This window comes from Lolium rigidum, chromosome 2, assembly GCF_022539505.1.
Source record: "Lolium rigidum isolate FL_2022 chromosome 2, APGP_CSIRO_Lrig_0.1, whole genome shotgun sequence".
Lineage (NCBI taxonomy): Eukaryota > Viridiplantae > Streptophyta > Magnoliopsida > Poales > Poaceae > Lolium > Lolium rigidum.
In genome coordinates, this window is record NC_061509.1 from 15,041,768 (window position 1) to 15,113,856 (window position 72,089).

General features: G+C 42.9%; 3 protein-coding genes, 1 long non-coding RNA gene and 1 other non-coding gene across 13 annotated transcripts; 4 read left to right on the forward strand and 1 right to left on the reverse strand.

Moving 5' to 3' along the window:
* Positions 1–15,157: 15,157 nt before the first annotated feature.
* LOC124689241 (probable xyloglucan galactosyltransferase GT19) lies at positions 15,158–16,492 on the forward strand. The gene has a single exon (XM_047222797.1). The coding sequence runs from the start codon at positions 15,158–15,160 to the stop codon at positions 16,490–16,492; it is 1,335 nt and encodes a 444-aa protein (XP_047078753.1).
* Positions 16,493–16,963: 471 nt separating this feature from the next.
* On the forward strand, positions 16,964–17,034 carry TRNAG-GCC. Its single transcript has one exon. It is a non-coding gene; the product is annotated as a tRNA-Gly (tRNA).
* Positions 17,035–19,306: 2,272 nt separating this feature from the next.
* LOC124689242 (protein arginine N-methyltransferase 5-like) lies at positions 19,307–24,626 on the forward strand. The gene is made up of 22 exons (XM_047222798.1): positions 19,307–19,450; positions 19,527–19,733; positions 19,955–20,044; positions 20,143–20,214; positions 20,347–20,435; positions 20,558–20,633; positions 20,728–20,814; positions 20,999–21,080; positions 21,315–21,409; positions 21,505–21,540; positions 21,686–21,754; positions 22,230–22,298; positions 22,716–22,769; positions 22,978–23,052; positions 23,236–23,328; positions 23,413–23,516; positions 23,609–23,657; positions 23,729–23,815; positions 23,941–24,046; positions 24,134–24,221; positions 24,322–24,415; positions 24,494–24,626. Exons 1-22 carry the CDS (start codon positions 19,307–19,309, stop codon positions 24,575–24,577), a joined length of 1,950 nt encoding a protein of 649 aa, XP_047078754.1. The 3' UTR covers positions 24,578–24,626.
* A 5,366-nt stretch (positions 24,627–29,992) lies between these two features.
* LOC124691327 lies at positions 29,993–34,350 on the forward strand. The gene is made up of 6 exons (XM_047224607.1): positions 29,993–30,352; positions 33,234–33,287; positions 33,379–33,459; positions 33,590–33,659; positions 33,764–33,852; positions 33,949–34,350. Exons 1-6 carry the CDS (start codon positions 30,146–30,148, stop codon positions 34,075–34,077), a joined length of 630 nt encoding a protein of 209 aa, XP_047080563.1. The 5' UTR covers positions 29,993–30,145; the 3' UTR covers positions 34,078–34,350.
* A 622-nt stretch (positions 34,351–34,972) lies between these two features.
* On the reverse strand, positions 34,973–51,751 carry LOC124691328. 9 transcript variants are annotated; one of them, XR_006998907.1, is made up of 8 exons: positions 51,532–51,751; positions 51,432–51,449; positions 50,859–51,262; positions 50,653–50,761; positions 50,062–50,127; positions 49,795–49,964; positions 49,585–49,725; positions 34,973–35,573 (listed from the first exon to the last, which is right to left on the reverse strand). It is a non-coding gene; the product is annotated as an uncharacterized LOC124691328 (long non-coding RNA). The 9 variants fall into 9 exon arrangements; XR_006998911.1 differs by having other exon boundaries at positions 49,795–49,937; positions 50,859–51,449; XR_006998910.1 differs by having other exon boundaries at positions 49,795–49,945; positions 50,859–51,449.
* Positions 51,752–72,089: the final 20,338 nt, after the last annotated feature.

Below are 72,089 nucleotides of genomic sequence, written 5' to 3' on the forward strand. Positions count from 1 at the left end.
AGTCAAAATTTTCTCTTTCTTGCAATCTATAATAGCTCCACAAGTATTTAGAAAAGGTCTACCAAAAATGATAGGACAACAATCATTAGCAGCAGAACCAAGTACCAAAAAGTCAGCAGGATATTTAATCTTACCACATAGAACTTCCACATCTCGAACAATACCAATTGGTGAAATAGTTTCTCTATTAGCCAGCTGAATAACCACATCAATATCTTCAAGTTCACAAGAGTCAATTTCGTGCATAATCTCCGTGTAAAGCTCATAAGGTATAGCACTAACACTTGCACCAATATCACATAAACCATAATAGCAATGATCACCAATTTTAACGAGATAGCATAGGAACACTAGCTTGTTTGGGTTTATTAGGATGTGAAACAATATTAGAAGCATCTTCACGAGAAAATAATATGACCATCCTCAACATTTTCGAGTCACAAGATCTTTAACTATTGCAACAGACAGGTTCGACTTTTATTTGTTCTTCGAGGTTCTCTAGGTTTCTTTTCACTTTTATGAACCGCACTATTTATAACAGAGTACTCTTTCATTTTAGCAGGAAAAGGAGTTTTTTCAATATAAGCTTCAGGAATAACACGATCAGCAGTTTCAATTACGACACACTTATTAATAGATGAATCAATTTTATCTTTGTGTGGTTCATGATACTTATCAAAATTCTTCTTAGGCAATTCATAATGAGAGGCAAAAGCTTTATACAGGTTTGCAGCAACTTGAGAATCAAGGCCATATGTAGCACTCATATTACGAAATGTATCAGTATCCATAAAAGCTTCAATGCATTTATAATCATAAATTATACCTATTCTCTATCTTTGTCGTTCTCCCAACCTTCGGTATTTTCTTGGATCCGATCAAGAAGGTCCCTTTTAAACTCTTCTTTGTTGCGTGTAAATGATCCAGAACAAGAAGTATCCAAGCAAGGTCTTGTCTTGAAAAGAAAGTCTTGCATAGAAATTATCAATAATAATATTACCGGGAAGCTCATGAATGGGGCATTTGAGCATTAAAGACTTCAATCTCCCCAAGCTTGGGCAATACTCTCTCCATCATGAGGCCAGAAATTATATATGCGGTTCCGATCTTTGTGAATTTCACTTGGAGGATAAAATTTGGAATAAAATAAAGGCACAATGTCCTCCCAATCAAGAGAATCACCATTCTTCAGCAATTTATACCAATGCGCCGCTTTACCAGACAACGATATAGAGAATAGTTTCTTCCTAACTTCATTCATAGCAATACCTGCACATTTGAATAACCCGCATAATTCATGCAAAAACAATAAATGATCACCGGGATGGACGAGTTCCATCCCCTTCATAGCGGTTATCCATAACATGTTCAATAATTTTCGTAGGTATTTTATATGGTATTACTTCCTCACCTGGCGCCTCATCCACTACCGTTGCAGTAGTAGTAGATTTCCCAAATAGAAATTGAAGAGAAGATCTCTCCATAATGACTTATAGCAGCGAGCGTAAATAAAATCAGCACAAACGAGTAAAGGTTTTCCTTACCAATTCCGCTTACCAATAGCGCTTCACTCCCCGGCAACGGCGCCAGAAAATAGTCTTGATGACCCACAAGTATAGGGGGTGTATCGTAGTATCTTCGATAAGTAAGAATGTCGATCCCAACGAGGAGCAGAAGGTGTTGACAAGCAGTTTCGATGAAGGTTTCACTCGTAAATGCTCACGAGACAAGTATTCGGGGGTTTTGATGTAACGGATGAATAAAGTACAAGTAAGTAAAATGCGAAAGAAATAATTGCAGCGAGCGGCCCAATCCTTTTAGCACAAAGGACAAGCCGGTTTGTTTACTTATAATGACCAAACGTTCTCGAGGACACACGGGATTTTAGTCTAGTGCTTTCGCTACATACGACTGATTAATCTTCATTGTTTTGATAAGTGTTGTGTGGGTGAACCTGTGCTAATGTACCGCCCTTCCTAGGACTAATACATACTTGTGATTATACCCCTTGCAAGCATCCGCAACTACAAGAAAGTAATTAAGATAAATCTAACCACAGCCTTAAACTCGAGATCCTGCGATCCCTCCCGCATCGATATACCAACGGGGTTCAGGTTTCCGTCACTCCGGCAACCCCGCAATTGGCAAACGAGTACAAGATGCATTCCCCTAGGCCCATAAATGGTGAAGTGTCGTGTAGTCGACGTTCACACGACACCACTAGAAGAATAACACCACAACTTAAATATCATAACATTGAATATTACTCAACCATAGTTCACTACTAACATTTAGACTTCACCCATGTCCTCAAGAACTAAACGAACTACTCACGAGACATCATATGGAACATGATCAGAGGTGATATGATGATGAATAACAATCTGAACATAGACCTTGGTTCAATGGTTCCACTCAATAGCATAAACAACAAGTAGAAATCAGTACGGGAGAGTTTCCCCTATCAAACAATCAAGATCAAACCCAAATTGCTACAGCGGTGACGAGGTGCTGCGGAGGAGATGGCGGTGATGATGGTGGAGATGATGATGATGGTGATGGAGATGATGTCCAGCTCGATGGCGGTGACGATGGCGTCGATTTCCCCCTCCGGGAGGGAATTTCCCGGCGGATTCCTGCCCGCCGGAGAGCTCTTTTCTCTCCGGTGTTCTCCGCCCCGCAGAGGCGGCTGTAACCCTTCGTGAGGATTCCTCTGTGGCTTAGGTCTTCGGGACGAAGGGTTTCGCGAAGAAAAGGAGGCGAAAGAGGCCGAGGGGGCCCCACACCACATGGTGGCGCGGCCAGACCATGGGCCGCGCCACCCTATGGTGTGGGCCCACCCCGGGTCCAGCTGGCTCCCCCTTCCGGCTTCCTCCGTCATCCGGAAAAATAGGATTTTCTGTAAAACTTCCTTCCACGGTTGATCTTCCGAAATATTGCATCTCGACGGTGCTTTTTCCAGCAGAATCCCGGCTCCGTGCTCGATCTCCAAATAATCATGAAACATGCAAAATAGATGAAATAACATAAGTATTGTGTCCCAATATGAAATATATCAATGAATAACAGCAAATTATGATATAAAATAGTGATGCAAATTGGACGTATCAGCCGTCCTTTCGGCGCTGCCAGTATTCTTCATGACGGCACACCCCCTGCCTGCTTGGGCGGTGGAGCAGATTGATAGGATGCGGCGGGCCTGGCTCTGGGCCGCGAAGGACGTCTGCAACCCTGGCCAGTGCAGGGTAGCCTGGAAGCTGGTCTACCGTCCGCGGGAATTCGGCGGCCTAGGGGTTTTGGACCTGCATCGTTTCAATAACGCCCTTCGCATGAGATGGATCTGGCAAGCGAAAACAGGGGCGAACAAGCCATGGAAAGGATTGTTGGAGCCGCCTTCTCCCTCTGACCAGGCCTTGTTCGCCTCGATGACGGAGGTTGCCATTGGGAATGGACTAGCGACGAGCTTCTGGTCTGACAGCTGGGCTGGGGAGCCGCTAAGGAAGCGATGGCCCATGCTCTTTGAGGTGTCTAGGCGCAAAAACAGAACGGTGGCGGACGCTCTTGAGGATGACCATTGGCTCATGGATCTGCGAGGAAGGATCACTCTAGCCCTGCTGCCAGACTTTGTTGCACTTCGTCAGGTCGTGCGAAGCTGCAACATTGACCCAGATTCCGACGACACGTTCCGGTGGAAGTCTTCCTCTGGTGGATACTCCGCGTCCTCCGCGTATGCGCTACAGTTTGTCGGGATCCAGCAGTCCCCCCTTCGGCACATCTGGCCGGTCTGGGCACCGCCAAAATGCAAATTCTTCATGTGGCTCCTTATGCAGCGACGGATCTTCACAGCAGATAGGCTGCTACGTTTTCGGATGCCCAACCAGTACTTCTGCCCCTTGTGCCAGCGAAACCTTGAGACTCCGGCGCACCTCTTCGCGGAGTGTCCCTGGGCTAGGCAAGTGTGGGAGCGTTCAGCCTCGTTGTTTCGCTGCCCAGCCATTAGGGAACCGGACGGCGACAATCTCGCCCTCTCTTGGGTGGTGTCCAAGCTCGCAGGTGCGGACAAGCGTGCTGCCTCAATCACCACCTTGGTAGCGTGGGAAAATTGGCGTGAGAGAAACAGACGTGTTTTCTGTAATAAGGAGTTGAGTGTGTCCGGCCTTGTCCACCTCATCTGGGACGAGGCTAATAGTTGGGTGCTTGCCGGTGCGCGGCACCTTGTGAGGCGAGAGTAGGCTTTGTATCTTGGTGGTTTTAACCACCGGACTTGTTTGTACGGTTTTTTTTCCTCCTTCTATAAATGAAACCATCAGCTCTCCTGCTGAGATTCAAAAAAAAAAAAAAAATTCAACGCAAACTGAATCAACTTTAATTATGTAACATCCAATTTGCCCTGCCAGGATCAGGCCATCCCGGAGTGCCCTCGCCTCCGTTGATGTTGCATCTGAGATGAAAGGTATCCCGCAGCAAGAAGCTGCAAGAAAGAACCCCTTGTCACCCCTTAACATGCATGGCTCTAGTACACTACTAGATATCCCTTTTAGCCGAGGGTCAAATTACCGGTCGAACAATTGGCTGTACCGTCGGTTATTATCGTCATACCCGTGAGGTTGCCAATAACTGTCGAGCAGAAGTATTTTTTTTAATGGGGGAAATATCGCCCCAGCTTCTGCATCCGAAGAATGCACACGATTTTTTTATTAGATTATTCATAAAATCTTACAAGAACAATTCAAAAGATCAACCTCGAAGCCACCTCACTAAACCTACAGTGGGATGAAGAGGGTGACAATACACAACTCACATCATCCAAAAAACTAAATGCATTCCCAAACTACCCAATAGCAGGTGAGAAGCACATCTAGTCAAGCAGACTCTCAGCGCACGCCAACGCACACACGCTACAGAAGTTGCTACCGCCGTCTTCATCGACTCCATCTTCAAGAGAGATCATCGCATTAACCTTGCAAGACCTGTCGTCGATGCCACCATGACGCCAGACGGCTCCACCATCCTGCACGCATACATCATCCCGCATCCGTCGTCGATACCCTGCAGCACCATGCCACCGAGACTCAGCGCCAACAATGTGGTAGATGAATACCACTCCACCAACATCGGCCAACATCCAGCAGCTGCTCCAAAAACGATGCCCCAAGAGGTAGAACGATGCAGGGCGCGCCGCCATCGTCCGATCCGGGAGACCCAGATCTAGGGTTTTCTCCCGGAGCAGCACGAGTGTGTAGATGCAGGCTGCGACGACGATGCCTTCAAGAAGGTTACGACGTGTGGCGCCGCCATCGCCCGCCAAGACCGGAGTCAGAGCACGGTTTTCACCGGTAGTCGCGCATCCCCACATCGCCAAGTGTAGTGCCGAGGCAAGCAAGATGTCGCCTCCTTGAGCCACCACAACCGTCCCTCAGTTGCCGTATCTTGCCGCCACCTGCCCGTGCCGCCCGGAGACGCGCTGCCTCCACCGTTGCCCGTCGCGTCGCCGCAGCAGGCCATGCCCGAGTACCGGCACGCCGTGGCACCCGATGGAAGTGCCACACTCTGTCCCGGAGGAGACTTCCCACGCCCCTCCACCCGAGCCAGAGGACGAGAGGACCTCGCCGCCACCGAACGCCGACCGGCTTTGCCCGGCCGCACCCTCATGCAACGGCGAGGGAGGAGAGGGGAGGGAGGAGGGGGACCCGGCAGCGGCGGGATCTAGGGTTCCCCCTAGTCGCCGCGCGGGATCGTCACACAAGTGTTACCATCGGTTATTAACATATTAGCCGACGGGCCGTCGGGTATTAGAATTCACCGTCGGGGATTTCTAGTGGTGAGTGCTTCGTGTGCCCAGAGTCTAGATCGAACCCTGCCTCAACATTTAATTCAACAAAGTCTTCCCTTCAGTTTCATCTAATTGTGCCTCACAATGACTAGTTTGTAGCCAATACTGCTATAGATTGTGCATAGCGGATCGGGGATTGGATCATCTCACCTCTCGTTGTTTGCCTTCTCTCCCACCAAATGTACTAAATAGTCGTAGGAAGCAGATCATTTCGATCAATCTCTTCAAGCAACGGTGCTTTTGCATTCCTGTCACGAAGCATGGAGACTCTAGGACTGATGAGCCTTGTGTGTCGATGGAGCACACATGCGATATAAAGCCCTCCAATCCCACGTGTGATCTGATTTATTTCACCCTTGGACATACAAAAAAACATGTCGAACACTTTGACAATCTAACTTACATAGTTGACATTGTGAGCTGACTTGCATATGGCGGTTTGTAAGGACACCATTGCAAGGTATTGCACCAAGTAAAACCCTCCAGAAGTGTATTTTATTTTTAGCCAGCACCTCCAAAGACCACACCGTCGTCCAAACTAGTAGCGTTAAGGATGTATCGTTAATTTTTATAGGTCTATGGTTTGATACGTATCTTTGGTTGCCTTCAGAAAAGTACTACAAAAGAAGGAGGAAACGTTTTGTCCCTAGGCTCCCGCGAGTCCCAGGGCGAAACCCTAAATCGCCGCCGCCGCCAGAGCTCCTCCCCCCTCCCCCGCTTCGCCGCCGCCAGGAGGGCGCCGGCGGCGGCGGGGCACCTCTCCCCTCCTCGTGGTGTAACCGGCGCGGGCAGTCTCGTCGTGAAGGGGCGCGACGCTGGCAGGGAGCGTGGCGGCGCTTGCGCGGCGTGGTGGCTCTGTGTGCTGGGCGCACTCAGGGCGGCGGCGGCTCCAGCGGAGGCGTCTGCGGTGCTGGGCGGTGCGAGCTCGGCCGGCGGCAGGATCAGGGCGTCGAGCACGGCGACGCGAGCTTCGGCGGCCACGGCCGGGCGGGCCGGCGGTGGCGAGGCCTGCAAGGATGGAGCAGGGCGAGGCGTGGGCTGGGTGGCCTCCCTGGACGCCCTGCGTGCGGGTTGGGGCAGGGGCCCCGGGTCCTGCCAGGCCCTCTTCGCCCCCATATCTGGTACCCGGCGGCCATGGTGCCCGGCGGCTGCCTCTCTGGCCTTCTTTGGGGTCTGTATGTCGACCCTCGCGGTGGTGGTTCTTGTTTCCCTCGGTGCTGCAGTGGGCAGGGTTGGGATGCCGGGGCAGCGGCCCTGGAAGGGGGGAGCTTTCTGGTTGGCGGGCGAGCCACTAGCTCTGGTGCTGGTCGGTGCCATGGTCGTGAGGGTAACGTGGTACTCGGCGAGTTGAGTGTTGTGGGGTGTAGATGGCGGTGAGGTTGCCAAGGGGAAACCTTTGCCCCTCGGGCCACGGCGGCGGCGTCCGCGGACGGCGTTCCCTTGTTGAAGGCGCCGTGAGGCCAATCTCCATCCATCTACTTCGTCCGAGTGAAAACCCAAGATCCTCGGATCGGGCGGTGGCGGCACTCCGGTGTCGTGCTCTTCTTGAAGAGACCGTCTTGGAGCCCACAACGCGAGACTCACCGAAGGTTGTGACGGAGGTGATTCTTCGGCGATCTTCGGCACGGCTTGCTCCGTGCCCTTCCCTTGTCGAGCTTCCTTGGCGTTGCTCTTCGGTTTGTGAACAACGTGGGTCGGTCCCCGGTGGTGGTCGGCTTCCGGTGGCGTCTCTGCGACGGAAGAGTTCTGTTGAGGCGCGCGTGAAAATGGCTCGCTCTCGAGTGAGCTCCGGCCCGACACTGTAGACTCCAGTTCTTCTCCGAGTCCCCGTAGGCGCTTTGGCTGAGCATGTTGGTCGCGCTTCCCGTTGTAGCTTCGGTAGTTCGTGTGGGTGTGTGTGGTGTCGTTCTGTAAGCTGAGTTCAGCACTTTGTATCGTTCTCGTCGTTGCTGGCTTTGTTAATTCAAAGTTGGGCACTTGAGTGCCTTTTATCTAAAAAAAAGTACTACAAAATTATGTCATGAAAGAAAAATAAAGTTTAAAGACCTCAAAGATTTGCCCTTTTCTTTTAGACTATTATTTATTAATAGTTGATGGAGACAACTCGAGTATCTCTACCATGTTTTATTTATTATTTATTACAATAAATATATATATGGTATTGATTGCTAAAAGAAAAATGTAAACCCTGACAACTTTGATTTTTTCCCGGAAAATAAGGTGGTACTCGCTGCTTTGGATCTGCATGTGTGATCCTAGCGTTGGGTCCTCCCTGTCCATTTTCTTTTGTTGCACTTGGTTTGTCATTTTACGTTTCCTGGTGTGCTATCTTGAATATGGCGCACACGTATGAAATATGTACTTGGCTAAAAGGTTGAGTAACAATTTTTTTACTATATTCCTATCAAAGAGAATCAAATTGTTAAACTTGGTATATTTTTGAATAAACTCTAAAGTACTTACTAAATAGGGAAGAAGAGGGTTAAACTACAAACTTTCGTGTTCAGACCATTGCATTGTCTAAGGGAGTAGGGTGAGTAAATTGTGCCTACCAAGGTAAGCTTTCGTCGAAAAAGCGGCACTCCTTCCTTTTTGGCACTCGTCCTTTATTTAGATGTTGGGGGCAACGCAAGCCCCACACAGCCTCTATTCTTGATTCACTACCTAATCTTGCCCCCCCCCCCCCGTCTTACCGTGGCTGCTGGCACGGAGTTAGCTGGGGCTTCTTTCTCGACTCATGTCACGATCGCACACTCGACGAAAGAGATTTACAAGCGGCATTGCCTTTCTTCATTCATGCGATATTATGTTGTATTTCCTATGCTCATGTTGATAATGGAAAATTAGAGCCTAGAGCTGTTAAGTGCATCTTTCTTGGTTACAAATCAGGTGTTGAAGTGATTCCCCTCTCTATCCGCGAGGCACTACCTTTGGGTGATGTACGACCTGACCCGGGCAAGAAGCTCCTATTTAAGTTGTGACACATTCTTAAGTGGATTGTACATAGGAATAGTTCACTCTTTTGCATGGCCAAGAGAAAGAGCCAATTCATATTACCTTTGAAGAATGGTTATGCTGTCTGCCTCTTGATAACAGACTTATCCAAGGATGAAACCCATGGGAGCTAACAGATTCCCCAACATAAATAGACACGCCTTTCGGCCTGATCTTAGGCCCTGAATCACCCTCTGTGGCCGAACCTTGCGGAGGAAACCTTAGGTTTTTAGGGCATTGGCTTCTCACCAATGTTTTTGTTACTCAAGGCCAATAAAAGGTCGATGATCTCGCACAAAGCGCACACAACCTTTTACTTAATTTTAGGACGCACCTTGAACTCCCTTTGGCTTTTTTCTGCCGGATGAAGGTCTTACATTAGCTAAGAAAACAGAAAATGACATCTATTTTGCGGTTCTGTAGATCGGACTTTCTCTCGCAAGAGGGTGCTTCTTATTAGTTGAATCCGGGAAAATATAGGAAGCAGAAAGGGTTTGATTCTCAAAAAAAAGAAACTCGAAACTATTAATTCCTACTTGCCAGGATAAGAAAGTATTCGATTTAACCAAGAGAAGACACCGGCTAATCGGGAAGATGCCGTTGTACAGCTTTGTTAGGGACTTTCATTTCTATTATGTTAACCAGCCCGATACTCAAGAAATGTGACCCTCGCTTGCCATCGTATTATTAGGTTGGACGCGTTGCACCTGCCATAAATCTACTTTCTTCCGCTTCCTGTTGCAAAACATTACATCCACCCTCTCTTTGATGAGAATAGGTCGGTAGAGCTAGAACAATACCTTCCTTCGTCTTAACCCTTGGGCTTTATATAAACTTTCCTATATAAATAAGTTCATAGTCGACTCTGTTCTAGGGTGCCGGTGCCAAAGTACTCTTCAGCTGAAGAACTCTCTTTGGGACAAGGGCATCATCAAAGCAAAGAAATCAGAAGAAGAAGCAGTCAGTAATGCAATGCGAGACAAGTGTCATGTAGCAAGGTGCCCGGAATCTATCGTATATAGGGATTTTGGATTGCGATTTCCTTGTTTGTTGCAGCCTAAGATTGGGATTGGCCTACTCTTCTTCTATAACCGGGATCTTACGACTCTCGTGCTTAATAAGTTGGCACCTCGCATCCTGCCAAAACCTAATCCTCTTATTATCTAGCTAGAGTTGGGCTCCTTAAGAAGATATGATACTTCTACTTTTGACACCCTTTTTTTGCCTATTTTGAAACGAAAATTGATAAAGCCACCTGGCGAGTAGGAATTTCGAGCTTCTGGTATGTCTTCTTTTGAGAATCAAACCTCTAATGGGTTTTTGCTACTAGGGGAAGGGAATGGCCATGCTTATGGGGTCTATCTGAATAGAGATGAACCTACTCGATCACTCGATTGTGATGACAATCACACCCATATTATTTATTATTTTTAAATATAGATAACTGCCATCTCCCGGCATAAGAAGGAGTGACCCTAACGACAGCCCCTATAATAGTAGACGACACGTTTTAAATCAGACTGGACTGAACGAAGAAAGATCTTTCCACACAAGAGTGGAAGGGATCCTTTATAAATAGTTCTTAGCTCCAATCAAGCTTTCTCTGCTGTCTAGGATCGTTAGTGTTATTGTTTGAGGCGGAACAAGAACCGTCTCAGGGTGACATGCTGGTAGAGACCAAGGCTTTGAGCCCAATAGCAAAACCGCCTTAGGACTATGGACCAAAACCGGCTCTATGTAGAAGTTCGGTACTAGTGACTTGATCTTCGGTATCATGTATACCTTGTTCGATCTTGTTACCGACAAACATATTCAACTCGTTCCTATGATATCATATCCTCATGACCTAGTCACAAGCTTGCAAGCGATGTTGATATAATATCACCGAGTGGGCCCATGGTATTTCTCTGTCACGCCGATGTACAAGTCTCGCTGTTGACACATACGCCTCAACTCACCGTGTTATGGAGTAGCAATTGATGATGTCTAAGCAGCCGCCGGTGATAGTGATTAAATATAATCGAATGGTCTAAAGATTAGGTCACAACATTTCATCTTAGTATTGCAATTCCGAACTTTGTGACATGATCACATTGCAATACCTTATATGGGCGTGAGTTCATCACGTAATTCATCCAACAAAATGACTCCATTATTAATCGTTGTTGTCCATGATCAGGAAACCTTGATCATGTTATTAATCAATGGGCTATTTTACTAGGGACAAAGCTTTATTTACATACCACACGTTGATGCATGTAAAATGCATACATGAACTTTACACTTTATTGCAACATATTACAACATATTTGCATCTTATATAATGTTATCCTCATGTTTTATGATGTTTTAGGGGATTTTCTAAACAATCCCCCTCCTCCGGTTCTATTTCTGTTTGGCAGGAAACGCTCTTTTTAGAGTTTTTGACTTTTCAAGAGCTATGGGACTCCAAAGAATGCAAGGTCAGGGGCCACGCTTCGGAATTTTTGAGACGAACAAAATGAGATAAAGTGGGCCACTAGGAAGTCAACAGGCTGGGAAAGAGAGATGGCGGCGGAGGTCGTGCCACCAGGCCTCTTTCGGCCCTCGAGCGTTCGTTTCGCCTCATCTTTTCGCGAACCGACTTGTTTTGCCTTAAAAACTACTATATATATGACCCCGGGGGGTTTTGTCGAGGCTACGGCAGCGTAGATCAAAAACACAGAAACAGAGTCAGCACGCCGCTGCCGGCGGAGATCGGAGGGGGGAAACTCTGCCGGAATCACCTCCGGCGGACTCCACCCCCCTCCGGTGAGGACGTTAGCACCATCTTCATCATCTTCATCAACATATACAGCAACTCTTCACCATCCCCTTTGCAATCTCTTGGCAAACATGATGTATGATTCAATATATTATTTTCTCATGATCGCATTATATATATATATATATCTATGTTGATGTTTGAGTAGTGAATTGTTCATGACAATTGTTATATAGTTTGTTGTTGGTTGCTTACAAGTATTTGTTATCTTCTATGATGGTCTAATATGTATTGATGTATGAGTGCACACATATGTCAATGGGATGCATAAGATCATCACCGTTGCATGTTGACAGGGTGAGGGATAGCGGAAGCGACAAAAACCTTGTCCCGATTCTTAGATGCATATTAACGGGGGTCCAATTATGGGGACCTTTAAACTTACAACGGTGGTTGGACATTCTTAGATTCATGTTTTAATAAATCCTTTGTTTGCACATTCCAATGGCCTTAGGATCAATCACTAGGGATGTACTTGGACATGTGTATGGCTACACCTATCTATGGCTCCTCTCTAGAAGAAACACAAAAAGACTAAAATGAGTTTTATTAATCGTGATAGCCACACAAATAAAATAGCAATTTTCCTAAACACTTGCTCTCTTGAGTTACTCCACTTCACTTCACTTCATTGCATTTAACTTTATTGCACTTTACTTGTTTTGTATTTTACTTTTTGCATTTTAATTTCAGCATGTATAGTTTCTAGTAAAAACCTCTACGCACACACACCATATCTCCTAGATTTGCATAGAAGGCCATATAAGTGGGTTATATGGCTTTAGAAAATAGATAGTTTACCTTCAGCTCCTCCTGGGTTTATCGAATTGTACTTCGGTGATCCCTGCACTTGGGTGTAATCACTCGTGCATTAATGTTTCCGCTTAATACATTTATAGCATGGCATAAAACTTATTATTCATATTCGTAATATTTTTGTGTGCCTAGAGATTCCAAAATTTTATTGTCCACTCGTAAAATCGCTCTTTATAATGATGCTTTTGTTGAATTTCATCCATTCTCTTTCTTGATAAAAGTTTTGAGGCCGCAAAGCAAATCATTTTTAAAAGTCAATGCCACGGTGGCTTGTATCCTCTCATGCATATCTCCACCGAGTCCTCCAAGCACGCCTTCGTCACACTCAAGACTTTTTCATCCACGTGGCATCATTTACTAGGCCACCCTTGTTCGTTTATTGTTCGATAAATCCTTCATCATCATAATCTACCTAATTCTCATGAAATAAATCAATATGTTTGTGATCCATGTCAACAAGCTAAAAGCCACAAATTGCCATATCCCACTTCTACTACTCTTTCCGATGTTCCTTCGAACAAATTTTTCTCGATGTACGGGGACCGGCTCCCACTTCGCTTGGCAAAACATTCGTACTATGTAATCTTTATTGATGGTTTTAGCAAGTTCACATGTATTTATCTCGCTTAAGAAAGGTTCCGATGTTTACAAATTCTTCCTTAATTTCCAACAATATGTTGAGCGCAAATTTAGTCGCAAAATTTTCACTACGCAAACTTTATTGAGGTGTCGAATATGAGAAACTTAACTCTTTCTTTCAAAAAAACAAGCATCACTCACCACGTTTCATGCTCTCATGCCCACCAACAAAATGGCTCTGCATAGCGTAAACATGGTCATATGGTTAAGTTGGTCTCTCCTTGCTTGCCAATGCATCTATGCAGCTTAAATTTTGGAATGAAGCTTTCCTCACCGCGACATTTCTCATCAACCTTCTCCCTAAAAAAAGTTCTCAACCTTGCCAAACCATCCGAAAACTCGTTAATATTACACCCAATTACACCTCTCTTCGTATTTTCGGTTGTGCATGCTGGCCAAGTCTCCGGCTCTCCGCTCCTACAACAAATGCAAACTTACTTTCCATTCCAAACGGCGTGTTTTTCTCGGCTATAGTCCGCTTCACACAAGTGTAAAATGCCTCGACGTCTCCACCGGGCATGTATATTTGTTGCGATGTAATTTTTGATGAAAACATATTTCCTTTTGCTTCTATTCATCCCAACGCAGGTCAAAGACTTCGTGCCGAAATTTTGCTTCTTCCACCAGAAACATCATCTCCACCTTCATTTAGTGCGGGTATGCCTAACCATGATCATACGTATTTGTTGCCTCTCATTGACCCTGCGTACGACATACCAAGTGGTGGCTCCAATATGACAACAAATTTCCGAGCTACTACTAAAGAAATCACTAAAAACAGTGTTAAAACAGAGAGGACGCAGAAAGTTGATGTCTCCTACTTGAAGCGGAATTGCCTCTACTACCTTAATCCCAAATGTTAAGGCTTATATTATTTTTAGAAAGTCAAACTATGCTAAGTTTGACTAAGATTTTACCAAAAATCATTAACATGCAAAATACAAAATTAATATAATTAAATAAATAATGAAATATATTTTCGTGTGGTATCTACAAAGGATAGAGATTTTTGGCTCCTGGGAACCAGTGCTCCTGCCGTTTAAAAATAAATCACACTTACGTGTTTCAAAACAATTAGAAAAAAATTGTGGTGTAGCCAATGAATTATCCCATAAATATGCAAAATTTAAATTTCAAATACAAAATATTCTGTTCAACACAAAAATTACAACGTGTGCATCTAGGTATGCATATTTTAAATCTCCAAATCTCAAAAGATTTTGTCTTTTTTGCGAAGAATTTCATATTAAAATTTTACAGGCTTGGAGGTTGCATCATTTACTATGTTCAGATTTATTTTTAGATTTTTTGAAAAAAATATGCATGATTTTCTATTTTTTTAAGCAGGAGCACTCGTGCCCAAGAGCCAAAGACACTTTTCGATCTACAAAATGTTATATTTGTTGATAGATTGTTCGAAAATTTTGGTTAAATTTTACTTAGTTTAACTTTTTTTTTTAAAAGCCTTAAGCTTTTGGGATGGAGGTAATATAGCATAGCGACTTCCTCCGGGTCAGTTTAATTAGCGTGCACATAGTTTAAGAAAACTACTTTAACCATCATTTTGATCAATAAAATATAAACTATATACATCATTGGGAAACCTTTTTAAATACGAATCTAATGATATAGTTATTTTAGACATACAATTTATATTTTGTAGGTAAATTAATGGAGTATCTTAAACTACGTGCACACATGAGTATCTTCGATCTGCCACATGAAAGAGTCAAAGAATGTTACCGTGGGCGCCATATTTCGGGCCCAGATCTGCTTTCCTTTGTCATATGCTGCATGCATCCAACAACTGTTTGACTGGTACGGTTATGATGTACGGAGTAGTAGGAATAGCGAGGGCACCGACCAACTGAATTTTCACAAAATTTCGAAAATGTTTTCCGAAAAGGCAAAACTATCATGTACGAACGAATTTCACAATTTCAGAAGTCAAACTGCGCAGTGAAAAAAAAGAACTGTTATTCTATACAACGGTTTGTTTGGCAGTTATTTTAGCACGTTCGATCTGCTCTTCCTAGAGAGAGGAGATAGAGAAGAACGGGATCGATCCAACAATGTCGCGCCGTCTCCTCTTCTTCCTCCTGATCATCATCGCCTCCGCCACAGCGGCCACGCCGGACCCGGACGCGTGCGCCGGCCGCCGCGTCCACATCCGCCAGCTCCCAGCCCGCTTCAACACGGACCTCCTCCGGCACTGCGACACCGCCTTCCCGCTGGCCGACCACCCCTCCGCCACCCCCTCCTGCTCCTCGCTCGCCAACCACGGCCTCGGCCCGCGCACCCACAACCGCACCCGGTCATGGTACCGCACCGACGCGCGCCTCCTCGAGCCCTTCTTCCACCGCCGCCTTCTTGATCACCGCTGCCTCGTCGACGACCCTGACCGCGCCGATGCCGTCTTCCTCCCCTACTACGCCGCGCTGGACGCGCTCCCCTTCGTCCTCGAGCCAGCCATGCTCAACTTCTCCGGCGTCCACGGCGTGCCCCTGGCGCAGTTCCTGGCCGGCGACCGCCCGCGCGTCCTCGCGCGCCGCCACGGGCACGACCACTTCCTCGTCCTCGCCGGCCCCGCCTGGGACTACTCGCAGCCGCCGGACACCGACCCGAGGCTCTGGGGCAGCACCTCCTTGCTCCGCCGCCCGGAGTTCGACAACTTCACCTTCCTCACCATCGAGTCCCGCGCGTGGCCGTGGCAGGAGCACGCCGTGCCGCACCCGACGTCCTTCCACCCGTCCTCCCTCCCGCGTCTCCGCGCCTGGATCGCCCGCGCGCGCCGCTCCCGCCGCCCGACGCTCATGCTCTACGCCGGCACCGTGTCCAAGCCGTCCCGGCCCAACATCCGCGGCTCCATCCTCGCCGAGTGCGCCAACCGCACCCTCGACGTCTGCAACCTTGTCGACTGCTCCGGCGCGTGCGCGCTCGACCCGATCCGCTACATGCGGCCCATGCTCAAGGCCAGGTTCTGCCTCCAGCCGCCGGGGGACACGCCGACGCGGCGGTCGACGTTCGACGCGATCGTGGCCGGGTGCGTGCCGGTGTTCTTCGAGAACGCGTCGGCCAGGACGCAGTACGGGTGGCACCTGCCCCCCGGGACGTACGACGAGTTCTCGGTCACCATACCCAAGGACGCGGTGGTGCTGGGCGGAGTGCAGATCGTGGAGACCCTGGCGGCCGTGCCGGAGGAGGAGGTGGCGAGGATGCGGGAACGGTTGCTGGACCTGGCACCCAGGGTGGTTTACCGCCGGCACGGCAGCGAGGAGATGGGCATGGACGCGGTGGACATCGCTGTGGAGGGCGCCTTGCGAAGGATACGGAGGCGCGTGCGCGCGCTGGAGGACGGCCGGCCGGAGGCCTTGTACTCGCTGGACGACGACGACCAAGTGATCTAGCTACCTCACCTAGTCATTCATCTCTGCAAAAACAAATTCCAAAACACAGGTGTATATGGAGCAGGTCGTTATTTCCTTGCGCAGCTGAATCTTTGTACCCTTGTCGATGCAGTGCAACAAAATCGAACAATCTTACGCCTTGCATAGACGTGACTACATATTTGCAACAGAAACCCAGCTTTTCTCACACGAATTTCTCATGGTTGCACACAAGCTATTTCACCGTTGAAGTTCAGCTTACTTGGTCTGTTCTCTGAATTTCTCTTGCTGATTCGGCAGTTCATCATCTGTAATGAAACTCAGCTTCCCAGATTTCAACTTTAGATATGGACTATAATGATGCATGTCTATCGAAGTAGCATGTGTGTATAAAGATTGGTTGACGAGTTATATAACTGCACTGACATTTTTTCCCTACGAAAGATTCACATCAAAGTACCTATACCATTTTAGAAATTATTTGCCATCCAAGCACCAGTGGTCTAGTGGTAGAATAGTACCCTGCCACGGTACAGACCCGGGTTCGATTCCCGGCTGGTGCATTTTTTAAAATTCTTCTTCGACAAATTTGTGTCATTTTCCATTCTTCTTTGAGAAATAATAACATGTGTGTTCTAAAAGGGTTCACTCCTTAATTAACCACAAGAAATGTTTTGTTTCAAATAATTTGCGTTGTGGCTGAACTACTAGTAGTACTAGCGTTGGTACCGACTAATGACTTTCGTATCAACAACTCATTTTTGACACATGTGTATATAAGAGCATGTACAATGGCGATATCTTAGCAGTGCTATGTAGGATAAACGTTTAGTTGGAAAAAAGAGAAAGTTGAAAAAAGAGATAAACGTTGAGTTGGAAGAAAAAGAGAGTTGAAAAAAGGTGTGTCATCTCTTAATTAAGAGTTGATCTCCTAGCATAATTTATGTCACCACAAATTTAGTACATTATGTTTTACTGACATATATCTAAATTAAGTGGCATGTTAACATAAGACGGGTCTTATCAACCATTGCACATGCCCTAACCTCGCCAGGGTCATGACTTTGAGAAAATTCTAAATTTGAGATATGTTCCGTTTTTAAAGAATTCTCACTCTCTCATTTTTGTGAAAATATTTGAGAGGAAACGAAGTTGAGCTTAGTTGAGCATCAATCAATAACACCTTTCTAGATAGCTTTTCTTAACCGGATCTTCCCGCATCTAGAGATTGGAAGAAAAGATAAAAAGTAAAACATGTTATAGAGGAAGACCAAGTCAAGTCAATCTCAAAGGTGTCGACGATCACACTTTTGTAAATGACATTGCATAATGATATTGTCGTCCTTCCATAAAAGGATGCCACAAGTTTATCTAAATTTCGATATATCTAGACACTATTTAGTGTATAGATTTGTTCGAATTCACACAAATCTTCGACATCATTTTATAGATGGAGGGAGTAAGATTTTTTTTTTGCTTTCTCGAAAGCAAATTTCGAGCCATCTTTTTATTCTTTGCTAGTTTATCCAATTAATTACAGATTGGTTTGTTTTATAATTCAAGTAAAGTTGTATTAAAGGAGCTGCTTTTGGTAAGATGGTTGTCGACCAGTCAGGACAATCCGTAAGAATATTTTGTCTCTGTAGCTTTTTACCGCTTTTCTTTGTTGCATCTTATTGCTAGATCTAATTCCTCATCTTGTTGCATCACCTTTACTTGTCTTCGTACAACTCATACTTTTCTCGAGAGAAAGAGTTCGTATTTTGGAGCGATTTCATGTACTCCCTCCTTTCATATTAGTTGATTCAGCTTTATTTAGATTCACATGTATTCTAGTTAAGTTTGTAGAGTACATACATGCCTATCTAGATAAAGTGGACTTAATAAATTTGGATAAGAGGAAATAGGTGACTATATGTTCCATGGTTTTTGAGTCGCCGACTAATCGGCGACTAATCGCCGACTAATCGCCGAGTCGTCGTGGCGTGGCTGGGTCGCGCAGGCGACTTGACTCACGGAGCAAGTCGCGCCACGTCACTGGCTCAACGGCGACTTCCTGCGACTATACAGCGGCTCAGGAGGAGAGGCTCGAGCCGCCACCGGATTTCGCAGAGAAAGGGGGAGAAAGTGCAGAGCTCGGAGGTTGCAAGGCCGGCGGCGGTAGGAGGAAGGAGAGGGTCGCGCGGCCGAGGCCGCGAGGCCGGCCGCCTCCGTCCGCCGCCGGCCGCCGCCGGCGGCGCGAGAGGAAGGAGAGGGTACGAGGGGAGAGGCTCGAGCGAGGCCGCGTGGTGGCCGCCGGCCGGCGGCGCTAGGAGGATTCATGACTTCACGTGGTGGCCGCTAGGTTTAGCAAGCGAGAGTGAGGGTCCGAGTGGTTAGTTGGGCCGTGCTGGGCCTGGCTGGCCTGGCTGGGATAGATAACAGGCCAAGTTTACTCATATGCTATCAGTGGGCAATGCAAATGAGAGAAATTGTAGTGCCATTTCTACTGCCATGGCGACTTAGGGCGACTATACAAGCCCTAGTCGCTGAGTCAAGTCACCAAGTCACGAGTCTCAGCCTCGGCGACTTGACTTGACTCGGCGACTCAAAAATCATGATATGTTCGCATTTCATGCGAAATTTTTTTCCATACGAAAAATTAATTATGTTATGTATCCCCACATGTCAGCCTAAGACACCCCAAAGCAGAGTGAAGCCAGAGATAGCCGCCAAAGCGAGGCGCGTTCCTCTTCGCCGACCAAAACCCTAAACCCTAGCCGCCGAAACCCTCCCTCTAACCTCCCCTCCTCCGGCGGCGGCGGCGTCAGCCACCGGCAGCTCGTATCATCGAACATGCCGCTGGGGCAGCGCGCCGGGGACAAGAGCGACTCCCGCTACTGCGGGGTGGAGGTGCTCGACTTCCCCGCCGGCGACGGCCTCCCCGCCGTCCTCTCGCACTCCCTCTCCTCCGCCTTCGACTTCCTCCTCGCCCCGCTCGTAAGCGCTCCACCTCTACCACCTCGTCTTCTGCCCCCCCTCCGAAACGGAGGCTTACTCGCCCCGCTCTGTTCAGGTCGATCCCGAGTACCGGCCCACGCCCGGCGCCGTCCTGCCGGTGGCGGCCTCGGACCTCGTTCTCAGCCCGTCCCAGTGGAGCAGCCACATCGTCGGGAAGATCAGCGAGTGGATTGATTTGGACTCGGAGGACGCGCAGCTCCGGTTGGACTCGGAGCTCACCCTCAAGCAGGAGATTGCGTGGGCGTCCCATCTCTCCTTGCAGGTATATTTGCCATCGCATTGCTAATAATTCATGGAGTCTAATTCTAATCACATTGCTCCTAATGCATATATCATACTAATTTTAATCAATTGGTTGCATACGTAATTAGCTAGGAGATGCAGCATATAAGCACTGTAAATTGGTATGGAGGGAGGGAGTAGTTGCAATAACATAATTTATTCATCATACAAAGAGGTGAATCTTGACGCATTTCCTTGCAGGCATGCGTTCTTCCTCCTCCCAGGAGATCATCCTGTGCCAACTATGCTAGAGTTGTAAATAATATTTTGCAAGGCCTGACCAATATGCAGGTACCTTCCTCTGTCTCAAATTTCATCTTCCCGGTGTTGTATGCACTCTATAATTTTTTTTAACATCTAACTTTTATCTGCACCTTTTCTTTATTAAGCTGTGGCTTAGGATACCTCTGGAGAAGTCTGAACCCACGGATGAAGCCCAAGTAAATAATAATAATCCCACGGTACACTTTTGGTCCACCCAGATTGGTCTGGAATTTTATAGTGTTCTTAAAGGTCGTGCCTATTAAAGAATTAATAGTATATATTTACACGCGCCACATAACTCTCTTTCTACGCGTTCTCCTAAATTGCAGAGTGACATAGTAGATTCGTGGGAATGGTGGAATTCGTTCAGACTATTGTGTGAGCATAGCAGTCAACTGTATGTAGCACTGGATATCTTGTAAGTGGTGATCTTGCATTTTTACACCAAACATTTTCTTCCAAGCAAAGATATCACTGAAATTTCATCTATAATGTCGTAGTTTTGGTATTCCTTACAAATGTTGGCTATTCACTTGTCAGGAGCTCACTGCCATCAATGAATTCCCTAGGGCGGTGGTTTGGGGAGCCTGTAAGGGCTGCAATTCTTCAAACGGATGTAACCATACAGCTTTATTATTTCATGTCCTTTTCTTCAGGTATTACTATATGCCCTGCGTGTTTGCATCACTAATTGAATATTTTATTTGCAGGCTTTTCTAACAAATGCAAGAGGCTACCCTTGCTTGTCAAAGCGCCATCAGACTCTGCTTACTGGATTTTTTAACCATTCAGTTCAGGTGAGTTCTTTACTATGCTTCCTTATATCAACCTTTTTTTCCCCAAAGCAGCAGAGCCTTCTGAATTAATGACACAGCACACAACTTGCCCTCCTTTTGCAAATATGGTTTTAAGCTTCAGAGGTAATTTTTGTATACTGTGTAGTGTTCTTCCTGAGGCCCTGAATTTTTATTTGTTGTTTAGGCTATTATTTCTGGGAGATCAAACCATAATGTTTCCCAAGCATCTGAAGGAGTGCTCGGAGTTGATGAAAACCACACTGAAGGTAACTCCCGCAAACTTTTAGAATTGTTACTTCAGCTGGTCTTTAACTACACATGGTTATCTAAAGAATGTTTCTGACACGTACATTTACATTAACTGTCGTAATTTACAAAGTTAACTTCACAAATAATTTTGAGAGATCAAATTCAATATTCTCCTTTTTAATATGGGAAATTTGCCACTTCTTGTTTTTTCTTTACAATATCACTTCTTCATACCTAAATTTTTGCTCCAGATACCCCCACTCGGCATGCATTGAGCCCGTACCTAGACTACATCGCCTACCTCTATCAGAGGATGGATCCACTTCCTGAACAGGAACGCTTCGAGGTATCCACTCTAGCGAAATGTTTCTCTTCCATGACACGTGATTTATCTTGTTTACTGACATCTTTGTTGATATTATGTTGAATGCCTTATTCCAGATCAACTACAGGGATTTCCTGCAATCTCCTCTCCAGGTAATGACTGCCTCACTTCTTGTTGAACTGCTCTGATCACCTGCAATTATGCTTCCTTGCAAAGTTATGGGACATATGGCTCTTGTTTTCCTCAATTACAATGTACCATTCACTTTCTCATAACTTTTCTCTTTTTGTTTGGCAGCCTCTTATGGATAATTTGGAAGCTCAAACTTATGAGACTTTCGAGAAAGACACTGTGAAATATACACAGGTTTCTGTCTATCTTTTAATGCTATACATTTTGAAGAAGCAATGTTGTTTTCACTCGTGTGAACAGTTTTTGTTAACATATTGTGAGAACAAAGTTAGCTTTTGAATTGAACTTTCCGATTTTGTTTTATTTTTTCTTCCAAACTATTGATTGCATCATGGTTCTTCTACCAGTTACTGTTAGTAGTCCCAGAAAGTACTGGCACTAGCCAACTATTCTGTTCGCTAGTTACTAAAACTGGCACAATACCAACCTTTTTGAGGTTTATGTATGCAAGCTTCACTTATCACACATTGTTTAACAATTAAGCTTAATGGCTATTGAACCTGCTTTTGTTAAGAAATGGAAGATGAAAAGCCATACCTCTTTATATTAACTAGGAGTTTGGAATTCTATTTTTTGCCTGTCCAGTCTAATATTACTCTTCACACTAGTACTCTTATTGATAATTTCTTGTTTTACATCATATTAACAGTATCAAAGAGCCATCGCCAAGGCTTTGGTTGATAAGGTTTCAGACGATGAAATCCCCACAACTAAGACGGTAAGATTGGGCCTAGAACCTGTTTCTCTTCTCTATATACAAAATGGCTGTAGCCACTGCTCCCAGGAAGATGCATGATGGTGCAGTTATTTTAAGAGAACTGATACAGAATCACTTCACATGTAAATGGTTATTCTCATAGTCAATTGTTTTTGTTGAGAGTCGGTATATACATGATTCTGTTTCTGCATTGCATATTCTACAGTAACTGTAGCCAATCCATTGTTATGCCAGAACATTTATAGACTAGGGACCATTAGAAATCATTTTAACAGCTCTTCTGTGCCTTCTCATTGTCTACAAAATGTAACTCTAGTACTGAATCTATTTCCTGCACCACTCCCTTAAATGTACAGTTTTAATTTTTGATGTTCTTTTAGAACTTACCAATCTAATTTCATTCACCATTCCACAAAGGTTTTGATGGTTGTTGGAGCAGGCCGAGGGCCTTTAGTAAGAGCATCATTGCAGGTGAGGTCCTTTTCTCCTGATACTTATTAACTTACGACAATCCTTGATAATTTTTCTGGTGTTTAAATAATGTACTCAATCCAGTTCAAAATAATTGCCTAAAAATAATTATTTTGAACCGGAGGGAGTATCTGTAATCTATGTAGAAGTTTTTATTTTCCTGTTTATATTATCTCGGAGTCTGAGTATGCTTTCATATTAAATGCAGGCTGCAGAAGAGACTGGTCGCAAGTTAAAAGTATATGCCGTGGAGAAAAATCCTAACGCTGTTATCACCCTGCATGTAAGTTGTTCAAAGGATATTTTCGATTCTCAGTTCTCGAACTGTTCCATTAGACAGTGTGGAAGCTTGTTAGTTCAGTGATCATTGATGCAATCATTTTAAAACTACTTTTCTGTTGGTTGTCTGTTATTGCCTTCCTGCCTAGATAGTGATGATCTGATTAATTTTCTGGAACTGATACAGAGTTTGATCAAATTGGAAGGGTGGGAAAGCATGGTTACTATAATCTCTAGTGACATGCGGTGCTGGGATGCTCCTGAAAAAGCTGATATTTTGGTATGCTGATACTTTGTTGGAAAGTGACATTTCAAATCTTTTAGCAAGTTGTCACAGTGTGTCTTACATGCAATTATGAAACAGGTCAGTGAGTTGCTTGGATCCTTTGGTGATAACGAATTATCTCCTGAGTGTCTAGATGGTGCCCAGAGGTTCTTGAAGCCCGATGGGATTTCTATTCCTTCCTCGTACTGGCCTTTTTCCTTTCTGTATTCTTATATGGTCCAACTTCCCTGCATTTTTTCAATCCTCAGCATCGTGTTTTTTTCATGTGTTCCAGATACACAAGTTTTATCCAACCAGTAACAGCATCCAAACTACACAATGATGTAAGAATTTATGCTATTTTCATAATATATGTAAAATTTCAATAGAGCTTGAAGTGGCTTGGTTTGTGCAGATCAAACAGCACAAAGATATAGCACATTTTGAAACTGCATATGTTGTCAAGCTACACCGAGTGGCAAGACTTGCGCCTCCACAAGAGGTGAGAGACCACACTTGTGCTCAGTGTCCTTCATTGATTATGTGATCCTACCACATTATGTGATATATTGCCTTTCCCTGAGAGCTTTTTCATCACGACATTTAATGCTCACCTCACATGTGTAGGTTTTTTCTTTCACACACCCAAATTTCTCACCTAAAACTACCAACCAAAGGTATACCAAGTTGCAGTTTGAACTACCACAAGATACGGGGTCATGCCTTGTACATGGTATGCAGCTATACTTGCCATTGGGTTTTTTATTCGTAGATGCTATTTGTGTCAGCTCTAAGTTTACACGTCCCATAATTTTGGCAGGATTTGCTGGATATTTTGATGCTGTACTGTATAAAGATGTCCATCTCGGGATTGAGCCAAACACATGTACACCAAACATGTTTAGCTGGTAAGTGGCAGCTGGCAACCTGATTTTAGAAGCTGTCAACAATCCTTTCCAAGCCCTGTCATCATCGTTCTTAATTTTGACATATGATGAGCATTTCCAGGTTCCCGATCTTCTTCCCACTGAGGAAGCCCATCTACGTACCATCGGAGTCACCCATAGAAGTGCACTTCTGGCGATGCTGTGGTGCCACTAAGGTAGTGTGGACTCCACTGTTGTCTATTCTCAGATGTATAAATCCTGTAATTGGAGTCTCATCTTCTCTGCTTTTGCAGGTGTGGTACGAGTGGGCTCTGATGGCGCCGTCTCCATCCCCAATTCATAACAGCAGCGGCCGGTCATATTGGGTTGGTCTATGAGCTGAAAAATCAGACCATTCTATTTTTTGTTTAGGTTTTTGAGAGCGAAGAAAAGGAGGTATTCTAGTTTTTTCGGCGCATCCAACTACCTGGATGAATCAAGAGGCTCATCTTGGAACTTGGATGTGGGACTTTACATGCTGTAACTCATAAGCGGTTGGTTTGTAACTTCATTTGCTTGCTATTGTTGTTGCGCTAGTCCGTGAGTGTGTATGTTAGGAGTTCAGTTTCATCATCAATTTTGACATTGTCTTGAGGACCATGCGCTTGAGGAGATGCTGTAAGCAAATTCAGAGACTCAAATCTAGTCGTGTGTGCAATTTTGGTAGTTGCAACAAGTTGGTAAGAATGATCTTTCCCTGCTCCCGTTCCAACGGGTGAATCAGCATGCCTAAAGTTTGCTTCTCACTCCGTATGATATAGTTTCTCGGTACTTGGGACTGAATTTATTGTTAGATCCTGCTAAATGGTTCAGTAAAATACGAGCTCCTGTAATGAGAGAAATGCAGTTAAGGGCATCTTTGGTTCATGGAGTGTGAGGAACATAGTAAAAAAATTACAGAATTATGTGTGATGAGACGTTGAATTCTTCTGGGATCGGAAAAAACAAGGATCAGTAGAAGTTGAAGTTCTATGCAGAGACTCGGTGCATGTCATAATAGTCATACCTGATGAAATTTGATCCATTACATTGAAAGAAATCAAAATATTTCTAGCACAATCATGTTTTTTTGTACATTTATACATGTTTGTGTAACTTTTTCTGAAAAACACTAAAATATAATTATTCCTATATTCCAAAAGTTGACCTTTTAAGCACTATAAATCTCGTACTTTCCTTGTGATAACTTATGAAAAACATATTTTTGATGAAAATAATATTCCCTTCGATTCATATTACTTACACTAATATAGATGTATCTAAACATATTTTAATTATAGATACATCTATTCTAGATAAATAATATGGATCGGAGGGAGTATTAACAATGTAAATATCATTTTCTATCACCTAACATGGTGCTCTCCGTGTAATTTTTTCTTACTCATATGTCAAGTTATACTTTGGAAGAGACATTTGAAAGTTGCTGATGAGGATTGTTGTCCCGATCTTTCACGATGCACCTTGTTGATCCATAGGACCGATAGATCTTGAACCTCCTCGACAGATTCAAGGATACTCAAGCGCATATGATTACTCTTGACAGCTCAAGAACTCACACATCTTTATTGAATAACTAGACGAACGTCCGAGACGCCGTCATAGGGCCAACCCCGCAGGGATGGTGATAACTGGAACCCAAGGTTCTACATGATCTGAATCAAAACTAGACTACCCAAACCCTAACCGTGCCATCTCCTTATATGAGAGGGAGAGGTGGCCGGCCGGCCCCCTATTGGGCCTAACCTAGTTTGACTTGGACGAGGCCCAAGTCAAAACGTACTCTATTAAAACCCTAGATGGCCCACAAGCATGACCTGGCTACATTATTATCTCCTAATAACAAGATTATAATAAACTACCGGTACAACCTTAGACCCAAATATCATATCAATGGCTGTCCTAGTGTACCAGGCCCGGATATCCATATCATCTCTCCCCTTCTTCAAGAAGCGTTGTCCCCAACGCGTGAGGGTCTGCTAGAAAAAGGGTAGCGTCAGATAAGAACATCACCGGACTTCATCCTCAAGCCTCGCCAGTCTTCCACACCACATCCTCCCTCTCGACTAGCTTGACTTGTCCTTGGCGCCATTTGGTCTTCGACGCCATCAACCTGATTGAAGACACAAGTATCCTGCCAAATGCATCTGAAGCGCACCATACATATCACCCAAAACACACAGAACAAACTCCTGCACGCCATGGATCCAAATAAGCTGAAAGACCTCCTAGTGCACCAAGCATATCACCCAAAACACACAGAACAAACTCCTGCACGCCATGGATCCAAATAAGCTGAACACACCCGAGTATGCAACCTTCTGAAAACCAGTGTCTCCTTTTATTTTCGCATTTTTTTTGCCCCGTGCACCACCACGAGCATTGTGTGCGTCATCTTCAAGCTCAGGATCTTCATCATCGTCTTGTTGTTGTTGTGTAGTCAAATTCTCAATAGTAAGGCGCATATCGGTAAGAGTGCGCTGTATATCGGTCATTTGATCAGCCAATCCAAGTGACGGTGATATTAGTAGCATCCAACGTCCGTTTGATCTCGTCAACCGTATCCTTAAGCTCATCATCCTTAGTGCGGAATTCACGTCGCATCTCGTTACGAAGAGCTTCATACTCCCTCCATGTGACGATATCCGCCGAATTCTTGTTTTCCTGGTTAACAATCTTATTATCACTAGCGAGACATGATTAGTAGGTTAGTGCACTAAATCAAAAATATATGGTGGTACTCTCACAACTCACTCAAAACTGATAAGAAAAGGAAATCTTACCGTTCCAAAGTAAATTAGTGTTGCTTACCACTTGTAGGAACAACTAGTGCACGGATGTAGCGAAGCGAATATCAAGGGTATAAGAACAATCACACGACAAAGCGGGATATATGTGGGGCTGTAGGTAGGCTACCTATTTGCACCAATAACAAGCTCTAGCGCTGACCGTAGACAACCAAAGATACTCACACAAGGCGATATAATGAGGCAATGCAACTATATGTGGGAAAGGTTGCAATGCACTAGAGAGACGCTAGCAAAGCTCAATGAGACAGGCACAAGATTGCTCAACTACAGGTGCAGTAAAGTAACTTAGGCCTTCACTTGATTCAACTAGCACAACACTTTTCTTTTTTATTTTTCTTTTTGTATAACACACGCAGCTATGTAGCTCTTTTTGCTTTTTTTTTTTTTTTTGACTCAACTCCTTGATAACACGGCCAACAGAAATTGCAAAGCACCAAAACCCTAACGAGCAGCCCGTCGAGCGGTAAAACTAGTCTCTTCTGGGGAATTTCCTAGTCACTTATATCGATAGGCCGTGTCTATGGTTGGAAACAAGCACACTGTACGCTATGTGGACTCGGAATAACAAAACTGACACACTATAAGAAACTAGACACAAGATGATAGGGAAAACGCAAACCCTAACAATTCTACTAGAAGAAAGATAAAGATACGCAAAAACAACTACGAAAAGCAACTAAAACTCGAAATTAGTGCAATCTAAGGCTATGGCAAACCCTAACCCTAATTTTTTTTTATGGCTTTTTCTGGATAGGAAAACACTCACAACTCAACTATGGGGTGGATTGTGGATGGCTTACCGAGGAAAACTGGAAATCTGATACCAAGATGAGGATTGTTGTCCCGATCTTTCACGATGCACCTTGTTGATCCATAGGACCGATAGATCTTGAACCTCCTCGACAGATTCAAGGATACTCAAGCGCATATGATTACTCTTGACAGCTCAAGAACTCACACATCTTTATTGAATAACTAGACGAACGTCCGAGACGCCGTCATAGGGCCAACCCCGCAGGGATGGTGATAACTGGAACCCAAGGTTCTACATGATCTGAATCAAAACTAGACTACCCAAACCCTAACCGTGCCATCTCCTTATATGAGAGGGAGAGGTGGCCGGCCGGCCCCCCTATTGGGCCTAACCTAGTTTGACTTGGACAGGCCCAAGTCAAACAGACTCTATTAAAACCCTAGATGGCCCACAGCATGACCTGGCTACATTATTATCTCCTAATAACAAGATTATAATAAACTACTGGTACAACCTTAGACCCAAATATCATATCAATGGCTGTCCTAGTGTACCAGGCCCGGATATCCATATCAGTTGCGATATCTCGAAGTACTTTTATTGGAAAATTCCACCAATTTATTACTCCCAGCTCCGACCAAAGGAGCACCACAATTAGAACAAAGAATCCTAAATCGCCCTAGATCTGGCCGCCAAGATGCAGAGCTCCTCTCGCTCTCCAATATATAGGTATAAAGCCCACAACAGGTAAACCGCCGTAAGTCCTATATGTACAAGCCGTCTCAACCACCCCAGTCCATGCTAGACGGCAGCGCCGCCGGGGGAGCAGGGGCCGCCGGGGGGGGGGGGGGGTGGAGACACTCTCGACTCTCAACTCTCAACGGGGAAGGGAAGGAGGGAAGGATAGAGAGAAGGTGGAAAGGGAAGTGAGCCGTTCTTCAACGCACTCTAAACCTAGTGATCACTACCCCTATATGATATATGCGGCGATTGCTTGTGGTTGTATATATGTTTTTTTTGCGGAACATAGCACATACACAGACACTCAAAAATATGTAGATACACTCGCTCGTTTAAACACGCATGTGCACATAACTTTATAAGCACATTCAAGAGAGTAAAATAAGAAACTGGTTCGGCGGGTCTTAAAATTAACGAAATCAATCGATGGAAGAAGCCGCCTTTCACTAAAAGATTATTATGTCTTTCATAAAGCGCCAAGATGCCACTCCCTCGTCATCTGACCATATAACCATAGGTTGATCGTTTTTTATCGCGCATTTGGAACCATGCAATTTAGACACATGTCGATCTTTTTTGGGTGTGCGCACTATATGTCCTGCTGAACCTAATTCGGTTTTTTCTTTAGGAGAACACCTAATTCATTTTCCTGTTTGGGAACCCCTTTGATACCAAACCATAGACCTGAAAATACCAATGAAGGTTTTTCCATTGTTCTAATTTGAGCCGCAATGCTAAGGCTACGTGCACGCGCGCAACCATGGAAGTAGTCAATCAACATCGGCAAGAGTGCCACCACCGGTATATCAGGGAAAAATAACCGAACAACCTGATCAACGTAGCTGGAGAACCGATAGTACGAATCACCATTATCGAGGATGCAACAGCCGGGACAAATATTGCAAGGGTAATCCTCCTCACGGCAACCAGGAGAAAATACCCAAAATCGATATGGGGAACGAAGGATTGAAGAACACTTACCGTAGACAATGCCATCTCCAATGTATAGAAGACCAATAAGAAGACGGCTTCCAAACCCTAATCTAATTTGTTGAAAACTCTACTTATTAAAAATTCCACGCATACATCGGATTCTCTACCCCTTCTGACACCGGCGAGAGCGACCAGAGGAGGAGAAACCGATCTATAGTGGAGACGAAGGCGTAGACGGAGTGGGTTTCTTCGAAGCGGCGGCTGCTAGGAGAGAGACGTTTCGGGGAGGGTCACGCTCCTTGCGTGACTAGAGAGAGGAAAGACGACCCTGATGGACCTAATTCGTTTTTCTTTTATGAGAACACCTAATGCATTTCCCTGTTTGGGTACCCCATTGATCTCTCTATCTCTGACACCAGGGCCCACACTAGTAGACAGTTAGCGTACAAACGAGAGACCTGAATGAATCCAGAACCTTCCCGAGGGTTACGGAAGGAGCACGTGCGCACACTCCTCGGGGGAGAATAAAAGAGTCAAAATTGGTGCGCCCCCATACGCGAGCGATTTGCACAAATTCCGGCGATCCTCTCTCCTCCCGGGGAAGAAGCCTCTCGATCCTCCGGGAACCGTCGCCGAGAGATCTGTAGCGAGCGAGGGTCGATCCAGTGATGGAGGAGACGGCGGCGGCGGCGACGGAGACGGCACCCGTGGCGGCGGCGGAGCAGAAGTCGTCGTACAGGTACTGGGTGAGGGAGGCCACTGGCGACGCCGCGCCGCTCCCGATCCCTCGCAAGCTCGACGCCGCCGCCGCGGCCGCCGCCAACGGCACGGGCAATGGGAACGCGCCGCAGGCCCTCGGCTCCGTCTGGAATCAGGTCAGCTTACACCCAGACTCTTGTCCCTGTGTTGAATCTTGCAGGAGAGACTGTACGCGTTATTAGGGGAATGAGTTTATGGTGGTTTTGTTATTGGGGAATGAATTTAAGGTGAGTTGTGATCTGATCTATAGTATGTAAATGTTACGTTGGGTAATGTTCACTCACAAGTCCCATTCGATGGCTATGAATCAACTTCGTCGGTTTAGTGTTGGAAATCTGTAAGGCTAGCGCGTGTTGGCTCTCTTTGTTACCAGTGGATTGCCGGGTTCATTCATCCAATATGCAGGGAATTAGTTTGCTTCTGCAGATTGCAACACATACATAGTACTGCTTCACACTGTTTTATCTGGGTGGAATGAGCGTAACAGTTTTTCTGTGAAGACTTGATCTACATTTCTTTGGTGTAGTTTCAAGGTTTGCAACAAGGACTAAATTTGTAGCACAGAATTTGGCAGTACTCTACTCTAGGCATAACTGCCACTCGACTGAAACTTGGAGATCGTACTGAAATTTTAAGGTGCATAATGAATAAAAGAATAATATTAAATATGTGAAGGGATTTTCTTTTTAACAGGGAGGTAATTTTTTCTGGTTACCCGGTTTTGAACTACTACGACTATACTGTTACTAGTTCTCCTGTGTACTTAGAGGAGCCATAGCCTGTGCGTTGCTAGTAATAATCTATGATTTCCTGATTCATATAAGATGTGGAGTACACATAAGAGCATCGCTAGTTCTTCCACTATAACTTGGTAACTCCCTATACCACCTCCTTAAACTTAAGTCCCAATATTTTGAGGAGTCTGGGAGGCTTGCACCTTGTACTTTTTGTGAACTTAACTCCGAATGAATACCTTTTTTTTTGGTATACCTCCCATCCTGAATACATAAAGTACACCTTTGTAACATATTAATCCAAACCTTGATATTTCTGATGTACACATTTTAGCAACATATCAGATTCATTATTTTAAATTTTAAAATTCAAATTCAAACACAATAGAAGGTCCAAATGAAGTAAATAAATAATCCAAAGAAAATATGCTAAAATCATAATGAACTATTGCTCACGGGGTGATCATAACTGCTCCACAAGATCATCTTGGATTTGGTCATGTTTTTGCCGGCTCTTGATCCGTCGATACATACTGTCTGCTTGATGTTGTGGCGGGACATGCGCTCCATTGTAGTCAAAGTACAAGTTCTCTGTTGACCTCTTTCACCCTCTATAATCATGTTGTGTGAGATGACACATGTTATCCATGCCATTTGGTCCCTAAACCCAACAGGTCCAAGGACAATAGCAAAGCAAGCTTACAACGCCCCGAAAGCCCCCTCAAAATCATTTCTCGTGGCTTCTGGACACACCGCAAAATGAGATCTCTTATTACCTTCCGGGCATGCAGTCTTACACAAATGCAGCAATCCTTTCGAATAGAGTTCTCTGCAGGACATTGAGGTCATTGCTGGACCTAGACACCCTAAATTACGAATGCTAAAACCATAGATCCTCATCCTCTTATCCGACTCTTTGAGTATGATGGTTGGATCAGGGCAATGCCTAGTGAACTGCCCATGCCATGCCGCAGGGCAATCCTTCCATGTACAATGCACAAAGTCAATACATGCAAGCATCCTAAGGAACCCTCTTGCTTCGCCCTATTGCAAAAAATGCGACAATGGCCTGGCTGGTCAGAAGCTCTGACAAATTTTTAAGATTCACAACGAGGACCAACTTTGGCTTGCAGTGAACTGTGTTCAGCTCATCAAGAAGTTTTCTCATTTTACCAAACTGCCTGGCCTGTCCAAGGGTGCCTATCATTGTCGTATAGGTATTTTTTTCTAAACGAGGCAGGAGATCTGCCTTTTCATTGATTAAGAAGGGGTATTGTCGTATAGGTATGACCATCATGCTTGAACCCTGGTTGCTGCTTCAACCAATCGCAGAAACCAAGCGCAATATTCTGGTGATGGAGCAGCTTGAGTACTTGATTAGCCTGGAATGCATATATCTTGCAATGCAGATCATCCAGAACATTTTCCGTCATGGGACCCAATTTCATTTGCTGCACGGTATGCTAATACTGTTCAACTGCCCGCAATGACTTCAATGATCTTAAGTTAGACCCCTGTCCTCCACCATGGGATTTTATTGTTCCCATAGGGCCTTGACCTACAAAGCCCTGAGGTTTGTCAGAGGGACCATTATAAATAGTTGGAGCTGAGAAGTTTCAGAGTTTGAACTCCAGCCCACCTGCCATCTGAATTAGGATTATTATAGAATAGAATGGTGATTTGCTTGGCCCTGTACAGGGTGTCTTCGATTCCTTGTGACGGTGAATTAGACAGTACGGCAGATGGCCCTTAGAAATTCTGCTTTGATTTTGCATATCCAGATCTCGAGATCCCCTTCCCAAAATCATTTTGCATGGAAGGGGCACAAGGCATATAAGCCTCGGCATAGCTATGCTTTGCTATTAGACTGCTGGCCACCAGATAAGGGCTTGCTAGAATAGGTTGCACCAGCCTCTGGAGCTTAATGCTTCCATTATTTGAGGACGATTTTACCAATTCAGAATATACACCAGCTCCTGCAATTCCAGACTGGGAAATGATCTTGTCAGTCTGCTTAGATGGCTATATTATAGCCATACCTGTCACTTGACCTGAAGCTGGGAGATCATTAGGGAAGACTATATTATAGCCATAACTGTCACTTGACCTGAAGCTGGGAGATCATTAGAGTTCTCTAGCTTGGCTTTCTTTGTAGCAATCATAAGTTCACTGTTTTTCTAGTTGTAGTTTTCGATACAAATCTGTGATGGTTACACTGCTGAATTCCAATTTGCAATCTTCTGATGTGTTTGCACTTTCGCAGGCTGGAACATGGGAGGAAAAGAACCTTAATTCATGGGCCAGTAGTAGGATAAAGGTGCGGTAGTTTTTTAGGCAACTGAAACATTACATTGATGTTTCCACTCTCTTGAATTTCTCTGACAGTTGCTGGCTCATATGTGCCACAGGATTTGCTGGGTTCTTTAAGTTCATTGGACTTCTCCACAGGAAAAGCATCCATTGATGAAGTGTCCAAATGCTCAGGCGATGTAAGTATAGTGTTCAACAAAATTGTTCAATTTGATAAATTCATAACTATTCGTTGGAAATAACCTTTTTTGGTAAGTAACCCTGTTATGTGTTGTTTATTAACCAAACATATCCTTTGTGTTTTAACAGGCATATCTAGTAACAGTCCGTAATAAGAAGAGAGTAGGGTACAATTATGAATTGAGCTTGAGATTTAAAGGTAAAGAAAATATCATGTCACCCTTGGCACCATTCATTTAGTTCCACATCTGTTAGCCCTTGTATTACTTGCGTGTCTAACTCAGTCATGGTAATGCTAATTAGGTGAATGGCTAATCAAGGAGGAGCAGAAGAAGGTCACGGGCCATATAGACATCCCTGAGTTTTCATTTGGTGAGCTTGATGACCTAGAGGTATAGCTATTATTCTGTACCGTGCAGTATAGTATCATCATCATCATAATTTAATTAGGTAATGGTGCCACATGAATGATTTCCTCGTGGGTGCAGGCAGAAGTAAGGTTTACTGATAGCCTCGAATGGGATGACAAGTCGCGGATCTCCAAGGATGTGAAATCATTCCTTTCGCCTATCAGGGAGAAACTGCGTACATTTGAACTAGAGCTGAAAGATAGGTGAGATTGTTTGCAAGAGTCGGCACTGCAACCCAAGTAACGATCGCTTTTTGCCCACTGTGCTGTCATTCTTCTAGCTGAGACCATGTGTACTTGATTAAGCATTTGTTGTCAAAGACTCGAGGGCATATTGTTGTTTATCCAGTCCACTGTAAGGTATATGGTCACCAACTGGTCCTTTGGTTGATTGAGACTGTGTGCACTGATATGTTGTGTACTCTAGTAAAACCAGATGATTACGAAATCCCAAGAGAAATATCCTCTTCTTTATTTTCTTGGAGTTGGCAGTGCTCATTTAGAGAAGTGAGAATACTTCCACGTGGAAAACTGGAACATTTTTTTTTTTGATAATGGACACTTTATTACTTGATAAGCAATAAACTAGGCCTCTGCAAAAGTAGGATGCACACATCCGTATACGGAAAACTAGAACATCAATATGCACTGCAAACAAATGGTTGGTTGTGCACAATCTGCAGATGTGACCATCACAGAAAAACACATCAGAATGTATCAGAATGTAGTCTAAGGGCATGTACATTAGTTTAGACGGATGGTGTCAGTACTACTAGTACATGTCATCTATAGATAATGACTAGCACAAATGCCCGTGCGGTGCTACGGAAGAGAAATAATCGTACCTAGTGAACAAAAGACTTACAAAATTTACAAATGATGAGAATATAACAAAAAGACTTACAAAATTTACAAATGATGAGAATATAACAAAAAGACTTACAAAATTTACAAATGATGAGAATATAACAATGAGACAAATCAAGCTCCGTGCGAAAACCACATATTATGCTGAGATATCCATCATGGTACAAATATATCTGAGATATCGATCATGATACAAATATATTGTAAAATTTGCAACAATTAATGGTAATATGATATGTAGCTAATGCCTTTAGACATTCTAACAAAATACATGGTACACATGGTGCTTGCAGTAATTTTAGCTAACACATGACACACCGATGTAAGCATCTTAAATTCCTAACGTCTACAAAATACAAGGTATTAGTAATAGCTATAGAAAAATCTTCAGATAGGAAACTTAGCATGCTCCATCAAAACGTTTCATCCTAATCTCTTTCTCAAGAGAAATCTATATCAGTTCCTCAAGAGCATAACTATGGAGATTGACAAATCGTACGAGATCAAGCGCGACATAGTCCTTCTCCTGCATCTCCATCTTGACCTGCTCCACACTCTGTAGCTCCTTCTCCTACTCGATTTACATCTCGGCGATGTGGGTGGTGCAGGGACAAGCAGGTTCGCTCATCCAGTTGAGGAAGAACTCCACCTCTCTGCCGACATCATGTTCTTCGCAAGAGGAAGAGGATGAGCTGCAACCACCGCCTTGGCAGCTCCACGGTACAGTGGTTGGGAAGGAAGGCCAGTGGTGCTCGAGGTCGGGGAGGCATGTATTGCTCGAGAGACTTTGCATAGTAGACTCTACCTCTTCATCAGATTGATCATCGACATCCATATCTGTCAACACCCGGATTTTTACGTCCAGGTGCCTGTTATGCCATACATCGCAATCCCAGGAATATTGTTGTTGCGAGACATAACAGTTGAATATCATAAGTCATCATTCATTACATATCATAGTCGTCTTACAAATAGATCACATGATCCAATATTACAATAATAGTTGAACTACTGTTTCAACACACATCACAAATACATAGCGGAAGCGTAGATCGAAGGGGGACTCTATAGTCCACAGGCCAACGCTTGACGTCAGGAGTGGTCCTAGTTGTCGTAGACGTCCTGCTGTCCTTCTTCCGGGTTCTGGTACTCCTCTTCATAGTGCTGCTCCTCTTCATAGTCTGGCCATTTGAATAGCCAGGGACACAGCCGTGAGTACTTTAAAGTACTCGCAAACTAATACTAATGTAAGTACGAGCATTTCTGGTAAAAGGGTGCTAAGCCCTAGTTTCTTTTGCATGAAGCCAATTTTTGTTCGCAAGTATTTGAAATCAAAACCTTTCATGTGCTAACTAACTCAAGTGGGAACATTAGTGTCATTCCCACAACATTTGTTGTAATTCAAGTCGAAATCAACATTCCCCTTTCCAATGCAAAAATCACAAGTCATATGTCACATTTTGGTGAAAATGGTCCGATGACGGAACAAGTATGGCCTTTCCAACCGTCCTTAACCGTGGACGCGGCTATTCGAATAGGTTTACACTCTGCAGAGGTTGTACGCTTGTGCCACAACTTTTGATTACATCCGTCGTGGGTAACCCCGAATAATCGTAACTCAGCACGCTGGATCATCAACCAAAACCTTTCACTTACATTTCCTAGTATAGGTACCTCTCCCCATGAGCTTGGCCTCCCAGATGAAGACCAACTCGTCAACCCGGGAACCGCACAGGCTTGGGCCGGACATTCACCTCATCTTTAACGTCGTTTCTTTTGTGGTGGAGGCAGCTTTCGGCATAACCCCGATGACGCTTGTTTAGAGGGAACCCATACTAAGACACATAAACTTCCAGCTAAGCCCTACCCATAATCAGGTATTGTGGGGGTACTTGTAAATTGGAATGGTATCGCATCCGAACCCAACCATCAGCTTTCGTAAAATTCACCAAGTCCTTCTCAAGTCCTATTCACCTTCAAAATCTTTCAATAGAATGAATCATCATTCCAAGGTTTTCAAAGTCATTTTATTGCACATATTCCCATCTAGAGTAGTCAATATTATTTGTTAGCACTAGCAACTAGTCATGAGGGGTGCTAACTAGCTTATAGCTTTCTAGGCTAAGTTTGATACTCTTGTAGTAATCCAATACTAACCAAGTGAATCATGAATCAAAAAGTACTTTGATAAAACAAAAGTAAATAAAGCTTGTAAAGTAAAACTGGGAAATAGGATCATAAGCATAAAGTAAATGGGGTAATGCCTTGCTCATGGTGAGCTATGCACTTTGCAAGAGTATTATCTTGCCTTGGTTGGGGTATGGATCAAAATGTTCCTCCTTCTTCTCCGTAGATGTTCTCGTCGTCTCCTTCGTAGCCTTCGGCACTAGCGTCTATAAATACGAATACGGGGTATACAATCACCACACAAGTTCAAGAGCTATAAAAAGCACACACATAAATCACACCAACTATTCTAGCATTATCACATTGTCATCCTGTGGGTTGATATGGTTTTATTCTTAAGAAAAATAATTTCCTCTCATTATATATGTAAATGATAGTTTCCTTTTTAATTCTTGAGGAATAATTTCCTCTCATTGAATCTTCTTAAGATTTAATTTCTCAAATCATCACACATGAATTTAGTTTGACCTAAGTCAACCATTCATTATCATCATTTGAGAAAATGATTTAAATGAGGTAGGGATACCTCATACCATTTAATAATGCCTAGTATGATTTAAAATCTCCAAGTATTTCATGTGAGAGTATTTGACCAGGGGTTCAAACCTCATATGAAGTACTTGGGACAAGATTTGAATGAAGTGAAACACTTCATATAATTTACACAAGTTAAACTAGCATCACTCATTACTAGTAAGTGGGTAAATGTGTTGTTTTCTTATTTAGGAAAAATAATTTCCTCTCATACTACATAAGGTGTTACTTTTAATTACTTAGAGAAATAAGTTCCTCTCATTATCTTATTAAGATTTAATTTCTCTTATGAATAATATATGACCTAGGTTGACCAAAGTCAACCTCTTCATACTTATCATTTAAGAAAATGATTTAAATGAGGTGAACACCTCATACCTTTTAATCCTATCATGGTAAAGATTTAATATCATCAACAATTTATGTGAGACTTAAATGACCAGGGTCTCAACCTCATTTTGAATTGTTCATGACAATATTTAAATGAGAGAAACACTCTCATAAGATTTAATAATTTGTTGAAACAATTTAAATGCTACTATGGCAAACATTTAATAGTATTAAGTGAGCAATTATGAGACCAAGCAACCAGGGTCATCACATTACTTCATACAACTTAAGAAGATGATTTAAATGAGGTGCTACACCTCATAGATTTGAAATCTTAAATTTGGAAAATAATTTAAATGGGCTAGTAAGGGCTACATAGCCATTATTTGATTCTAACCCATGATCATATACAGTACCCATATCATATTTTTACATAATCAATTAGAGTTTGTGAAATGTGAATTATGAGAGGTGGAATCACCTCAAAATAGTTTATGGTTGATTTTTAAGAATTGTTTGAAGTTTGAAAAGTTACTGCTTTGTAAATTTTACTATTCAAATTCTACCACATATTTTGATTTGAATCCAGTGTGGTTGGATGGGGTCTTTCATGAGCTTCCTAAATATATAAAATTTGTTGAATTTGGCTCAGTAGATTTGGATCTATTAAATTTTTAAGCTAGCATCAGATTGTAAAATAAATGAAAAAGGAATAAACCAGTTTGAAATTTAAACGGGGGCGGGAAACTAAATTGGGCCGGCCCAGCTTCGCTGGCGATGCGAGCGGGCCGCCTGACAGTGGGGTCCACTGTCAGGGCGTTTAAAAACGCCGAAGCGGTAAGCTGTGTTGTGGACCGTAGGATTAAAAGGGGATCTAACGACGCAGGGTCGTCGACGTCGACGAGCGGCGGCACAGGCACGGCGAGGGTTTGGTACTGGCGGCTTACCGGAGCTCCGACGAGGCACAGCGAGGGTTCGCGGCGACGTTGTCGTGGACGAGGAGGCAGAGGGTGGTCGCGGCAGAGCTTGGGGTGGAGGAAATCAACGGCGGCGCTGAACTTCCATGGCGGCGGACTCCGTCCAAATTCCGGCGACCTCGAGCTTAATTGGAGAGGGGAAGGGGTCAGGGAGATTCAGGGGAGGTAGTGGAGCAAGGTGGTGTGCAAATTTGAGGCAAGGGCGCCCTCCTTTTATAGCGGGCGGTCGAGGTCGAGGGGTGCCGGGCAGGTCGACGGTGTTGGGATGGATACGGTGGGCTAGCGTCACGGGTGAGGGTGCTGCAGTGTTGGCGACGTCGAGGCGGTCACGACGAGCGTCATCGCGCTGAAAACGGAGCACGGGAGCATGCTAGCTACGTCCTGTCCTGGTGGTACGGGAGCGGACGGTCGGCGACGATGGCGTCGTCCACGTGGCGTGCGAGGGCCGCGTGGGCGTGTCCGGCGGTGTTCCCGGCGTCGATGGGAAGCTGCAGGTGAAAGGAGAGGTCGAGGGGAGCGTTGAGTCGACGGGGCGAGCGGCGTCCGGCCGCGTCCCGTGGTTGCCGCCGTGCGCGTCCCGGCGCGCGTGGACGTTTTCCGGGCGCGTCCGGGCGCGCAGCTCGCTGGTCAATGCCGACGTCGTCTTGGTCAAGGGCATGAATGGTCAGCTTCGGGAGGGTCGGGGGAGTCGGCTGACATGGTGAGGGGAGGTGGATGTGAGAGGAGAGGAGGTGAGCATGTGGGTGTCAATGGTGGCCGGCATGGGTCGGGTTTTGGTCATGGTGACCAAGAGAGAGGGGTGCAGTGGCTTGGACTGATGATGGGAGGTGTGATGGAGCTCCAGGGCAGCAGGGATGGTCAGGGTTGGACCTGGTCCAAGGTAAAATTGAGGTATGGGCACAAAGTTTACTCCCGCTCGCCATGTGTTTGATTAAATGCCCGCAAGAGAAAAGTTTTCAAAATTTTGAAATTCCTTTGGTGGATCTCATTCATATATTTATAGAAGTGGAATGGTGGTGGTGGTGTTCATTTTGGTGAAGATTTGCAAAGTTTCAAAAAGTGGATCATCTTCTCTTTAATTCAAAGTCTCCACTTGTCAACATTATACTGGTCAACCTGGTCAACATTAGGTATGGTGGTCAACATGAAAGGTGTTCACCTTCATAAGGTCTTGGATGACATGGTCATAGTTGACCAAGTTTGGTTGAAGAAAAGTCAAAGCCGGAGGGGTAAAGAGGGGAACATTTTATAAAATGGCCAAATGACCATTATCACATGTATGTGAGTTTTGAATTTTCCTTTGATTTGATTCTTGTTTCTTTTATGCAAATGTGTTTGTTTATCATATAAAAGTATTCTACAAGCAAGAGATCAAGCCATGGTGGCCTTGGTTGAAGATTTGCAAATTGGGCTAAGTGTATGTGAGTGAAATTGGGATTTTCTCCCTATGTGATTTCTCTTTATTTGAATTGACTTTTGTTGACTCAAATGTGACTCTTATTAGTTTAGAAACATTTTCAAACCATTGAATCCATTCCAAAGGGTCTTGATCAAAGATTTGCAAAATTGGCCATAACACATAAGAGGTGAGGTTCAAATTTTATTATTTTTGTAAATTGTTCCCCTTGCTTCACTTGTGCATGTGTTAGGGTCAATTTAGTGTTATATTAGGTTTGGAGATGGTCTCACACCATTTGGTCAAGGTTTAATGTCATAGGGCAAAAATTGGATGTTATGGCTATGTGTCTCATATGCCTCTATGCATATGTTGCATTTGATTTTGGATTTGAGTGTTCTTGGCCCATTTGATGTTGTTGAGTATTGAAAGGGTATATGGAAGTGATCCAACCATTCACCACAAGTCCTAGGGTCAATATTCTTAATTTCCCAAATTTGCTATTTTACTCTCATATGCCTCTATGGCATTTTTAGTTTCTTTTTAATTCTTTTGGAAAACACTAGGATGTGGTTTGATAGGTACTAGATAAGATGTATGAAGATTTTCCAAACCTCTAAGCAAAGTAGAAAAGCTTAGGATAAAGTTTTATAAAAATAGCCATAGGCACATATGCCTCTATCTTATTTAATTTCTTTTTATTTCATTAAAACTAATATGGTGAGAAGAGGGGTGAGGTTTAGGGTTTTGTGGGGTTCACAATGGTTCACCACCCTTTAGCATAATTAACAAAGGTAGGGTTCAAGATTCACCTATTAGGGTTATATGCCCCCATATGTCGTTTATTTTATTTTGGGTTTTCTCAAAATGGATCCTAATTGATTTAAGGAGAAGATTAGGGTTTGAGGTTTTTCTTATTTGAATTCTTTCTCATTTATTTTATTGGGTTGGTGACACTCAGTTGATCACTTTAGGGTTTTAGGGTTCAGCACATAAACATAATAACACTCATCATGGCAAAACACAAGATTTAAACCAGATCTATATGTATCAATCTTATTTTAATAAAAGTTTTTGTTGGTTCCAAAATTTGGAACTAGGGAAATTCATTTTGTTTGTTTTGAAATTTTTGGGTTGTTACAAACCCTTTCCCTTAAACAAATCTCGTCCCGAGATTTTAAGAAAAGTTAGGTTCCTAAGAAAGATTGAGCAGTGAGATTAACAGGGGAACATACTTGGCAGGGCCTCGAGGTGCTTCGGTGCTTCGCGGCATTCATGCGGTAGTAACGACCGTTGCGGTTGTTTGGGTAGTTTGGGGCAAACCTTTTTCCAGCTATGCGACACAGTACGCTGCTGGGCAGGTGCAGCGGTATTGGCGGCAATCCCGGCAAGCTTTTTGGGCACTCATTGGAGTAGTGACCCACAACTCCACATTCATAGCAGAGTTACCGTTGACTTGTCCTTTTGGGCAATGGGTACAGCATTGCTTCCGAGTCCTCTGGGCGTTGTTGGCGGCTTTCATCGGGCACTTTTTAGGGTACCGACCAGTAACACCACATTCATAGCAAGTCACAGTGGGCTTGTCTCCGGGGGCATGGTTGGGTATTGGGATGAGCTGCTCCGTGGTTGCTATCCTCACGCGGAGACGAGCAATGAGGTGGTCCTTCTTGGCGTGTTGATGACGAAGTGCCTTGCGCTCCATTGCAAGGATGTTGATGGTGTCGACCATCTTGGCGTGCTTAATGTGCATCCGGTTGGCTTGGGCACGGGGGTTGTTGCGGTTAGGAGGGGCCATCTCGGACAATGAGGTAGATCATAAGATAAAGGGGGAAATTTCTATGGTTTGGTTGAGATAAAATTCGAAAAGTTCCAAACTTGAATAGTGTTGAGGGGGTACAACCAACAACACTTTTTCATTCATACCAAGCATCACATATTACAAATCTAACACACCGTTGGTTTGAAGAACCATTCATTCGCTCTACGATACAAGGGGATCCTGATACAACTCACACCTACTTAAGTGCTTGGGTGATACTACTCTTCAGGGTGGATTCTTCTTCTTCACGGGTGAGGTGCTTGGCGAGAGGCGAGGGCGTTGTCCAAATCCCTGCGGGTTTTGTACTGCCTGAAGTCCTGAGGTGCTTCATCGGGGTTCATCTTCGGTTGTGGTGGGGGCATGGTCATCTGTCTTCCCATGGAGTCATGTCTTGGGTAGTAGATGAAACGAGTGTTCTTGATCTTGTCCTCATTTTGTCCACACAGACGGGAAATTGCTTCTTGCATAGCTTTGTCTAGTCCTTCCTTCCAAGTGTTTCCCGTTACAGAAAACCATATGGTTTCCCATATCGGGGCATCAAGCTTCCTTCGTAGATCAGTAGAAACGTCCCACTGAGGTGGTTCTCCTAACTGAGCTTTGAGTGGTATTCCGAAGAACTCGGGATACGGGTGTCCTAGATATTCCACTAGTTGTTTCAACTCCTTTTCGAACTTTAGGTCGCCTCCGGAACCAAGCTGATAGGACTCCCATTGGTACTTCATCTGTGAGTAATTAGGATAAGTAAGTTAAAGAAGTAGTCAAGTGTGCAACATTTTAGGTAGGCTTGTAAAGAAAGTAAAGTATAGATTCCTCATTTTTGCAAAAGATCTCAAGGATAAGAGTGCGAATAAGTTTTTCATAAATATTCACTTCTTTGGTTTTGAAACTAAGTTTTGCAGGCGTCCATTCTAACTAGGGTCTCCTAAGGTCAAACAATGGCTCTGATACCAACTTGTCAACACCCGGATTTTTACGTCCAGGTGCCTGTTATGCCATACATCGCAATCCCGTGAATATTGTTGTTGCGAGACATAACAGCTTGAATATCATAAGTCATCATTCATTACATATCATAGTCGTCTTACAAATAGATCACATGATCCAATATTACAATAATAGTTGAACTACTGTTTCAACACACATCACAAATACATAGCGGAAGCGTAGATCGAAGGGGGACTCTATAGTCCACGGTGCCAACGCTTGACGTCGGGAGTGGTCCTAGTTGTCGTAGACGTCCTGCTGTCCTTCTTCCGGGTTCCGGTACTCCTCTTCATAGTGCTGCTCCTCTTCATAGTCTGGCCATTTGAATAGCCGGGGACACAGGCCGTGAGTACTTTAAAGTACTCGCAAACTAATACTAATGTAAGTACGAGCATTTCTGGTAAAAGGGTGCTAAGCCCTAGTTTCTTTTGCATGAAGCCAATTTTTGTTCGCAAGTATTTGAAATCAAAACCTTTCATGTGCTAACTAACTCAAGTGGGAACATTAGTGTCATTCCCACAACATTTGTTGTAATTCAAGTCGAAATCAACATTCCCCTTTCCAATGCAAAAATCACAAGCCATATGTCACATTTTGGTGAAAATGGTCCGATGACTGAACAAGTATGGCCTTTCCAACCGTCCTTAACCGTGGACGCGGCTATTCGAATAGGTTTACACTCTGCAGAGGTTGTACGCTTGTGCCACAACTTTTGATTACATCCGTCGTGGTAACCCTGAATAATCGTAACTCAGTGACGCGGATCATCAACCAAAACCTTTCACTTACATTTCCTAGTATAGGTACCTCTCCCCATGAGCTTGGCCTCCCGGTGAAGACCAACCGTCAACCCGGGAACTGCACAGGGCTTGGGCCGGACATTCACCTCATCTTTAACGTCGTTTCTTTTGTGGTGGAGGCAGCTTTCGGCATAACCCCGATGACGCTTGTTTAGAGGGAACCCATACTAAGACACATAAACTTCCAGCTAAGCCCTACCCATAATCAGGTATTGTGGGGGTACTTGTAAATTGGAATGGTATCGCATCCGAACCCAACCATCAGTTTTCGTAAAATTCACCAAGTCCTTCTCAAGTCCTATTCACCTTCAAAATCTTTCAATAGAATGAATCATCATTCCAAGGTTTTCAAAGTCATTTTATTGCACATATTCCCATCTAGAGTAGTCAATATTATTTGTTAGCACTAGCAACTAGTCATGAGGGGTGCTAACTAGCTTATAGCTTTCTAGGCTAAGTTTGATACTCTTGTAGTAATCCAATACTAACCAAGTGAATCATGAATCAAAAAGTACTTTGATAAAACAAAAGTAAATAAAGCTTGTAAAGTAAAACTGGGAAATAGGATCATAAGCATAAAGTAAATGGGGTAATGCCTTGCTCATGGTGAGCTATGCACTTTGCAAGAGTATTATCTTGCCTTGGTTGGGGTATGGATCAAAATGTTCCTCCTTCTTCTCCGTAGATGTTCTCGTCGTCTCCTTCGTAGCCTTCGGCACTAGCGTCTATAAATACGAATACGGGGTATACAATCACCACACAAGTTCAAGTGCTATAAAAAGCACACACATAAATCACACCAACTATTCTAGCATTATCACATTGTCATCCTGTGGGTTGATATGGTTTTATTCTTAAGAAAAAATAATTTCCTCTCATTATATATGTAAATGATAGTTTCCTTTTTAATTCTTGAGGAATAATTTCCTCTCATTGAATCTTCTTAAGATTTAATTTCTCAAATCATCACACATGAATTTAGGTTGACCTAAGTCAACCATTCATTATCATCATTTGAGAAAATGATTTAAATGAGGTAGGGATACCTCATACCATTTAATAATGCCTAGTATGATTTAAAATCTCCAAGTATTTCATGTGAGAGTATTTGACCAGGGGTTCAAACCTCATATGAAGTACTTGGGACAAGATTTGAATGAAGTGAAACACTTCATATAATTTACACAAGTTAAACTAGCATCACTCATTACTAGTAAGTGGGTAAATGTGTTGTTTTCTTATTTAGGAAAAATAATTTCCTCTCATACTACATAAGGTGTTACTTTTAATTACTTAGAGAAATAAGTTCCTCTCATTATCTTATTAAGATTTAATTTCTCTTATGAATAATATATGACCTAGGTTGACCAAAGTCAACCTCTTCATACTTATCATTTAAGAAAATGATTTAAATGAGGTGAACACCTCATACCTTTTAATCCTATCATGGTAAAGATTTAATATCATCAACAATTTATGTGAGACTTAAATGACCAGGGTCTCAACCTCATTTTGAATTGTTCATGACAATATTTAAATGAGAGAAACACTCTCATAAGATTTAATAATTTGTTGAAACAATTTAAATGCTACTATGGCAAACATTTAATAGTATTAAGTGAGCAATTATGAGACCAAGCAACCAGGGTCATCACATTACTTCATACAACTTAAGAAGATGATTTAAATGAGGTGCTACACCTCATAGATTTGAAATCTTAAATTTGGAAAATAATTTAAATGGGCTAGTAAGGGCTACATAGCCATTATTTGATTCTAACCCATGATCATATACAGTACCCATATCATATTTTTACATAATCAATTAGAGTTTGTGAAATGTGAATTATGAGAGGTGGAATCACCTCAAAATAGTTTATGGTTGATTTTTAAGAATTGTTTGAAGTTTGAAAAGTTACTGCTTTGTAAATTTTACTATTCAAATTCTACCACATATTTTGATTTGAATCCAGTGTGGTTGGATGGGGTCTTTCATGAGCTTCCTAAATATATAAAATTTGTTGAATTTGGCTCAGTAGATTTGGATCTATTAAATTTTTAAGCTAGCATCAGATTGTAAAATAAATGAAAAAGGAATAAACCAGTTTGAAATTTAAACGGGGGCGGGAAACTAAATTGGGCCGGCCCAGCTTCGCTGGCGATGCGAGCGGGCCGCCTGACAGTGGGGTCCACTGTCAGGGCGTTTAAAAACGCCGAAGCGGTAAGCTGTGTTGTGGACCGTAGGATTAAAAGGGGATCTAACGACGCAGGGTCGTCGTCGATGTCGACGAGCGGCGGCACAGGCACGGCGAGGGTTTGGTACTGGCGGCTTACCGGAGCTCCGGCGAGGCACAGCGAGGGTTCGCGGCGACGTTGTCGTGGACGAGGAGGCAGAGGGTGGTCGCGGCAGAGCTTGGGGTGGAGGAAATCAACGGCGGCGCTGAACTTCCGTGGCGGCGGACTCCGTCCAAATTCCGGCGACCTCGAGCTTAATTGGAGAGGGGAAGGGGTCAGGGAGATTCAGGGGAGGTAGTGGAGCAAGGTGGTGTGCGAATTTGAGGCAAGGGCGCCCTCCTTTTATAGCGGGCGGTCGAGGCCGAGGGGTGCCGGGCAGGTCGACGGTGTTGGGATGGCTACGGTGGGCTAGCGTCACGGGTGAGGGTGCTGCAGTGTTGGCGACGTCGAGGCGGTCACGACGAGCGTCATCGCGCTGAAAACGGAGCACGGGAGCATGCTAGCTACGTCCTGTCCTGGTGGTACGGGAGCGGACGGTCGGCGACGATGGCGTCGTCCACAGGGCGTGCGAGGGCCAGTGGGCGTGTCTGGCAGGTTCCTGGCGTCGATGGGAAGCTGCAGGTGAAAGGAGAGGTCGAGGGGAGCGTTGAGTCGACGGGGCGAGCGGCGTCCAGTCGCGTCCAGGGTTGCCAGCGTGCGCGTCCTGGCGCGCGTGGACGTTTTTCTGGGCGCGTCTGGGCGCGCAGCTGCTGGTCAATGCCGACGTCGTCTTGGTCAAGGGCATGAATGGTCAGCTTCAGGAGGGTCAGGGGGAGTCAGTTGACATGGTGAGGGGAGGTGGATGTGAGAGGAGAGGAGGTGAGCATGTGGGTGTCAATGGTGGCCGGCATGGGTCGGGTTTTGGTCATGGTGACCAAGAGAGAGGGGTGCAGTGGCTTGGACTGATGATGGGAGGTGTGATGGAGCTCCGGGGCAGCAGGGATGGTCAGGGTTGGACCTGGTCCAAGGTAAAATTGAGGTATGGGCACAAAGTTTACTCCTGCCTGCCATGTGTTTGATTAAATGCCCGCAAGAGAAAAGTTTTCAAAATTTTGAAATTCCTTTGGTGGATCTCATTCATATATTTATAGAAGTGGAATGGTGGTGGTGGTGTTCATTTTGGTGAAGATTTGCAAAGTTTCAAAAAGTGGATCATCTTCTCTTTAATTCAAAGTCTCCACTTGTCAACATTATACTGGTCAACCTGGTCAACATTAGGTATGGTGGTCAACATGAAAGGTGTTCACCTTCATAAGGTCTTGGATGACATGGTCATAGTTGACCAAGTTTGGTTGAAGAAAAGTCAAAGCCAGAGGGGTAAAGAGGGGAACATTTTATAAAATGGCCAAATGACCATTATCACATGTATGTGAGTTTTGAATTTTCCTTTGATTTGATTCTTGTTTCTTTTATGCAAATGTGTTTGTTTATCATATAAAAGTATTCTACAAGCAAGAGATCAAGCCATGGTGGCCTTGGTTGAAGATTTGCAAATTGGGCTAAGTGTATGTGAGTGAAATTGGGATTTTCTCCCTATGTGATTTCTCTTTATTTGAATTGACTTTTGTTGACTCAAATGTGACTCTTATTAGTTTAGAAACATTTTCAAACCATTGAATCCATTCCAAAGGGTCTTGATCAAAGATTTGCAAAATTGGCCATAACACATAAGAGGTGAGGTTCAAATTTTATTATTTTTGTAAATTGTTCCCCTTGCTTCACTTGTGCATGTGTTAGGGTCAATTTAGTGTTATATTAGGTTTGGAGATGGTCTCACACCATTTGGTCAAGGTTTAATGTCATAGGGCAAAAATTGGATGTTATGGCTATGTGTCTCATATGCCTCTATGCATATGTTGCATTTGATTTTGGATTTGAGTGTTCTTGGCCCATTTGATGTTGTTGAGTATTGAAAGGGTATATGGAAGTGATCCAACCATTCACCACAAGTCCTAGGGTCAATATTCTTAATTTCCCAAATTTGCTATTTTACTCTCATATGCCTCTATGGCATTTTTAGTTTCTTTTTAATTCTTTTGGAAAACACTAGGATGTGGTTTGATAGGTACTAGATAAGATGTATGAAGATTTTCCAAACCTCTAAGCAAAGTAGAAAAGCTTAGGATAAAGTTTTATAAAAATAGCCATAGGCACATATGCCTCTATCTTATTTAATTTCTTTTTATTTCATTAAAACTAATATGGTGAGAAGAGGGGTGAGGTTTAAGGTTTTGTGGGGTTCACAATGGTTCACCACCCTTTAGCATAATTAACAAAGGTAGGGTTCAAGATTCACCTATTAGGGTTATATGCCCCCATATGTCGTTTATTTTATTTTGGGTTTTCTCAAAATGGATCCTAATTGATTTAAGGAGAAGATTAGGGTTTGAGGTTTTTCTTATTTGAATTCTTTCTCATTTATTTTATTGGGTTGGTGACACTCGGTTGATCACTTTAGGGTTTTAGGGTTCAGCACATAAACATAATAACACTCATCATGGCAAAACACAAGATTTAAACCAGATCTATATGTATCAATCTTATTTTAATAAAAGTTTTTGTTGGTTCCAAAATTTGGAACTAGGGAAATTCATTTTGTTTGTTTTGAAATTTTTGGGTTGTTACAATATCCATCTGATCGCCAGCCACAGAAAACAAATTCCATTCATTATGTAAATTCCAAATACTCTAAAGAGCAGCAGTAGTAAAAATGTTAATATCATGGGTAGGTTAAGCCTAGAGAGTTAAAATTGACAAAAGATCACAAGTTGGATCACTAACATACCTACATTTTCCCTAAATTTTCTAGTACCGATTGTGTTTTGTAATACCAACCAAAGGAAGACATAGATCTTAGCTGGTACAACACAATTCCAAGTTAATTGGGAGGAAATAGGAGATATGCCCCCAAAATTCCTTCTGAACTCTTTGCAACACAAATAATATCTTTGCAAAATTCAAAGCCACACCTACCAACCCACCGAGGGCACTGGTACCGACTTGCTTAGTCCATTGCTGTCACGGACACATATCAAGCTGCTAAATCATATGCATAGATAAAAAAAGATGCTCTACACACATTAATTTGCAAATCCTCTTCGATAATTCTCCTTATTTTGAACAATATTTGAATAAACTGATGTTCTTTAGTACTGAAACTTCTGCAAATATTTGAAAAATCTGAAGGTTCGTATGAAGCCTAACAAGTCATATGCTAATACTTAAGCAAATATGAGATGGAATATGCGACATCCTATAATGTTAGTACTTGGTAAACCAAAACAGAGTACTCGATGGACATTTGATAGTCATTAATTAACAATTTTACACAAACAAAAAGAGCCATGATATGTATTTGGAGTGCAGATCTTCAGAAAAATCTCTCTTTCTCATGGAAAGCATCCGTTTTAGCTATGTTTGAAGCATACTCGTTCTGGTCAAGTAGATGCAAAAAACTGAAGTAATATAATGATATATGCCGTGGATTAAATTCAAAAGGCACATAAGTAGAAAATATATTTTGCAACAGATATATTTATTCATGCACCTTCACTGGCGTGGGAAGGAGACAATTGGCACAACAACAGTTCTATCTTTACTGCAGCGTCGCCCAGATCGACGAAGGTGTTGCACGACGAGTCAAGAGGAGCCTCCGCCTGCTACGTCGCCGGCCGTAGGGAGCACCAAACTGGTGCATGATGCATTAAAATATGACACATGTATGATGGGCACATCGCAGTATAAGGTTCTAACGCACCTCTTAGCCATGAAGGCGTCATCGGACCAATGCTGGATCAGGACCTCGCGGAACTCCCCTACGGCAAGAGAGGCAGTGGACATATATGCTTCGCGTCAACGTGGCCCTGACAAGCAGGCATCCACCACCTGGCAGCATCGACGCTGGCGGACTCGATGGTGGGATCATAACTCGTAAGAGTAGAAAAGGAGTTGTTAACAGACATGCTAAAACAAAAGTTAATTGCAACAAATACTTAGCATTTCATGCTATTTCAAGATTTCTTACATTGGATGCCAAGTGGTGAGCAGAGAGAATATGTCGATGATCAATACAAGCACATTGGTCCAGTACCTGAAAGCTAGAGCAGTAAAATATTCTCGCAGGTAAAAGAAATAGATGCAGGGTTTTTGAGGACAAAGAAATAGATGCAGGGTTTTTTAGGACAAATCATGCAGACTGCGACATCAAAATATTTTAGTAGGATAGTATTTGCCCAAAATTTAAAAGAAATAGATGCACAATTAAAGAGGTGACTCGCACCATGATAAGAACAAATATGTCCCCTTTTTACAATGACCTTGTAGCTCCCACATGAAATAAATAAAAATAAAACATCATTGCAGAAGATGGGAAATGCATATGTATCCTAGCTGAAGATCCACTACAAAATATATCTCGATCTGCCCATGAAAGTAATGGTTCTCTCATTGTTAATTGAAGACACATGAAATCAACATGTTTTCGGAGCATTTTTTAGCATGCCAATAACTAAGCGCCAAGGAGCAAGCAATTTGCCCCTCTGGCCATATAAATCCAAACAGAGGGTAACAAAAATCCTCCGGCAAACCATATTGCATTGACAGAAAAACATAATACCTCTCGTAGCTGGGATGCATGCCAACACTATACTCAAATGTCCAACCTGCTCCCAGCAGTTCATTTGGTGCAAGGTGTGCTTTCAGGTGGTGCATAACTCACCCTACATCTGAAAAAAAAAGTAGCACAAACATGAATATTTATTCGTACAACAGACACAATGAGAAAATAATATCTCTTATTATTAAGAACAGGGTGGGCACTACCGTATGATATATTGGACATCGTGTGCTTGTTATCAAGGAAACTGTTGACAATGTGTTTCAGACTTCAGACCTCCAGTATGCTTCCATATTATCTACTATAAACACACCTAAATAATATAGAACCTCAATCCTGAACCAACACTTATTAGCCTGCTTAATTCAGAGTCTATGAAACTAAATAATAACAGCACTAATTAGAGAACACCCCCTGCAGGTTACTACCTTATCTAGGGCAGAGTTTTAACTAATTAGAGAACCCTAGGCCTTCAGATGTGCTTTCATGGTGGAATCCTCTGAATCCAGCGGCTCGCCGGACGGCCCCCGCATCATCTCTGCATTGGAGTTGACTGTGGCACGTTGACGTTCCACCACCGTAACCCTGTGCTCGCCGTCGAGATTCGTCCCTGCAACGCCAGATCAAGGAGATGAACGTTGGACATTATTATCTACCATTGTTCTAATCGTGAAATTTCTACAAACAAAAGCTGGCACAAGTTACACATATCTGCTGCCAGTTATGCAAAGCATGATCACAATAGAGGAAGTAGTTCTCCATGGATTCATGTCTCATACCGGAATTTCATCAAGCACCTAGCGAGCAACAAAACAGCCAAAGATTAGAGAGAGGATTGCAGTTATAATAAAACACGTAGGAGGATGTTTGCGCCCCAACCTGATCGTATACTAATACCCCGCCGAGGTCCTAGGTGTGTCGCTCGGTAGGGCGAGCTCTTGTCCTGGTTGAGCTCGAGCGGAGGCGGAGTAGGTAGAGAGGCGAGCGGGCGAGTGGCGGCGGAACGGTGGGAGTCAGCGCGGTCGAGCAGCGGCGGACCAGTGGGAGTCAGCGTGGAAGGCGGAGATACGGAAGGCGTCGAGGGGTGGAGGAAGGCGACGGCCTCCATGATGCTGCCCACCAGGCGAGGGCCTCTGAGATGTGAGGCAGGACTTGAGGGAGGAGACCAAGGAGATGGAGTTGGAGGACGCGGCGGCGCAGGCACGAGGCGCCGCAGTGGCGGATTTCGCCGGCGCGGGCGCAGACCAAGGATGCGTAGGGGCTGCCGATAGCGTCATTCCCGTGGAGCCGCTCCTCCTCGGTTTGGTCTAGCGGCGGCGACACTTCCCCGAGGCACTGGCGGCGGCGACAACGGGCAGGCTCGCGGTGTGTCGGCAGAGATGCGGCGGCGGCAAGAAAGCCCTAGCGCTGGGCGGACCAAGTCGTGGCTCGGCAGCGGGATTTGTGGAGATGCGGTTTTCATTGGGCAAACAATTGATGTAGTGGCAGAACTACGAAATGTATTGTGATGGCAGAATAAGGAACCAGTTTAGTCTTTTTAAGTAGTAGAGATATAGACGGTGTATACAATAGTCTGTCTGCAAGTTGTCTATTTTTAGCCATAGCTATATCACCTATAAATTATAGACATCCTTCATATAACAACAAAAATGATATCTGTAAGCTGTAAGAAGCTTACAGATTATTGGAATTTTACAGACAACCTTCTTCTCTCACTTATTCTCTTTCCTCCATATCATCAAAATCACCTATAACTACCTCTTACAGATAGCTGACTCATCACCATTGTACATACCTTAATAGGAATTGAGCTTTGTAGCTTCAGGGCAAACTGGCACGCCTTTGCTTGTCGTCGTCACTGCACGTCAGGAGATAGGGCGAATCTTTTTTTCTTTTCAGATGAGCATAGGTAGGTGTCTCGTGAGCTACATATAGCCATTTTTTTCTTCAAGCAATCGGAATTTATATTTGGAGTTTTTTAAATTGAAATAAAATTCTAGGGATATCACTATTGATGTATACTTCAAATGTGCAAAATTTTAATATGAACTACCTTTTATGCCAATCTATGCAAAAATGACAAACAATATAATTTCTTAGATCTTAGCTCAGTCTCCATTTATTCGCTCTCGGTGTCACAGGTTTTCTTTCATAGGTTTTTTTGTTTTATTTTGCGAGGTAGCATCAAAGTTTGACATGGTTTACAACTTCCGCACTACTGGTGTCACAGGTTTTCTTTCATAGTTTTTTTTTGTTTTTTTTTGCGAGGTAGCATCAAAGTTTGACATGGTTTACAACTTCCGCACTACGTTTTCATAGATTCTACGAGAGTGGTCTTGCATCACGAAGACTTTCTTAGTTTTTATGCGTGTCCTTCGGAAATGGCTCTAAGTTTGACATGGTTTACAACTTCCGCACTACGTTTTCATAGATTCTACGAGAGTGGTCTTGCATCACGAAGACTTTCTTAGTTTTTATGCGTGTCCTTCGGAAATGGCTCTTGAGCTTAAGAAAAAACTGTGTTTATGGATTTCGTGGAATCCACGGAGTCACTTGGTTGGTATAGTACGTTCTCTTACCTTGCGTTTACAAGATTGGACAGGATTCCGGGGTAGCACGTGGACGGAGCTGCGAACGCCAACCGCCGTTGCTACAATAGTTGGTCCTCCGTCGTGCGACAAGGGCAGGCCAGATGGCCACACCATGGTGGAAGCTGCGACAAGCGACAGCGCGTGTTGCCACCGGTGAAGGTGGATGTTGCCACCAGCGGCGGCGAGAGCTGCGACCTGTGAAGACAGTGCTGCGGCCGGCAACAACACTTCTATGATCGTGGAGGCGGGCGTGCGTGGCCTGACTGTTTTGAGAGCGTGGAGGAGGCGAAGACGGTGTGGCGGTGGGTGTGGGGGTATTCCTGTGCGGGCAGAGCATTGTCGGCCAAAGTAAATTGCTAACCGCGCCAAATAAAATTGATTAGGCCAGTGAAGCTGTTAGATGGTGTTAAGTGGGCCTGATCGTGCGGATTTTGTCAGTCCGTGTGTGTTGTGGGGGTGCATTTCCAGAAATTGAGGCGCTTGTAGTGACTTCGTCAATCTCAAGACCCGTCGGATAGAATTTCTTTGACCCTGTCTCTTGGAGGTACTCATAGGGGTAGGGTGTGCGTGCGTACGTCATAGGGGTGAGTGTATGTGCATATATATAAGCGTCTACGTCTGTACTGTGTTTCGCAAAAAAAGTTCATGATAAATTATATATTCACCCTCAAACCTCAAGGATCGGAGCAAGATCCCCCTAATCTTTTTATGGACCTTTGAGGGTGAACCCGATATCTACTACCCAACAAACAAACAGATGGAAAGAAGTACCGAACCACGTGATCTAGGAAGCGATCAAGAAGCAACGTTGGTTCTCGGCCGCCTACTGTCGGTGCCCACCGATCTGCCCCAATTTTGTGGCCTTCGGGCCATGGAGGCGGGTGGATCTCGGTCTCTGTCGGCGGAAGGGCTCTGTTTTTTCGGTTTTAGGGTTAAGTTTTGGTGTGACGGCGCTCAGGTGGCAGCGGCGACGTCTTCTCCAATAAAGTCTCCCCGGCTTCAGCTCCATCTCGATGACAACATCGAGAAACTTGTGGGAGTGGTGTGGTTCTCGAGAATTTCTGGCTGGGGGATCTCTGTATCTTCATGGAGCTTCATCGGCGGTTATTTCTTTTTCTCCGTCTCCGGGACGGATATGGTCTTTTTGACCCGTTCGGCGACTTTCCGTCTGCAACCAACAACGTCAGGCTGACTCAAGGAGGAGCGGCAGCGGCGGCATGCTATCGACATGGTCAAGAGGTTGAAGATGAAGGGTATCTTAACTCTTAAGGATTTTTTTGCATTTTGTATTGGAGTGCTTTATACTGTTCGATGTTTCTATTAATGTAAGGGTTCTATTTGCAAAAGAAGAACAAAAAAAAAACAGCCGCCCCTTCCTCCGCCTTCCCATCTATCACCCTATCCTCCCGGTAAGATCTCCACTCACAAATAATTCTGTGTGCATAAGATTTTGCAAGGAAAGAACTAGACGTACTCATCAAAGCTGTACTTCGTATAGATCCAAACAATAAGGAAGGCAAGGAATGGCAGTATTCGATTACAAATAATAAAGTCGAGGAATAGTGCAAAGCAGAGCACAACAGGGCGATAAAGCAACCAGTTTTGGCAACAAAACAGTCAGATCAGCAACCCTCAGATCAATCCCTCAGATCGATCGGCCGGCGATGAGTTCGTTCCGGCGGTTCGTGCACCTCGTGCTCAGAGACAACCCCCCGGTAAAAGAATACTCGCTGCGCAACATCGACATGTTGCGATTCTTCCCTACTCCAGCCTCAACCGAGCCGCCGCCGCCATCCACCAACAACCTGCCTCCTCCCGCCATTAGCTTCTGCCCTCCCTGGTTGCCACGAGGCGTTGGTGGGATGGACTTCATGCTCTTCGGCGGGGACAAGGTGCTGGCCACGGACCAGACGGGCAGCTCCCTCCTCTACGACCCCGTAGGTAACAACGTCCGCGCCATGCCCACCTTCACCACCAGCAAGTGCAGGTCCATCTCCCTCACCGTCGGCGGCGGCAGCGACTTGTACGCCATGAACACCATCCCCAGCTGGCCGTGCGACCCAGTGCCGTGCGCCCACGACCACAACTTGGAAGCGCTTGTGTCTCAAACGGAGGGCTTTCTCTGCCGTCCTCTACCTCCAACCCCCTGCGAGTTCAGAGAGTTTGATCCTGGCCACGGCATCATCCGCTCCTACACTGTGGCAGGGGGCGGGTCTAGTATCTGGATCACCAAGGAGGGTATGGGCACCTATTCCTTCGACACCAGCAGCGGGCTGTGGAGCCGGATAGGGGACTGGGCTCTGCCGTTTAGTGGCCGCGGCGAGTATGTCCCTGAGCACAAGCTCTGGTTTGGTCTAACCTCTACCTCTGGCAGCCGTGAGGCCTGTGACGCCACGAACCTCCTCTACTCGGAGGACGTCGAGGCGCAGCCGGGTGACAACACAAACCTCCTGTGCGCGGTGGACGTCGAGGCACAGCCCGGGCCAGTGGTGCGCGCCACCTGGGAGCACGTTGTTCCGCCCAAGGATTTGGGTTGGTCTCCCGTGGACTCATACCTCATATATCTGGGATCGTCCAGGTTCTGCATCTCGAGGATCTTCCAGAGCACGAAGGCGCCCCACCAGTACGTGGTCTTCACTGGCGTGGAGGTGGAGAGATGTGGTGATGATGACAAGGAAGATGGCGGCCTGCGCATGGTAAAGCACAGGTCCGAGGTGTATGTTCTCCCTTCCGACATGATCTACTGGGTCATCTGATTTGATTCTGCCTTGTCCTGGTAGATTTTCTAGCTCGATCCTGATATGTTTTTATCAGGACCTGGTTGTATCGGCCAACTCTACTCCAGGTTTGAGTTACCAATTAGCTCTTCTAATAAAATTGTCCCTCACAGAATCATCAACCTAACCTATTTAGGTTGGTTTGTTTTTGAATAAAATTTGGTTTAGATGAGCTTCCATGCATATTGTCTTTGTCTATTTATGCGTCCATCGAAAAAAATCGGTGCATACGGAATTTTATTACTTTATTGCTACAAAAGTATTACTCCCTTCGTTCCAAAAAAAACTGCTCAGGTTTATCTACTCCCTCCGATTCATATTAATTGACTTCAATATGGATGTATCTAGAACTAAAATATGTCTAGATACATCCATATTAGAGTCAATTAATATGAACCGGAGGGAGTAGATATAGATATATCTATAGCAAAATATGTCTATATACCTCCGTATCTTGACAAAGCTGCGCTGCTTTTTTCGGCACGGAGGGAGTACAAATTATTACAACTCATGGATCACTCAAAGTCTCCATATGAATAAGCCACCTAAAAAAATCCATCAGCGCCTTAACATCTTCATGCTAGCTGCCCTTCCGTCAACCACACCGACTGTAAAAACGATGGTTCCATCCAATATGGCCAAATGGTTCCATCAATATCCATAGAATCCCGTGCTACTATCGCCAAATGGTTCCATCCAATATCCATAGCATCCCGTGCTACTATTGCCAAATGGTTCCATCCAATATCCAGAGCATTCCGTGCTACTATCGCCAAATGGTTCTATCCAATATCGATAGCCTAGCGCTCCTCCACCGGCTGCAAATATTACCACATATAGATCCGATGCGAAGCCAAAGGCATAATCTGCAAAAAAACAATGGTAATATTCTTTTGTTAAAGATAAAATCATTGCGGACATTTCATATGGCCCAAAATAAAACATACACACCGACTTTAATGGGGCCTTTATCTTTCTTTTTACTACACCATTTAACAAATTCCCAAAAATGTTGTAATACTAGCTGGAGGTAGGATATTAAAAGTTACATAAATAATCTTCTAAATAATTTTTGTGAAAGGTCAAGTTAGAAAAATATGTTGTATTGTCTCCTCTTGATCATAAATACAACACCTAATGCATCCTTGCCAATTTCTTCTGTTGAGGTTATCCTTTGTAAGAATCTCTTTCCTATGAAGGAACCACATACAAATTATAATCTTAAGTGGTGGCTTAATTTTTCAAATATACATCTTAAGATAAGCAGTGTGACCATTAAGAAAATCAAGATACATGGATTATAGTATAACAACCAGAAACGGTCAAATCCCATATAAAAGTTTCCTCATTGCATGAGAGTTGAACTAACATGTTTAAGGGGACTGAGGAAATAAAATTTGTCACCTTAATTTTTTTATGATATCTATATTATAGAGAGATGGATACTGATCACACAGCTCCTTATACCCTAACAAAGTATGCTCCCAAAACCTAGTATGCTGACCATTACCTATCACTAACCAGGTTATCCTGAAAAAGTCATATTTAACATTCATTAGATCCTTTTAGAAAGGCGAGTCAAGAATATAAACTCTTAATAAAATAATAAAATCTCAACTAGCATGAGTGACCTAGCAAGATCATCGCACACAAAGTTTAGCCAACAATCTTTAAGCCAGTGGAATTAAGTTCCACTTAAATCCCATAAATAAATATCACATAATCCACTTGTCACTATCCAAATTGAGCATAAGGACATACAACAAGTTAACAAACCAACATGCCTAAAATGGCAAGCCAATTGAGACCGAATCTTTGACTCAACTAACCACCGGAACCGAAGGAGAGGAAGTATACTACAAGGAACTAGATCTATTAGGAGGCATTGAGGAACATACTATGATATAGTTTATGGAGTGGAAGACGATGAGGCAGAGACCAAGATTTAGATTCCTTAGAATAAGTTAGACGAGCTGGGCAGGATATAGTCATACTAAATAAGTTGTTGAGCTAAAATGTTGTAAGACATAGTTGTGCCTTTTGTTTCAAGCTAGTAGATTTGGATTTTTATTTTCCGTGATTCTCATTGGAACGAGGAGGATCTTGAACCTTTTGTATTCTTGTAGATGTGGGTATGAATAAAGAAAAAATTGGACCCGCGATATTTTTGTTGTACCACTCTATTGGGTGAAATATTTATGGAAAGATGTTCCCCAAGTGTTATGCCAATGACTTGTTGAAGAACATGGGAGCCCCCATGTGTGGTTTTAGTAATTGATGAAAATCGATATGGACTAATGATTGCATTGAGTTTCTCTTATAGGTTTTGTCCAAGGAAATGCTTGAATGATATGTTGGTTTCAAGGTTGCAAGAAGAAGCAAGTGAAGAAGATCAAGTGACAAGTATGTCTTGAAGAAGAAAACGGAGTGAGATGTCATGTGCATATTCAAGACATCAACAATATGAAGAATGGAGAGACTAAAGTGCAATGAAGAAGATAGATGAAGACGGGGGCCTGCATTGAAGAAGAGGCATGAATATGGAGTTTTCTATCCAAATGGTGGACATGGATACATGAAGACATGCCGAATAATAAGCTCTCCCATGGTGGTTTATGGGGGAGCAATCCGCAAGAATTCATCAAGCAAGCACAATATGAAAAGCCATTCTATCTTGAAGAGGCCAAGATCGTCATCGTCAAGCTCGAGTGGAATACGCAAGGTCAAGATTTGTTCTTGATAGCCTTTCGCTCTTACCGGTCTCTTGTTGTTGGGAGACCTAGTGTGTAGGATAGTTGGTCGTACTATAGAGAGGCCGCTCGAATGAGTCACTTGGTCGTATCGTTCGGAGAGAGCTTAAACCCTTGCATGCTTTGCATCATGTTTCTTGGTTGTTCTGGGGTTTTATCCATGTGATGTTTTAGAGTTTATGTTCATTCTAATTACAAGCTCTTGCTCACCAAAAACAGATTCCGCATATATCACTTGTTGCATTTTTTATTTTGGCGCTTTTCTCAGTTTCTCGTGTTGAGAAGCTGCACTTCTAAAATCCTAGAAAATCCTCCCCCACTTGTCTTGTCGTCCTCTTTCCATCAAAATTAGTTTCGCATCAATCGGAGTTCCCAAACTTGAGTTGTTGCATGATACGTCTCCAACGTATCTATAATTTCTGATGTTCCATGCTAGTTTTATGACAATACCTACATGTTTTGCTCACACTTTATATCGTTTTGATGCATTTTTCGGAACTAATCTATTAACAAGATGCCGAAGTGCCAGTTCCTGTTTTCTGCTGTTTTTGGTTCCAGAAAGGCTGTTCGGGCAATATTCTCGGAATTCGACGAAACAAAAGCCAAACATCTTATTTCACCGAGACGGACCAGAACACCGAAGGGGACCCGGAGAGGAGGCCCAGGGCCCTCACACCATAAGGCGGCGCGGGTGCCCCCCTGGCCGCGCAAACCTATGGGGTGGGCCCCCCAGGCACCCCCTTGCGCCGCCTCTTCGCCTATAAAATCCCTCGCGACCTAAAAACCCGATACCAATTGACGAAACTCCAGAAAGACTCCAGGGGCGCCGCCGCCATCACGAAACTCCGTTTCGAGGGACAGAATCTCTGTTCCGGCACGCCGCCGGGACGGGGAAGTGCCCCCGGAAGTAATCTCCATCGACGCCACCGCCTCCATCATGCTCCGTGAGTAGTTCCCCCATGGACTACGGGTTCTAGCTGTAGCTAGTTGGTACTCTCTCTCCCATGTACTTCAATATAATGATCTCATGAGCTGCCTTACATGATTGAGATCCATCTGATGTAATCGGTGTTGTGTTTGTTGGGATCCGATGGATTGTTACATTATGATTAGTCTATCTATATAAGTTTGTGAAGTTATTGTTGCTGCAATCTTGTTGTGCTTAATGCTTGTCACTAGTGCACGAGTGGCATGATCTTAGATTTAAGATCTATAATTATTGCTTAGATTGTATCTACAAGTTGTTTGCACATGTCTATGTCCGGAACCCGAGGCCCCAAAGTGACAGCAACTGGGATAACTGGAGGGGAAGGCATAGGTATGAGGATCACATGTTTTCACCAAGTGTTAATGCTTTGCTCCGGTTCTCTATTAAAAGGAGTACCTTAATTACCAGTAGATTTCCTTGAGGCCCGGCTGCCACCGGCTGGTAGGACAAAAGATGTTATGCAAGTTTCTCATTGCGAGCACGTATGACTATATATGGAAAACATGCCTACATGATTAATAGACTTGATGTTCTGTCTTAATGCTATTTCAATCCTATCAATTGCCCAACTGTAATTTGTTCACACAACACTTGTTACTTGTTATTTGAGAGTTACCACTAGTGTAGATAGCTGGGAACCCCGGTCCATCTCTTATCATCATACACTCGTTCTATATGTCATTGGAAGTAGTATTAACTATTTTCTGGTGCCATTGCCTCTGTGTTACTGTCACTGCTGCTGTGTTACTGTTACTATTGCTCTCATATTACTGCTGCTTTCACATCATCCCTGTTACTAGTGCTTTTCCAGGTGCAGCTGAATTGACAACTCAGTTGTTAAGGCTTATAAGTATTCTTTACCTCCCCTTGTGTCGAATCAATAAATTTGGGTTTTACTTCCCTCGAAGACTGGTGCGATCCCCTATACTTGTGGGTTATCAAGACTATTTTCTGGCGCCGTTGCCGGGGAGGCATAGCTCTACTCATAAGTTCACCTGGGGAGTACACTCTACCTCTCTCTCTGTTTTTATTTTATTTTATTTTATTTTGCTTAGTTTACTTTTGTCTAGTTTATTTGTGCTTAGTTTATTTCTGTCTAGTATTGTTTTCCTTAGTTTACTTTTGTATAGTTTCTTTTTGTTTTGTTTTATTTTTCTTATATACCCAAAAATCCATAAAAAATTGAAAAACCGAAAAATTAAAAACTGTTGTTATGGGAGAACCCACAACCTATTTGGAGCTTATTGAAATATATATGAATTATAGAGAATCAAGAAAGGGTAAAGTCATGAGTGCCGTGTTAGAAAAATTGAATACAATTGCTAAAATCTTGCTTAAACGCCATGACATAAACTGTTGCTCTGAACAGGACACTAAACATCTTAAATTCCAATGTGGCTTTAGTGAAGAAGTTTTAATTAAGAACTATAATTGGAATAACTATATTCATTTTGGGTTCCAAGAGGTAGAAAATTTTGTCTTATTTATGGGAGCTTCTGAGATCGAATCCTTCATGTCTAAAAATTATGAAACTTGTGTTGCTTGTAAGGACCTTAAAGATTATGTCTCTTCTATCCTTAATTTTTGCATAGAAAGTTACTGTGATAATCCTTATATCATTGATTATAAAGAGAGACACATTCATACACAAGAATGCACTCACAATTTGCAGGAACCTGTGGAAGAAGAAATTGCTGAACCTGAAAGCTCATTGGATGAAAAAGAGGAGGAGAATGATGAACAAAAGGAGGAAGAATGGATTAGCTACCCATGCCAACCTTCTAATGAGAGTAACTCTTTATCTCTTACACTATTTGATTGTCCTCCATGCTTACCAAAGGAGGATGAATGTTATATTCCTGTGGATTCTCTTGAAATATTCCCTATGAGTAAAACTTGTGAGAATAATTATGCTACTCGTTATCTATGATAATCCATGCTATTTTGATAAATCTTATGATAATGCTTTGTTTGTGCCTGATATCGAAATGCATGGTACTAAAGAGTTTTCCTTGGCAAATGTTTATGATAAAGCTCTAGATGATGGTCCTATGTTACTTGATAATATTAATTGTACTACTAATGAAAATGGGATTGGAGAGATCTTGACTTTATCTAGGAGTCCCATATCTTTTGAGATTGATCAATCATCTTGTTATATTATTGATAAAAGTGGGTTTGAAAGTTTTAATCCCACTATTTTTGAGCTTGATAAAAATTATGTGTTTGTAGATCATGAAAAGCATGCTGTATGTGATAGTTATATTGTTGAGTTTATTCATGAAGCTACTGAAAATTATTATGAGAGAGGAAAATATGGTTGTAGAAATTTGCATGGAACTAAAACACCTCTCTATATGCTGAAACTTTTGAAGTTGCTCGTGTTTTATCTTCTTATGCTTGTCACTTGGTTCTTCATGAATTTATTTGTGTACAAGATTCCTATGCATAGGAAGTGGGTTAGACTTAAATGTGTTTTGAACTTTCTTTTTGATGCTCTCTTTTGCTTCAACTCTCATCCTTATGTGAGCATCATTAAAATTGCTGAGCCCATCTTAATGGCTATAAAGAAAGCACTTCTTGGGAGATAACCCATGTCTTTATTTTGATGCTCTCTTTTGCTTCAACTCTCATCCTTATGTGAGCATCATTAAAATTGCTGAGCCCATCTTAATGGCTATAAAGAAAGCACTTCTTGGGAGATAACACATGTCTTTATTTTGCTACTGTTTTGTTGTGTCTTGGAAGTTGTTACTACTGTAGCAACCTCTCCTTATCTTTATTTTATTGCATTGTTGTGCCAAGTAAAGTCTCTAATAGGAAGTTGATACTAGATTTGGATTTCTGCGCAGAAACAGATTTCTATCTGTCACGAATTTGAGTAGGTCTCTCTGTAGGAAACTCATAAAAATCTGCCAATTTTCATGCGTGTTCCTCAGATATGTACGCAACTTTCATTAGTTTTGAGTTTTCTGATTTGAGCAACGGAAGTACCTCTTAAAAATTCGTCTTTACTGGCTGTTCTGTTTTGACAGATTCTGTCTCTGTTTTTTGCATTGTCTCTTGTGGACTTTAAGTAAGGCTTTCTAGACGTGGAGAGCTGTAGCTAATGTTTTATTGAGTTATTTCAATGTGTCACTACAGGACCAAAGTGGATTAAAGTTTTTTGAGTACTAACCCCTCTAATGAAGTTTATAAGAAGTTTGGTGTGGCAGAAGTTTTCAAGGGTCAAGAGAGGAGGATGATATATGATCAAGAAGAGTGAAAAGTCTAAGCTTGGGGATGCCCCCGTGGTTCATCCCTGCATATTTCAAGAAGACTCAAGCGTCTAAGCTTGGGGATGCCCAAGGCATCCCCTTCTTCATCAACAACTTATCAGGTCACTTCTAGTGAAACTATATTTTTATTCAGTCACATCATATGTGCTTTACTTGGAGCATCTGTGTGCTTTTATTTTTATGTTTGAATAAATTCGGATCCTAGCAATCCTTGTGTGGGAGAGAGACACACTCCGCTTTTTCATATGAACACTGGTGTTCTTAGCTTTATTTTAATGTTCATGACGGAGTTGAAAACCGCAGCACTTATTGATATTTGGTTGGAAACAGAAAATGCTTCATATTGTCTTGAATAATTTGATACTTGGCAATTGTTTTGAGCTCTCAAGTGGATCATGTTTAAGCTCATGCACCATTTAGTTCAAACATATTAGTGGAGAACTACCGTAGAGCTTGTTGAAATTTGGTTTGCGTGATTGGTCTCTCTAAGGTCTAGATATTTTCTGGTAAAAGTGTTTGAGCAACAAGGAAGACAGTGTAGAGTCTTATAATGCTTGCAATATGTTCTTATGTAAGTTTTGCTGTACCGGTTCATACTTGTGTTTGCTTCAAACAACCTTGCTAGCCAAAGCCTTGTACTGAGAGGGAAGGCTTCTCGTGCATCCAAAACCTTGAGCCAAAACCTATGCCATTTGTGTCCACCATATCTACCTACTATGTGGTATTTCCTGCCATTCCAAGTAAATACTTCATGTGCTACCTTTAAACAATTCAAAAGCTATTATCTCTTATTTGTGTCAATGTTTTATAGCTCATGAGGAAGTATGTGGTGTTTTATCTTTCGATCTTGTCATTTACTTCGGACAGACTTTCACCAATGGACTAGTGGCATATACATCCGCTTATCCAATAATTTTGCAAAAAGTGCTGGCAATGGGGTTCCCAGCCCCAATTAATTACAACTTTCACTAATAATTCTCTTCACGTGTTTTGCCCTGATCTATCAGTAAGCAACTTAATTTTGCAAATAGACACTCCTCCATGGTATGTGAATGTTGGAAGGCACCCGAGGATTCGGTTAGCCATGGCTTGTGTAAGCAAAAGGTTGGGAGGAGTGTCATCCATAAATAAAACTAAAGTACATGTGTAAACAAAAGAGAAGAGGGATGATCTACCTTGCTGGTAGAGATAACGTCCTTCATGGGAGCCGCTCTTGAAAGTCTGGTTGATAAGGTAGTTAGAGTACCCGCTACCATTCGTTGAAAACAACAAACACCTCTCAAAACTTTACTTTTACGCTCTCTATATGATTTCAAAACTTGAAAAGCTCTAGCACATGATTTAATCCCTGCTTCCCTCTGCGAAGGGCCTTTCTTTTACTTTATGTTGAGTCAGTTTACCTACTTCTTTCCATCTTATAAGCAAACACTTGTGTCAACTGTGCATTGATTCTTACATGCTTACTTATTGCACTTATTATACTACTTTGTGTTGACAATTATCCATGAGATATGCATGTTGAAAGTTGAAAGCAATTGCTGAAACTTAAATCTTCCTTTGTGTTGCTTCAAAACCTCTTATTAAGAATTTATTGCTTTATGAGTTAACTCTTATGCAAGACTTTTTGATGCTTGTCTTGAAAGTACTATTCATGAAAAGTTTTGCTATATGTTATCTATTTGTTAGCAAGCTATAGATCATTGCCTTGAGTCACTTCATTCATCTCATATGCTTTACAATAGTATGATCAAGATTATGTTGGTAGCATGTCACTTCAGAAATTATTCTTTTTTATCGTTTACCTACTCGAGGGCGAGTAGGAACTAAGCTTGGGGATGCTTGATAATAGCTTGATGTCTACGCACGCTTCTATTCCTGTAGACGGTGTTGGGCCTCCAAGAGCAGAGGTTTGTAGAACAGCAGCAAGTTTCCCTTAAGTGAATCACCCAAGGTTTATCGAACTCAGGGAGGTAGAGGTCAAAGATATCCCTCTCAAGCAACCCTGCAATTACTATACAAGAAGTCTCTTGTGTCCCCAATACACCTAATACACTTGTCAGATGTATATGTGCACTAGTTCGGCGAAGAAATAGTGAAATACAAGTATAATGGATGATTGTAAGTAGTAATTGCAATCTGAAATAAAGATGGCAGCAAGCAAACATGTAACAAAACTTGTTGGAAACGGTGTTTCAATGCTTAGAAACAAGGCCTAGGGATCGTACTTTCACTAGTGGACACTCTCAACATTGATCACATAACTGAATAAATAAATGCTACTTTCTACACTCTGTTGTTGGATAACAAACACCATTCATTGTGTAGGGCTACAAAAGCACACCTCAAGCCGGAGTAAACAAGCTCCACAACATCCAGAGTTCATATTAGAGTAACCTCTAGAGTGCATAATAGATCGTTGCAATTTAGACCGAGTACTAACATAGCATACACACTGTCGACAATAGCTATGAAAGGGGGAATAGATCGCATCAATACTATCATAGTAATAGTTAACTTCATAATCTACAAGAGATTACAATCATAACCTACGCCAAGTACTACATGATGCACACACTCGTCAACATTACATCATGGAGGAGGAATAGACTACTTTAATAACATCACTAGAGTAGCACATAGATTAATAGTGATACAAAGCTCATGATCACATAGAGATCACACCATGGGAGAGAGAGATGAACCACATAGCTACCGGTAGAGCCCTCAACCTCGGGGAGAACTACTCCCTCCTCATCATGGGAGACAAGAACGGCGATGAAGATGGCGGTGATGTCGATGGAGATGACTCCGGGGCAATTCCCTGTCCCGGCGGCGTGCCGGAACAGAGACTTCTGTCCCCCGAAACGGAGTTTCGCGATGGCGGCGGCGTCCCTGGAGTCTTTCTGGAGTTTCGTCAATTGTTGTCGGGTTTTTAGGTCGCGAGAGATTTTATAGGCGAAGAGGCGGCGCAAGGGGGTGCCTGGGGGGCCCACCCCATAGGGCGGCGCGCCGCCCTCCTAGGCCATGCCCCAGTGTGGTGTGGGGGTCCTGGGCCTCCTCTCCGGCTCCCCTTCGGCGTTCTGGTCCGTCTCGGTGAAATAAGATGTTTGGCTTTTGTTTCGTCGAATTCCGAGAATATTGCCCGAACAGCCTTTCTGGAACCAAAAACAGCAGAAAACAGGAACGGGCACTTCGGCATCTTGTTAATAGGTTAGTTTCGGAAAATGCATCAAAACGATATAAAGTATGAATAAAACATGTAGGTATTGTCATAAAACTAGCATGGAACATAAGAAATTATAGATACGTTGGAGACGTATCAAGCATCCCCAAGCTTAGTTCCTACTCGCCCTCGAGTAGGTAAACGATAACAAGGATAATTTCTTAAGTGACATGCTACCAACATAATCTTGATCAATACTATTGTAAAGCATATGAGATGAATGAAGTGATTCGAAGCAATGGTAAAGACAATGACTAAACAACTGAATCATATAGCAAAGACTTTTCATGAATAGTACTTTCAAGACAAGCATCAATAAGACTTGCATAGGAGTTAACTCATAAAACAATAAATTCTTAGTAGAAAGTTTTGAAGCAACACAAAGGAAGATATAAGTTTCAGCAGTTGCTTTCAACTTCAACATGTATATCTCATGGATAATTATCAACACAAAGTAATATGATGAATGCAAATAAGCAAGTATGTAGGAATCAATGCACACAGTTGACACAAGTGTTTGCTTCTAAGATAGAAAGAAGTAGGTAAACTGACTCAACATAAAGTAAAAGAAAGGCCCTTCGCAGAGAGAAGCATGGATTACTATTTTTGTGCTAGAGCTTTTTATTTTGAAAACATGGAAATAATTTTGTCAACGGTAGTAATAATTCATATGTGTTATGCATAAGACATCCTATAAGTTGCAAGCCTCATGCATAGAATACCAATAGTGCTCGCACCTTGTCCTAATTAGCTTGGATTTCCATGGATTATCATTGCATTACATATGTTTCAACCAAGTGTCACAAAGGGGTACCTCTATGCCGCCTCGTACAAAGGTCCAAGGAGATAGATCGCATTTGATTTCTCGTTTTTGATAGATCTCAACTAAGGACATCCATACCGGGACAACATAGAAAACAGATAATGGACTCCTCTTTAATGCATAAGCATTCAACAACAGATAATATTCTCATAAGAGATTGAGGATTAATGTCCAAACTGAAACTTCCACCATGATTCATGGCTTTAGTTAGCGGCCCAATGTTCTTCTCTAACAATATGCATACTCAAACCATTTGATCATGATAAATCGCCCTTACTTCAGACAAGACAAACATGCATAGCAACTCACATGATATTCAACAAAGGTGTAATAGTTGATGGCGTCCCCGTAAACATGGTTACCGCTCAACAAGCAACTTATAAGAAATAAGATACATAAGCTACATATTCTTTACCACAATAGTTTTTAAGGCTATTTTCCCATGAGCTATATATTGCAAAGACAAGGAATGAAATTTTAAAGGTAGCACTCAAGTAATTTACTTTGGAATGGCAGAGAAATACCACATAGTAGGTAGGTATGGTGGACACAAATGGCATAGGTTTTGGCTCAAGGATTTGGATGCACGAGAAGTATTCCCTCTCAGTACAAGGCTTTGGCTAGCAAGGTTGTTTGAAGCAAACACAAGTATGAACAGGTACAACAAAACTTACATAAGAACATATTGCAAGCATTATAAGACTCTACACTGTCTTCCTTGTTGTTCAAACACTTCACCAGAAAATATCTAGACTTTTAGAGAGACCAATCATGCAAACCAAATTTCAACAAGCTCTATGGTAGTTCTTCATTAATAGGTGAAAAGTACATGATGCAAGAGCTTAAACATGATCTATGAGAGCTCAAAACAATTGCCAAGTATCAAATTATTCAAGACCATATACCATTTACCACATGAAGCCTTTTCTGTTTCCAACCAAATAGCAATTAACGAAGCGGTTTTCAACTCCGCCATGAACATTAAAAGTAAAAGCGAAGAACACTAGTGTTCATATGAAAAAGCGGAGCGTGTCTCTCTCCCACACAAGGTATGATCCAATTGATTCAGAGAACTAAGATAACAAAATGAAAATAAAAGCACACAGACGCTCCAAGTAAAGTACATAAGATGTGACAGAATAAAAATATAGTTTCACTAGAGATGACCTGATAAGTTGTTGATGAAGAAGGGGATGCCTTGGGCATCCCCAAGCTTAGACGCTTGGGTCTTCTTGAAATATGCAGGGATGAACCACGGGGGCATCCCCAAGCTTAGGCTCTTCACTCTTCTTGATCACATTATATCACCCTTCTCTCTTGACCCTTGAAAACTTCCGCCACACCAAACTTCTCATAAACTTCATTAGAGGGTTAGTGCATAATCAAAAATTCACATGTTCAGCAAGGACACAATCATTCTTAACACTTCTGGACATTACCCAAAGCTACTGAAAGTTAATGGAACAAAGAAATACACTCAACACAGTAAACGAGGCAATGCGAAATAAAAGGCAGAATCTGTCAAAACAGAACAGTCCGTAAAGACGGATTTTTTAGAGGCACTTAACAGGCTCAGATGAAAAAACTCAAAACTAATGAAAGTTGCGTACATATCTGAGGATCACGCATGAAAATTTGCAGCATTTTACGAGTTTCTTACAGAGAGATCTACTCAAATTCGTGAAAGGTAGAAACCTGTTTCTGCGCAAAAATCCAAATCTAGTATCAACCTTCTATTAGAGACTTTACTTGGCACAACAATGCAATAAAATAAAGATAAGGAGAGGTTGCTACAGTAGTAACAACTTCCAAGACGCAACAAAACAGTAGCAAAATAAAAACATGGGTTATCTCCCAAGAAGTGCTTTCTTTATAGCCATTAAGATGGGCTCAGTAATTTTAATGATGCTCATATAAGGATGAGAGTTGAAGCAAAGAGAGCATCAAAAAGCAAGTGTGAAACAAATTAAATCCTAACCCGCTTCCTATGCATAGGAATCTTGTACACAAATAAATTCATGAGGAGCAAAGTGACAAGCATAGGAAGATAAAACACGAGTAACTTCAAGATTCTCAACATAAAGAAGGGAAACTTAATATTATTAAGATGCATATAACCATGTTTCCCTCTCTCATAATAACTTTCAGTAGCATCATTGATGAAATCCACAATATACCCATCACTTAAAACATTCTTATCATGGTTCATATGCATAAAAGTATCATTAATTTTGGCATAAGAAAAACTCTTCTCATTAATAATAATTGAAACATGATCATTATCAAGAATTTGAACATGGTAAACAAGTTGCATACTAAGGGAATGGTTTTTGGCAATCCCAACATAACTATTACAAGTTTCATAAGGATAATTATAACCTGTGTCATAGCATTCTTTATAATAATTTTCAAAGATTGGAGGCATAGTGTCATCATAAGAAATAGAATAGTTATCTTCCACAGTATGTTCATCTCGTAACCATACCATCATTGTTACTAGAAGGAGATGTATCAAACATATAATCATCGAGTAGCAAAAGGATTTTCAAACACCTCATCCCCAAGCTTAGAGCTTTCTATATCATTATGGGAAGAAGCATGGATAGTACTAATACTATGGCAATTATTAACATCATCATTTTCAAAATTAGTTTCCCAGAGATTTTCAATATCAAAAGTAGTGTGCTCTTTCAAATCATGATCACTAATGTAGGTAAAGGGCATAGGAAGATCATTGTACTCAGATTCATTATCATAATAATCATTAGGAGCAACATACTTACGGTTACCTATCGTTATCTCATACACGCGGGGATATGCTGTTACCTCTTTCTTTTTATTCCCCCTCTTCTTCTTCTTCGTTCCCTTCTTCTTCTTCTTCTTCTTCTTCTTCTTCTTCTCCTCATTCCCTTCTTTAGGAGGGAGAGTCTTGATGGGAGGCTTCTCCACATAACCTGATTTATTTCCAGAAACAATAGAAGAAACTTGGGAGGATTCCTCCTTTTCATCAATAAGTTCAAAACACACAGACTATCATATTTTGGCAAAGTGTCATCTTCTAAAATATTTTGTATGTAAGTATTTGTATGGCAATTATCAATGCAATAAGAAAGACACCCATGCAGGACACTATTAATATCAAGATCATTCATATCTAACAAAGAAATTTTTCTTGATAACTCTTCACACCACAAAAATAAAGTAAGTTCATCATGCTGATTAGGAGTAATTTCATCATCACAATACAAATTTTCAGCACTCATGAGGTTCGAATTATCATTGGAGGAGCATTGAAAATTAAAATGACCCACTCTATGGCAAAGTTCACAAATAAAAGGATAGAGGGCACAAAGTTTTTCACCAAGATCATCTAGAGCCCTAGACCACTTTCTAGTTTTTTCATTCCTGTGATGGATACAATATTCTTCTTCAATTTTATTCTTTTCACAAGGTCTATGAACTCCACAAAAATTAACATGCTTATAGGAAGTAGCATTTTCGAAGTTTGAGCATGTTTATTGCAATCATTAACAACAATTTCATTTTCCATGCAAGTGTCTTTAAAAGGTTCATGATACATGTACCAATTTTCTTTAGGAACATTAATATGAGAAGCAAAGGCTCTATAGCAATCGACCATAATTTGAGGATCAAGACCATATTTAGCACTAAGCTCTTGAAAATCAACAGTTTCAATGAAAGACTTAATGCATTCATATTCATAGTTTATACCTGATTCTTTACCTTTGTCGTTCTCCCAATCTTCAGTATTGCTTTGAATTCTTTCAAGAAGATCCCATCTAGCTTCAACCTCCTTGCTTGTGAAAGATCCCTCCAAACAGGCATCTAGATAGTCCTTGTGGTGTCCTGAAAGCCTTGCATAAAAATTATTAGTAATAACATTAAGGGGGAGCTCATGAATGGGACATTTGAGCATTAGTGACTTCAATCTCCCCCATGCTTGGGAAATACTCTCTCCATCACGAGGATAAAAGTTATAAATGTAATTCCTATCAATATGGACTTCATGAGGAGGATAAAATTTAGAGTAAAAGAGAGATACAATTTCCTCCCAACCAATAGATCGACCATTCTTCAGCATCTTATACCATTCCGCAGCTCTGCCCTTCAGAGATATAGAGAATAGCTTCCTCTTAACTTGGTCCTTTGAAATACATGCACTCTCAAAAAACTCGCATAATTCATGTATAAAGAGTAAATGATCACTAGGATGGACAGTCCCATCTCCAAAATAGCAATTGTTCATAGCAAGTTCAACAATTTTCATAGGTATCTTGAAGGGAATACTTTCAGTAGGTGGATTTGGAATATCACAAGCATCATTCGAATCACCACATATTGGAGACAAAGCATTATCAAGGCAAAATATTTCTTCCAAAGCTGAGGAGCAAAAAGGATTAAAAAGCTGACAATATGTGGTGATTCGAACTAATAACATTGCTACTAGCATGCAAATAAGGTTCCATAGGTTTTTTAATTTTCGCATCAAACAATCCATGTCTTAACTCAGGAAATAGATTGAAAAGCTCACTGTTGTTTTCCATTATGCCTAACTAGTGAAAAATAAAAAACAAGAGACAAAAAGATATAATTGCAGAATCTAAAGGAGATACCTTCGAGCACTCACACACCGGCAACAGTGCTAGGAAATAGCTTAGTAGTCGGAGGATGTGAATACCTTTTACCTTACCTCCCCGGCAACGGCGCCGTAAAATAGCTTGATGTCTACGCACGCTTCTATTCCTCGTAGACAGTGTTGGGCCTCCAAGAGCGAGAGGTTTGTAGAACAGCAGCAAGTTTCCCTTAAGTGAATCACCCAAGGTTTATCGAACTCGGGGAGGTAGAGGTCAAAGATATCCCTCTCAAGCAACCCTGCAATTATGATACAAGAAGTCTCTTGTGTCCCCAACACACCTAATACACTTGTCAGATGTATAGGTGCACTAGTTCGGCGAAGAGATAGTGAAATACAAGTATAATGGATGA

Excerpts from the sequence above, each read along its gene's own strand:
- LOC124689241 (XM_047222797.1), top strand. The coding sequence starts at position 15,158 with ATGTCGCGCCGTCTCCTCTTCTTCCTCCTGATCATCATCGCCTCCGCC.
- LOC124689242 (XM_047222798.1), top strand. The coding sequence starts at position 19,307 with ATGCCGCTGGGGCAGCGCGCCGGGGACAAGAGCGACTCCCGCTACTGC. Across the intron at positions 23,517-23,608 it reads GGGATTTCTATTCCTTCCTC|ATACACAAGTTTTATCCAAC; the intron begins GTACTGGCCTTT and ends CATGTGTTCCAG. Across the intron at positions 23,658-23,728 it reads CATCCAAACTACACAATGAT|ATCAAACAGCACAAAGATAT; the intron begins GTAAGAATTTAT and ends TGGTTTGTGCAG.
- LOC124691327 (XM_047224607.1), top strand. The coding sequence starts at position 30,146 with ATGGAGGAGACGGCGGCGGCGGCGACGGAGACGGCACCCGTGGCGGCG. Across the intron at positions 33,288-33,378 it reads GGGCCAGTAGTAGGATAAAG|GATTTGCTGGGTTCTTTAAG; the intron begins GTGCGGTAGTTT and ends TATGTGCCACAG. Across the intron at positions 33,460-33,589 it reads TGTCCAAATGCTCAGGCGAT|GCATATCTAGTAACAGTCCG; the intron begins GTAAGTATAGTG and ends GTGTTTTAACAG.